General features: G+C 44.1%; 1 protein-coding gene across 1 annotated transcript; it reads right to left on the bottom strand.

Annotated features, from left to right (window-relative positions):
- Positions 1-18918: 18918 nt before the first annotated feature.
- On the bottom strand, positions 18919-58256 carry SLC15A2 (solute carrier family 15 member 2). The gene is made up of 22 exons (XM_058027451.1): positions 57923-58256; positions 54558-54645; positions 53809-53950; positions 51876-51968; positions 50704-50803; positions 45601-45691; positions 43468-43545; positions 40773-40855; positions 39708-39794; positions 39308-39397; positions 38926-38970; positions 36655-36687; positions 35529-35617; positions 33727-33808; positions 31687-31812; positions 31160-31324; positions 28501-28547; positions 26286-26396; positions 25136-25232; positions 22534-22680; positions 21407-21511; positions 18919-20573 (listed from the first exon to the last, which is right to left on the bottom strand). Exons 1-22 carry the CDS (start codon positions 58052-58054, stop codon positions 20397-20399), a joined length of 2208 nt encoding a protein of 735 aa, XP_057883434.1. The 5' UTR covers positions 58055-58256; the 3' UTR covers positions 18919-20396.
- Between the last annotated feature and the right edge of the window lie 4489 nt (positions 58257-62745).

Raw genomic sequence — 62745 nt, 5'->3', positions numbered from 1 at the left:
CTCCTTAATTTCCTCTTGGGGTGTCCCCTGTCTGCTCAGTGACAGCCAGAGCCCCCTGCTGACATTGCCAAGAGTTCCAGCAGTCACTAAACAAGAGTTTGCAGCAGGGCCAGTGTGCAGAGGGCTTTGGGAACCTCCTCAGTCTCTTGCCCAGCATCTCAACATCATCTGTTGCCTTATAAATATTTAAAGGTCTCGTGCTCATGTGCATGGCCTGTTCCAGCAGTTTCCCCCCAGCACAGCAGGGAGGAAGCACCAATTCACCCCAGTGACAAGCTGGGACCAGCGGCACAGCTGTCTCTCATCATGTCCAGCAGTGGCTGTCACCCACCTGGTCCCCTCCTCTCCACCCCCAAAGGAAAGGTAATGTACCCAAAACCCTTATGTCCTCGTGTCAGGGTCACCTAAACTCTTCTGTCCCTCCTTCCCCTTTTTATTTCCTCTTTTGCCCCACTGTGCTGCTGCAGCAGAACCGGCGGCCACTGCTTAGAGCCTCTCCTTCATTTCCCCGCCTGTTTCAAGAGATCCAGGCGCCTTTAAATCCACGTACATCAATTATTTCTGCCAAGTCTCCATCCTGCACAAGGGCACTCTGAGCAATGCAAATGGCACAAATAAAGTGTTTGATATTTAATGATCCCCCACTGCATGGGGAGGGTGTGCTCGTGAACAGGAGGCGCTTTCTCAAGCCGGTGCAATGCAGAAGAACCCCTGTCTCTCATGACTAATTGAGCCCTAATGGTTTTCCTTTATCATCCAAAATGAAAACAAAGGATTTAAGGGATGTTTTATTGTGGCGCTGTGGGTCTTTCTATTCATTTATTATTCCCCAAGTTAAAAGCTGTGCTTTGGCTTGTCCTTCTGAACCCGCTTCTCTCTGGTGTTGCTGCTGCTCTTGAAGTTCTGTCGCTTTCCCTCTGAGGACTGGAAAACAAACACAGCATGTCTGCTGCTCTTGCAGCCTCTGCCAGGAATGAAGGTGCCCAAACCGTCCCCATTAGCTATACTGTCCTTCAAAAACTTGTGGATTTGGGTATTTCATACAGGGTGCCCCACATGCACCAGGAGGGAGGTGTGGGAGCATGGCTGACCCAAACACAGGGGGAGAACTCCCCCCGCAGCTTTCATGGGGTTGATGGAAACAGCAGAAAGGACCAAGGCAGAGCAAATCTTGAAGAAATTATGCTTCACTCCTTACAGCCAGAGGCAATTGTTTGGGATGAGCTGGTAGCTTGCCCTGCCTCCCTGGAAGAAAAGCCACTGGCCCCCTCCTTCACACACTCGTGCACCAGCTGCAGGGTGTATATTTAACAGAGAAAAGAAAGGGAAGGCTTGTTTTTGCCAGGAAAACACCCAGGGTGTGCATCACACACACCTGCCCCAGTGCTGAGCCCAGAGTTCAAGCACAGGCACCGATGTAAAGGAAAGACACCAGGACAAGAGCAGGACTAAAGGGAATCTTGCAGCAGAATCATTCTGCCAATGGCAATAGCTCAAACCACTGCACAGCTCTTTCTGGCCATTTGATGTAATTAAGGCTGGGCTCTAAAGTGCCATCCCCGCCCCACGACACATTTCCAAATTGCTGCTCCTCTGCAGAGCCGCCTCCAGAGCTGTCCTTGAGATGTCAGCACTGGGGTTAATTGGAATCGACAGGAAAATTGGCCTCTGGAAGGAGAAGCGGGGATGCTGGCTGTGTGTGGGTGGTGGGAACAGAGCCATGCTGCTGCCAGTGTCCCCCAAAGGGCAGCAGTGGGTGCTGCCCCCCATGAGATGGGTGACTCCATGCCCAGCCCAACCTTCACTCCAGATGCCTTTGTCCCAGGTCCAGATGCCAGCATGGGAACCCCACAGGCACCAAAGCCCACACAGTTCCAGCATGGGAACCCCACAGGCACCAGAGCCCACACAGCTCCCCTGTGCCTGTGGGCAGGGCTGAGGGTGGATTTGGCTCTTCCAGCTGCCAATTCCCCAACTCTGGCTCTGACACCAAGCTCAGTGCCGGGATGCTGGTGGGATCTCAATGGGAATAAAAGCCACCTCCCATCTCCCTCACCCTTGAGTAATGCATCAGCTCCACTGCAGGGCTGCAGACTCCTGTCATTTTTCTAAGTATTCCTCATCCCCTCCAATGCCATTAATCACACTATTTCAATTAACAGCCCTGAACCATTGAACAGACCTGTCCTGTGCTAATGTGTTATTAATTGGGTCGGGTTGGGTGGCAGCAATATTGAGTGCCAGGAGGCTCTGAGCTTTCATCTTCTGGTCTGGGCTGCTTTCATTTATCTAATCACCTCCCCAGTGCCACAGGGGCCCTTTCACTTTTCCCCTCTCCACCTTAAAGGTACTCAGATGCACTTTCTGCATTCTCTGGTACCAACTAGTCACTGAAGAGAGTCATATCTAACTCACAGTACTCTCCCCAAAAAAAATCAATGATTGTTTACATTACTATCCTACAATCTCTATTTTAAAGTAATTCATGGCAGAGCCAGCACTATTAATTTTATTAAGCTGTTAATAGTGGGCAGATATTATTCTGCTCCATTGATCCTAAGTTGATGCAATTACCACTTACAAATCTTGCACCGTGTGGCTGAAAATTTCAATTCTGTGTGCAAGCTGAAGCTATACATTAAAAACATGCCAAAGCCAGATTAGATGCTGCTGGTGGAAATTGAGGAAAGCTGATTCAAAACAAATAAGGAACTGTCCAAATTTTATAACTTCCAGTCTTTTAAAGATGAGGTACAGAAAACAGCCTGGAACTCAGCCATTCCCAAATGCCCTATGTCAAAGGGAGAAACAGACACTCTTCCTCAAACCTCTTGGGACCGAAGGTTCACAGAAAAGTCATCATCATGGATTATCAGCTAAATGAAACATTCTCTCATGTGAATGGGAAATTTTATAGGTGAAATAAGGCTTAGCTCTATCTGCACAGAAAACATGTCAAAGGCCAGGACAGGCCCATCTCCATCTGAGTGTGCGTTGTACTCTGTTTGCAGAGGGTGAGTATCCCTCAGAGTCCTCAGATCTTTTCCTCTTCTCTGTGTAAAAAAAAGGAAAAAAAATAGCAGAGCAGTGTGGGGAAATGGAAAGAGACAAAATGGTGCAAATCACCCAGGTCTCAAATATCCCTAGGAAATCCAACAGCACAGAGTGACCATCTGATCATGAGAGATGTGAGGGATCCTGTGTCTAGGAAGATAAAGAGATTCCCCAGTGGTGATGCCCACCCTGTTGTGGAGATGCCATGTGGGTGCCCAGTGTGGCTCACAAGGCACAAATCCCTCACTTTAGCCATCAGAAATTAAAAACTGCAGTTTAAATCAGAATTGAGGGCTCACCCTTAAGCAGCTTGCAAAAAGATTCACTCAAGCACATCCTTTAGATCATGGGCAGAAATTCCCTTTGTGTGTATTTGTGAGTCAATAAATACTTGCCACTCAAGGAATGGGATATAAGAAAAAAAAGGAATATAAGAAAAAAAATGAAAAAACCTCCCTATCCCAGGATCTTGCACTCTGAATAGAAGATGATGGATGGATGGATGGATGGATGGATGGATGGATGGATGGATGGATGGATGGATGGATGGATGGATGGAAATACTAGACAAGGGTGAACCAAGGAGGAGGCAGGAGCCATCCTATCAGCCTGCAGTACCAGCAGACTCATGGTTGGTGATAGTCAAAGGATTTGGAGGAAAACCATCAAATCTGCTGAGAGCCTCAGCAATGCAAAGAGGAGGGAATTGAGGCTCCAGGAGACCTGGGTCATTGGGACCAGCAGCCTTTGGAGTACATACTGCTGGAGAGGGACCTTCTTTCTTCCAGTCCTTCAGCCTGGACTAATTTTGAAGTGATAAACCCATTTGTTTGGGATATACAGTTTGACCTGTGTACTCTCTCTCAGTCAAATGTATTTTAAAACACCTTGAAACAACAATATGAACTCTTCAGTAAAAACTAGGGCATCTTAGACTGTCATATTTGTGGAAGTTCATAGCAGCATTAGACAGTGTAAATCACCTGGATTTGGAGAGTGACACCAAGTTACACCAGCTGAGACTCTGGCCCAGAATCCACCCAGACTAACATGAAAAGGTATCATAAAACTGCTGATCCCTGGGTCTGCTTAATGCTCTGGAGAGGGCAACTGATTTACAGGACTGACTTCTGTCAGTTAAAATGATTGTTCCACATTATAAACCAGCAGCCTTGTCAGCCATGCAAAGCAAATAAATGAAGAAATAAATGCTCTCCACAACTCAAACATGGGAGGCTCCACCACAGTCCTGCAGGAGGGTGTGTGCCAGGGGCTCAGTGGGCTGGGGTGCAGGAGCAGGATCCATGCTGTTCAGCTGGGATGCTCCTTGCTGCCTTTCTCCTGGTGGAGCTCCAGCCAGGCCCAGACAGTGAGATTCTCTGTGGATGGCAGCAGTGGAGCATCCCTGAGCCTGTCTGCTCCCCTCAGCCAGTGGGGCACCAGAATCCCCTCAGGGGGGTCCCTGGGGGATGGAGGAGCAGGCACAGCAGCCTCCCAAACTCAGTGATTCTTCCCCTGGTCATGAACAAAGCTGTTTGCAAGGTGGTGCTGAAATAGGAGGTCAGATTCATGAGCATTTTTTGCTATCAAAAGGAGTTATTTTTAGCATTTCCCCTCCCTTGTACTCCTTAAACCATTTATACCGTACATTTGATTTTAACCCTTTTGGAGAGTGGGAGACCAGGATTAAAGCTTCCCCTTCCTGCAGGGCCTGGGCTGTGAGCAGCAGGAGCAGCACGACCTGTTTGCTATGGAGGTGTTGGGAGCACAGAGCACAGGCCAAGCCTGCAAACAGCTCCCTGCAGGCAGACCAGATGCACATTAGCCTGAGTGCCTTTCCCAGTGCTTAACACCCTTCACCAGGGACTAAGTTCAAAGCAAATCCATCCCCTGCTTCTCCAGCCAGACAGCTCAAAGTCCCTTGGAAACTGATAGAGTTTGGCTCATCAGCGTATCAGTATCTGTTTTATTTTATCTGTCTGCACAAGCCTCCATGCAGGGATAGATCAGATTAACATGACTGATGAAAAACATCCTTCTCTTTATCCCCTCTGACAGCAGCAACCCTTTATCAACAGTCTGAAGACAAAGTTTTCTCAGCCAGAAGTTTTCTGCCCTGAAGGTTCGTTGTTGTTTTTTTCCAGCAGAAGTTTATTTTTGCTTCAAGAAAAATCAAAACATTTTGATGGAAGATTTTTCAGCCATCCTTATGCATTAGACATGGTGGCAGACAGGCTTGGCACATCAACATCTGCTCCTTCTCACTGGATTGAATTTAATATCTGGTGTATGAGCTCAACAAGACAGTTGGAGAGAAGAAAACAGCCTCTCTTCTGAGGGTTTCCAAACACTTTTCCACAGTGACCCTCTCATAATTTTATCCCCCTTTATTTAGCTAACTTCATAATGCCCTCCAGTGGGGTTTTAGGGAGGACAATGTTATAAATTGCAGACCAGTGAATCTGCCACTCACTGCTGCTAAAACTCTGCATTTATCCTCACTGCCACAGAGGCTGTGGCAGCAAAAGGAGGAGAGAAGAAGAAAAGTAATTACTTCTTGTTTAGCTTGTCACCAAATCCTCTCATCAGCCCTCTCATGTCTTTCCTGGCTGCCTCAATGATTTGCCATGCTCTGCAGTGCCCAGCTGGGTTCAGTGGTGCTGGTGTAACAGTGAGGATGGGAAAGGAAGGAGTTGGGGGTACTGGGAGCCCCTCAGTGCCCAGCACACCCTGGGCTCTCCAGACTGTGTGCACCAAGTCCCAAACAACTGATGTGTGAATGCCATTAGGGATTCCTATCAAGACATGGGGTTATTTCAGCCAGGAAGTCTTAACCCAAAAGCATCCCCAGGGAGGAGTGAGGGAGGAGGGGTTTTCTCCAGAGGGTTTTTTAAACATTTGTCAAAAATTGCAGATGTTGAAGAGCCCAGTCTCCCAGAGAGGACTCAAACTCCACATTCCCACTCAGCAGTGTGGGTCAGCCAGATGTTGAGCTAAAAGCAAAGATACTGAGTCATAAAATGAACTTAAAATTGAGCCAATTTGCTGGTTGGTGCTGAGGTTCCCCAGAGCAGCATCATCTTCCTGAGACCTGAAATTATGTGGGCTATCAAAAGCCCTTACCTGGTGCATGTATTAAATTGAAGATAAATATTTTGACCAGCACCTAATGGGCCATCTTTATGATTTTGTTCAAGACCTGCAAGATCAAAAGAAAGACAAAGAGCAAGGGCCATTTTCTTCTGAGGAGGTGGTGGATGTGGGGGACCACTGGAGATGCAGTCAAAGTATCCCACTGAGCTGTCCTGGGCTGCCATTGCTGGGGTGTCATGCACTGAAACCAATGTGCCATGTGATAAATTTGATGTACTTCACACTGAAGTTGATGCATCACCTTTGGAATTGAATTTATCATCTCTTCTGTCACACTCCATAGACTGGGTCAGAGTCACCACCTACTGAATTAAAAACTTCACGTGCAGTTCACATCACACCATAAATCAGACCAAAATAGAATTAAGTGCATTGTATGCTAAGAACTCATCCATCATGCCATAAATTAAACATGGAACAAGCCTCTTAAGCTGGATGTGCCCAGATATAGACTGCAGAGTCCATTGGGGAAAACATGACACCACTGAAGTCACTGAGGGCTTGGTCATTAATTTCAGTTAACTTTTTAATCTACTGATCTGTACCAGATCTGTCTCTGTCCTGCACCAACCTGAACCTTGGGTACCCAGAAGCTTTTTCTGTCAGAGGCTCTCCTGTTGAGCCATGCACATAACCCACGTGGAGGTTTAGACAGGAGCTTGGAGGAGTGATGCAAATCAGCCTCCTACTCTGCTCCTGCATGGGGAAAAGGCAGCAAGGGGCTGAGAGGGCAGGGCAGCCCTTGCTGGCAGCCAGCACACTCTGTGGGACACACACAGCATCTCCTGTCTTCAAAGGACCTGTGCCAATGAAGGGCCAGGCTCAAAGTCCTTGTTGATGGAGGGGAGCATCCTACTCCTAAGCTCTCAGCAGAACTGCACAGGGCTGGGCCTGGCTACGGGGGCTGATGGATGCCTGGCACACCCTTTGCAGTGTTTGGACTTCAAAGAAACAGGGGAGGGAGGGGGGGGGCGGGAAGAAGAGAAAAACAGTCTCAGGAGTACATATTGTGTCAGAGCATCCCAGGCAGTTCAGCCCTCGGCAGGTGTTGGTCCCGTGTAAAAAATGGGACCAGGAACACAGAGTGAATGGGTACCAGCTGCTCCAGGCCAAAGCTGGAGACCTCAAAGATAAGACTTCAGAAATTCTTACCTAAAACCAGGATACTATTTCTGCTTTTTGTTATCTGTGTTAATTTTTGCTTTTCTGACAGCACTCTCACAGCACAGGAGCCCGCTGTCCCCTCCCAGTATCTCAGGGAAAGGAGAAACAAACTTTCAGCTGAAGCCCAATGCAGTCAGAGACATCCTTGGATCCAATCCACAGTCTTTCCTCTTATTTTCATATTCATCTGGTCCTCTCAAAATCTGCTCAGGAGCAATTAAAGCCTGTCAGCCAGAAGCTGATGCAACTTCTATTTAATTAGCCCAGCAGCCAATAAAGATCTAATTCATCAAAATCTCATGGAAGGTATGGCTGTTGTGGGGGAGGAAGATTTGTCACTTCTTCCCTAGATCCAGATGGCAGTGGAGCATCGATCAGTGATCCGATCACTCCTGCGCAGCCTGAGCAGACCGAGCAGCTGGCACACATCTGTCCAGAAAGCAGCAATGGCTCAACACTGTGCAGGACTGTCCCAGGTGCTGTGGTGGCAAATCCTTCTGGAAGCTCAGTCTCCAGATCATGACTAACTTGGGCAGCAATTGGCTCTGGTGGGATCAACAGCTTTGAAGGGCTTTTCCTATTCTGACCCATTTGGCTGCCCTACCCAGCAGCAGGAAATGGCAGAAGTGTGTAAGGAAGGCTGAACACCAGCAGGATGACTTGGGAGAGGGCTGAAAAAACATGGAGCCTCCCCAGAACTGTTGCCTTTGCCCTGGGGAAGGGTTTAAGAGTCCCTCTCACTGTGCTGCCACTCTGAACCTAAACACATAAGGGATGGCAAAGCAAAGGAGAAATCAGTACCCACCATGATGTATCCCAGCAAAGTTTTGGGGTGCTCAGCATGTCAGAGAAAGTCTTTAGGTTGATATCCTTTTGGCCTGAAAGCTTCTCCTTAAATTGCCTATCAGGGTATCAAATATTTACCTGACCTTCTTCTGCAGGGTTGAGATTTTCCCAGAGACTGTGCAGGGTGGCCAGGAGGATGGGGGGAGGATAAATCTGTACCTGCAAGGTCACTGTGCTGACTGACAGGGGGGTTTCACCAGCTCAGACCTGCAGATCCTTGTGGGAATCACTTGCCAACACTGTTTGCAGCCTCACCATCAAAATTCATTGAACTGAAAAAAAAGTAAATCAGCTATCACAGGATAGTTCATACTTTACAAACACGAGTGATGCTATCTTTATAATTAATGATTATGAGAAAGCAGCTTAATAGCTTGGTTCCTTGTGAGTGGCTTGATTTGTAATACATGGCAATTGGCATAAGCAAAGCAGGCAATTGGGGCCAGTTTACCCTTGGTGTGTCCAGCTGGTAGCTGCACTTCACAAACTTTCCTCAAAGCCTTCACTCCTGGGCAGAAAAAAGCTGCAGATGTAACCCCAGTGACAGGCATATTCCCAAACTGGGAGGTGCTTGGGGGTGGAATGATGGGCACTTTCTTGCTGCTGCCCCACACATTTTGCAAGTTGGTGTTGTCAGTGAATTCTCCCTGGCATTTGCAAGGAAAATGCCTGTGCTCAGCCCAGGGCCTTGAGCCACCCATCTCCTCAGGAGTTATTAACAGGAACATCATAGCTGGCACATTGCTGTGATTGATGCTGTATCAATCAACTGCAAAAGTGTTAAGCAAGCCTTAAAAAGAAGTGAGATGAAGGCTTAAATACCAGGCTAAGATGTCCATATTATGGGATTATTCCTGGGTTGAAAACACATGAGCAGAGATGCTGACATCCTCAGCTGTGCCCCTGTCCCTGATGCTCCATGCTGGCCAAACTGGTTCCATGGGAAGTCAGAAATGAGTATTTGCATTGCAAATGACTGTATGCACTGTGAGTCTGTAGTTTTATTGCTTATCAAATAAAATATAATAAGAGATATTCTCTCTTAACACCTTATTTCAAGCCAAGCATGTTTTTATTCTGTTTCATCAAGTCTGATTTGATTTGGTTTATCTTTGTTTAAGATTGATGTGATAAACTACACTGAGGCTTGCCAACTTTAGTTATTTCTGCTAGTGTGACATTTGATATTTCAAAGCTCAGGTGGGAAGCATCCTCCTTTAAGGAGAGTCTCAGTTTTTCTTGCGTTAAAAAAAAATAAATTTATGGCCAGGTCAGTTGTGGAGAAATTTATGTGCAGCATTCAGTTTGTCATACCCAAGAGGCAAAAAACCAAACACCTTACACAAGAACAAACCAAACAAACAACAACAACAACAACTAAGCAAAAGCAAAACCAAAAACACCACAAAACAAAACTAACCCTCAAATGTGTTATCTTTTAATCATCGGTGATTTTCAAACACTATGCCCTTGGGGAACCCAACTCACAGATTTTCTGCCAACAAAGAGTGATTTTTCTTGAGAACAAATTCACTTCTCATCTCCAAAGCCAGGCCCACGCACCAGTGAATTCCTGTATTGTGCATGCAAAGCCAGGATCAGAAGCCACGGGGCAGGGATGGCCCAGTGCCCAGGACGTGCTCTGAAGGGGGTGCTTCACACATTCTCTCAGTCCCTATTCCAGTGCTGTGCTTTCTCCCAGAAGATGTCCCTGATTCCCCTGGGGATGCAGCAGGCTTTCCCAGGGGCTGTAGGACCTTCCTTGCTTCACCTGCAGCCATCTACAGCAGAAGGAACCTTCCCAGGCAGATGCTGGCCATCCAGCATTACCGTGCCCTTCACCCCGGGCTCAGACCTGGAGCAGGTGGAGAAGAAGCTGCTGCAAAGTGTGGATGTGTTTTACCACTCCCAGAACCTGGGGTCAATGTTTCCCAGAGCTTTACAGAGACTCAAATTCAGCTTCTCCTTCTGGATCTCTTTTTTCCATGGAGGGTCAAGGTGGACTCTTTGCTCCCCTGCTTGTGCTCAGAAAGGATTTTAAAACATTTACAGCCTGACAGACCCAGCAAGCTCAGGGCTGGCAGAGAAAAAATACTCCTTTTGCCAGCCTTTCATGTTAAGTGTCTATATTTAAAATGACTATATAAACTAAAAAATTATTAACAGGTTTAAGCACTTTACCAGGCAAATCCAATTTCTTCTTTGGAGAACTGGATGGAATAAAGCTAAAAAATTTGTTTTGAGGATGAGATTTAATTCAAAGTGTCAGTGTTAGTTCTCCTACTGTACTTGTAGGTTTAGAGAAAAAACCTGTTTGCTAGCAAACAATTGTCTTAAACAAGATGATCATTAATCCTGAATTCAGCTGTCAAAAGGACTGAGACTGCAAACTAAGAGGGAACAAGGAAAACCTGGTAATTTGTATGTTAAATATTTGTAAACTGTCATGTCAGTAATGGATAATAAGAAAATTTTGAGCCTCCAGAGCTGATGCATAACACAAAGCTTTGCTGTATTGCACCTAAACTATTATCAATAGCACATTTATTATAATAATAGATGAAAAACAAGCTTCCTGGCTGAAAAACAAGATCAATTTGAGCTCAAGCTATTTGGACATGTTCTAAATGTTGTAATTAAAATGCAGCATGAATGTTCCTTTGAAAAAAAAAAGGGAGAAAAATAGCCTTGCTACAATTACATACGCCATCCAGCCCTGACTCAATAGCCTGACCCTGAGGAAAAAAAAAAAAAAGAACAGGCAAAATTGTATTTGTGTCCAGTCAGAACATTTGTCATCTCCAGGGCTTGCTGCAGAGCCTAAGCTAACATGACTTTTCCTGTTGGGTCAGGATCCAGCCCAGCCTTGCAGATTTGATGCAGGGAGTCAGCCCTGGTTGCACTGAGCTCCCTGTGCTGGTCAGGATGTGATCACAGCAAAGAAACCCAGCTGAGCTCTACCTTGCTGCAAAAGCAACTGCACTTTATGGTGGAAAAAAACCCAAAAAAACAAAACAACCCAAGCAACCATAAAAAGAGATAAAGAATCCACCTGTGTGGAAGGTTTCAATCCCGGACCAAGTGGCCTGGGGACAGAAATGGTTGGAGTGGCTTTCTCCCCAGCACCATCCCACAATTCTAGCACACATCAAAGCGGCAGCCCCGCCTCCCGCAGCAATTAGAGACTCGGGGACACTTCCCAGAGCTGCCTGTCGCCCTGGAGAATTGGACTCTCCTTTTGTTCTGATAAAGAAGTGACTAGTGAGCTACAGCAGTCTCCTGGTAGCTCTCTAAATAATTGTGTTCTCTCGTGTCTTTTAATCATAAGTCCCGCGAGGCTCCTAATACCACATGTGCGCTCCGAATGGGCCCATCAGCTCGGCCCATCAAAGGGACTTCATTTAATCCCAGGCTTTGATGGAGACACCAGCGGCCAAAGTCCGCCCTAATGATTTTCTAAGTTTACTTATCTTGCAGATTTGGGGCATGAAGGTCACTTGGACTCCAAGTACAGCATTGATAATGGGAAACCATGAGGAGGAAGACAAAATTGGTAAGAGCTTGACAGTTTGAATCAAGAGAAATCACAGCAGAAACCTGGAAAAACAGTGGAGACTGAAAAGGCAAAATAAATCCCGTGATTGGTGTCACCACAAGCAACAACATGAGACTGGTGCAATAAATTGCTGGAGGCAATATCTACCTCTGAGTGAATATCACAGCTGTGAGACACCCACCAAGGAGAGGCCAAGAGGAGGAAAATCTAAGCTAGGAAATGCAGAGCCAGAGAAAAGCAGGCACAAAAGTGCTGAGGATGGTGGAGCTGCTCTGACCTGGCAGCATCTGCTCCCAGACAGAGCAGGATGCAGTAGGCATGTAAAACACACCTTTACACAAAAAAAGTGCCTGCTCTTCCCTGAGCTCAAAAGAAGCTCAAATCTTCCAGAGCTGAGCATCTTTTAAAACCACTGGGATGACTTCTCTGCTCATTTTTAGCCCAGCAGGTCAGTGGACCCCAGGAGGTGTAATAGAGTGACACCAGCTAAAAAACACTGAGCAGACTGAAGCAAAAACCCAAAGAAAGGAAAGGAACTAAAATCCCTGGCTTCAAGGGATGCTAACAATGAACATTAGGACCAAAGGTATCACAGATAAAGGTTTAATAGAAAAGCTAAAAGCCCAGCCTTCTCCTGAGAGAGTTGACAGGAGAAGACTGGAACAGTGTTTCACTCCTGAGCTGTAAGTGATGGATGTGAACACAGTGTGAAAAAACAAAGAATTAAAAAAAAAAAAAGTCTTTACTAGATAAAACCCAGCTGGTTCTGAACCTCTCAACAGCCTTTAGTAGTTTTCAGCTCAAATGGAAGAGGGAACTTAGAGCCTGCAATACAGAAGCAAGAAGTGCTGTGGGCTGTGAGAGATGGAGCACAAGCCCTTTGGTTACAAGCAGCACAAACAAAAAGATGGTGGAAGGGAGAAACAAAGAAATCCTCCAGTAGGGATGTAAAGGACTGTGCTGGCACCATTAGTACAGAGGGATTCTTCATGGCACTATCAAAGTTTTGGTGGAAGATGGGTAAAACATCTACCTGAAAACAGCCAAGGCCATTTATTTATTTATACAGAGAATGCAGGTGGTCTAGGACAACCTTTGGGGAGAAAATGTAAAGAAAAACAGTGATATTAGCTCCAAAAGTAAATCCACAACCAGCAGACAGAAAAGGGTAAAATGCAAACATTACCCAGGCTGGCTAATCCCCACAAAAGGACTGACTGGTTAAAAACATGTTAAATCCTTGGCCTCATGAGGAGTGCTCTTTGGAGAGGTGGAGGACCTGAATCTGAGGAGAGCTTCCAGGAAGGTGCTTGTGGGTGGGCAGAGTGGGATTGCCCAAACCTTCCCTTGCTCCAAGTGATGAGATTGGGGACTGCACAGCTCTTTGGCCATCCCTGAAATAACAGGGCACTGATGACACTGTCTGTGGTGGGAAAGGAGCAGGAACACACAAATGAAATACCCTTTATGGAAAGAGGGAACTGTCTTCTCTTTGCTCTGCAGATTTGGGGCTGTATAAAGTGTCAGGAAGCAAAGCTGGCACTGACGGCCCATGACTGGCACACACTGGGCTGGCCAGTGCTGGACCCGGGAGCTGCAGCCCCAGAGAGGCATTGGAGCATCCACTGAGCTCAGGGCACAGCAGGAGCTGGGCTGCATGGCCTCACATGGGGGGAGCCACTGTGACTGACACCACTTTGTCTTTCTGAAAGACAGCAGCTGCTGGTGCCTGGTGGGTTCCTGCTGGCCTGTTACACCTCTAACTTGGGCAGGAAAAATCCATATTGGTACAGCACCTTTGAGAGGTTTCTTTCTTTGGTGAGGACAGCATGAAGCTGCTTGGAAAGTGTTTTGATGCCCAGATTAAACAGAGAAAGAGCCTGAACAAAGGCTCCCAGCAGCTCCAAACAGACTTGGGTAGAGTCAGAGCTTCAAGCAAATTCACTTCCATTTGAAGAAAGTTCATTTGTGAGTGGTACACAAACACAGCAAGGTCTGGGAGATGCCAGTTCTTGCCCAAGACCCGGTCTCTGGGGATGGACAAGTAGACCAGGGAGCAGAAAGTGCCCTGCCAGGATACAGCTTGCTGCTCCTTGACCCCAAGATTCAGAAACTGAAGCCTGGCAGCACATGGAATACAGAGTGATAAGACAGGGCTCTCAGCAAAACACTGACAATGACTTTTGAAAGGCCAAGCCTGGAATGGCCACAGAGCCAGCCCCACCAGCTGGCACTGGTGACAGAGGAGCTGCCCCTTTCCACCAGCTGCTGTTTCCATGCTGATGGCAGGGCTGTGATTGCAAAGGCAGCCCACACACCACTACCACTGCTGAGATGGACACAGCCTGTGTGGCTTTCTGTCACTTCTGTGCAAGGGACTCTCAAACTGGCTGGCAGGGCAGGGCCATAAATAATGTGTAAACAGGCTGGGGCCACAGGCAGCACCAATGGATGCTCCAGGGCTGGTGACAGCAGTGTGTCAGTCCAGAAGTCCCTGTGGCTTGACTTGGCACGACACAAGGGCTGACTATGGGCAGCTAACCAGGCACAGAACAGGGGGGAGGGAGATGCTGGACAATCCCTGTCAGTGCTCTGAACTGATTTGCCTGCAGAAGATGTGTCAGGGCATACAAAGGTGTGACAAAAAGCCAGAGGCAAAGCAGCCAGGGCAGATGCTGTTACCACCCGGACGTTTGGCTTGGCATGGTCTCTGCCCAGACACAATTCTCCTGTGGGTCAGCAGCTTTTCTGGGTGCAAGGCAGTGGGCAGCATTGTCCAGGACAGCTCCAAACAAACACACTGCTGCTGCCAGCCAAGAGGCTGCATGAGTGGAGGAATAAGCAAGGTGCTGAGAGCTGGCAAAGTCATCAGGGAGAAGTGACTTGTGGGGAGGGAAGATCAGCATGTGGGACTGAGGGGGCTGACTGCCAGCAAAGGGAGTAATTTGGAGCTAACCTGGGAGTCTGCAGCAAGAGGAGAACCAAGCTGAAGCTTGGAAAGGGTACATGGCAAGTTAGTTCAGCTTCTTTTCCTTACACACATGGGTAGATCCATCAGGACAGGCCAAGCAGACTGTACAATGTCTGCAGTGACAAAAATAATCCTAAGAGAAATGTTTGCTTGATTTGTGTATCTTCATCTTGGTTGCCAGTTGTCACATTAGTGGATTCCAGTTACAGCTCCCCATTGCTCCGACTGAATTGCTAAATTCAGGTTTACATTTTTACTTTCTGTAAGCACATTAGAATTTTAATTAAGCACTAAGTCAGTGTTTTAGCAGGTTTTTGAGACTTTAGCTATTTATCTTGTTGATTACAGTTCTCTCAGGTCCTTAGTTGTGGCCTAAATTTAGAGCAATTCTGACTGACTGAGCCCTGCAGGATAACTGCTACAACTATTCATTAAAAATGAAGAGATCAGAGCTGATCAGCAGACTGTGGGAGCCTGCTGTGTGGTTGCTCTGCATCCTGACAGTCTTCTGATCTACAGGTGCTAGGGCCAGGTTAATGCTGATCTGCTGGCAAAACACAGCATGAAAGACTTTGAGAAGATGCAGCAGCTCCTTGATACAAAGCTTAATAAGAAACTGTTTCCCTCCTTGTTATCCACCTGAGATGGTGAGGAAGGAGGGATTTGAAGCAAAGCAATTATTTTCTTTCATGCAATTTCCATTAGACAACACGAGCCCTTCTCAAGGCAAAACATTTGTGTCCCTCATTTTTGTCTCTCTGGGGAGAACTTTGCAGGAGCTGAATGAGGGTCCCTGCTTTACCAAGCACATGGGAAACTCCCTCAAGGAAGCAATGCCACAGTTCATGTTTAGCCAGCTTCATGAGGAACTTCAGGGATTTTTTTCTAAATTGCTGGAGAATTCTAAAGGCCCCACATCTACTTGTACATGAGAGGTTTCTCACACACATGAGCATGAAAGACTAGCTATCAACAGCTAGTGAATCCAGCTATCAACATGCAAAACTCTGGCCAGATCTGTCAACATCTGGGACCAGACACATCTCTTAAATGCTGTTTTAGAACTGTATCACAATAACGAATGTAGTGATAATGAAATGCAGAGTCTGGGACCATCCAAAATTCAGCAGCTGTGGTATTTGCCATGGCACTGATCTCCCAGGTTTAAGCAGCTTGTGCTAGAAAGTGGTTCTTGTGACTCAGAAAAGAAATTCAATGCAGAGAAAAACAGAGATTATCCTTCTGTGGATGACCCTGGCCAAAACTTGTTAACCACCCCTAATTGTAGCTCTCCCTCCTGTGCTAATCACATCTGTAATAACATTCAGCTGTTTGCTCTGTTCCCATAGTTAAGCCAAGGTGGTGGCTCCCAGGGATGGTGGGGACATTGCCAGGGTAAAGCCACCTGCTCTTCTGCTCAGTGCAGACCCACCAGTGCTGGTCTTCATGCTGGTTTTTGCAGTACCCTGGAATGCCAAACCCATTTTCAAACCATGGGTGACCATCTCCAGCAATGGCCCTTCACCACCAGCTAGGAGAGTGCTCTTCTGAATTCATCAATTTTTTAATCATCTGAGCTTTCCTCTTCTCTCTTCTCTCATGTTCTCTGCAATTAATTCAATGTAACTTCAGCTGTTCATTGAGGAATTGGGAAGACTGACCAAACAGCCCTTTGTTTCCTCCCTGCCCATCAGTCTGCAGTTTCCTTGCCTCAGGCCAAAGCCAAGTAAAGTGAAAACTTTTTCTTTAACTCGTTTACATTTCTATTTCCCAATGAAACTCACATCTAGGTCACTGCTCAGTAAACCACAACTTCCACCAGGGCCAGCCCTGCCTCACTCTAATTTTCTAGGCCCTATTTGAGTATCCAGAGAGGAACCAGCTCCTGACCTGGCCAGGCTCCTGCTTCCCAGTCAGTGGTGACAGCACACACCAGCTGCATCCAATCAGTCCCAAGCAGCCCTCCTGGGGCTCATCTTCTGGAATTCTGGGATTGTGGTGAAAAGAAGATGGAAGAAAAGAGAGATGCAAGCCCCTTGAGCTGCACAGAGAACTCGCTACCTAAAGGCATTTGATTGCCTCAGAAAAAGGTAAATTTAAGAACTGACAGCAAAGATGTTATTTTGCTGAGTTTGAAATCTCATTTTTATGCTTATCTCATGCAAAACTGGAAATAACACTGGTCACACTTACAACCTGCTAAGGGGAAAATTGGCAGCAGCCAGTGCAAATGAATTTTCTGCACAAAATTCCTCCTCAGAAAGCACCTTTCAGAGAAACAGATAAACACACATACTTGCAGAGCAAAGCCAAACCCCCGCAATCTCCATGAAGGTTTGTGCAGCAGCACATCTACAGCCCCCCACCACCTCTTCCCTGTCCCTCAGGTGGAGAGGATAATTCCTGTAGGTCAGTTGGAGTGAGCTTTCCCTAATCTGTGCCAGGGAAAGCTTCACCAACAGCTGAGAGTCTTCAGTGACAGGTGAAGCTGGACAGGCAGCAGGCTGCTATTTCTCTATGGAGTTTCATTCAGCTTTACATATGCTATCACTACTTTGGATCCTTCCTGTGATCCTAAAGCAAAGAATTGTGAGGAATAAAGAATATTTTTCTAAAATTGGATATGAAAAGCTGAGCATGGCCTCATCTCTGAGGTGACCATATGGAGGAAAAACCCAGAGAACTCATTACTCCATGGAATCAAATCCCAAACCTTTTATCCAATCTTAAGTCCATTTGAAAGTGATGCAAGGCCTCCAAGGATGGAGTTGTGGCTCTAAAACTGGACAAGTGCCCCTACAGAAGGGGCAGCTCACTGTTAGAGCCCCCAGCTTGCTCCTGGCTGGTTGTGAGCATGCCAGTGGAAATCCCTCCAAACTGGTGGTGCATTCCAAATAAATGGGTCCAATTTAGCAAAGCTACAGCAGCAGCTGAAGTGAAGCAGTGGGGAAGGATGATACCAGCAACCAAGCAGGCAGATCAGAGAAGGGAAAAGCTTCCAATAGGTGATGATGAGCAGGTGGGAAGAAGTAACCAGTTCATCTCTGAGAGAAATGTGAACAGAGCCTCACAGTCCCCCCAGTAATTCCTGGGAGGGGCTGCAGAAGCAGCCCCCGGCCTCATGCTAGCACTTATTTATAGCATTGCCTTCCTATTCATAATCTTCCCAACTGTGAATTGCAATTTTTCCTTCCCCCAGCATTATGGTGACAGTTTGGAACACGGAGATATTTGGAAAGGGGCAATTTGGCATCAGGAGTCTAAAAAAGCAGATACAGATGACATCCTAAATGTATCTTTTATGAGTTTGGAACGATTCCTTTAAATTAAGCTCAGAGTCTGTGACAGCTTCTGGTAGTGTCGCCAATAAGGAAATAAAACAAAAAAAAATCAAGAGGTTCTCAAGCATATGTAGTCTTAGAGATCTGGAGACCCTGCTTTCCCTCCTGCACCTTTGAACTGCTTACCAATGCTTCCCAGGGAAAGTGCTTCAATAATTTTGTCTCTACACCACATATGCCCTCGAACCCCAACATACTTTTAAATTCAAGGCTTATAAAAAATTAAATGCTCCAATAATTCTAAATTGTGTTTGTTCAGTGTTACTGGAGCCTGGCCATTCCTTCAGTTTGGGGATTTTTGTTTTGTTTGCAGTGGGTGGAGGAAGAAATGCTTTCTATTAGTGCTTCAAATTGGAAGCCAGTCAAACAGCATCACAGCAGAGTGATTCAGCAGCCTCTGAGCCGATTCACAGTGTGTCATAAAATGGGATTAGGAAAACAACAATGCTTGGAGGAGAAAGAACCCACACAAAGAATCACAGCAGGAGAACAATACCAGAAAGAACAGAGGGGAATAATCCTCACTTGGCTTCTGTGAAGCAGGTTGGATGACCTAATTGGTGGCTTTCAATGCCCTTCATTCTCCATGGAGTTGCAGGGTTCAGCTGCCTGGATCCAGCCACCACAGCTTAATAAATGTTTCTGCATGGACTGAACCACCCCAAGTGTTCCTGCGTGCACATCTGCAGCCTCTTCTCATTTATCTGATGAGACCATGGTCCCCCTCTGGCACAACCCCAGATGCTACTTCACAGCAGGCAGGAGATCATGCAGAACAAGTGCTGAAAGTCCATGCCCACTTAGGACGGGAAGCAGAAGGATCAATCTTAGGCTGTGAGTTAAAACCAAAAAGCTGTGTTTTGTTAGTGTTACTCAAGAAGATACACACACACACACACACTGGCAGCACATCAAAGGAGCTGAGGTGGTGTCAAACTAAGTGTATTTCCTAGCACTGTCCTGAACAGGAATTAAATTAAACACGTATTTTGTGATCTCCGGAATCCAAGTATCAGTAACCACCTATGGCCACTGCCAAGATGGAAGAGGAAAGCATAATTTAAAACTTATTCTCTGTGAATCTGAAGATCCTATTGACAACCTTGTTTTGAATTAGGCCATACCTGTTACAACTGTGGCCTTGAAGTGACAGAGGAAGGCAGGGACTCTCTCAGGAGTTTTACTAGATCAGCAGTGGTTGGATTACTCCTATGCAGAACATGAAATCACAGCTTCACGCAATTGAGGAAAATCAGACAATTATATCACAATTCCAATAAAATTGCTATATCCAAAGTCTGGTAGAGACAGACAAACAAGGAGGAAAAAGAAAAATCTCATATGCCATGGTCTCCTCTTGTAGACTGAAAAAATGATAAAGTGCATCCTTGTAAATAACTCACTGCAGGATGCCTGGAATTTTATAGAAACTACTGCAACTTGTCTCCCAGTGGGGAATAACTGAGGCATGAGATAAGAAATCAGCCATATCCTAACTTGTAGTGACAGGTGCTGTAAAAGGAGATGCCCAATAAAGGCTTAATGTATAGGAAGATGGCAAATAACTGTCTGGAATTCTGAAATATGAAAGCATAAAGCAATTCTCTAATCATGTCTAATCAAAGAACATCATCAGTTGTTAAAAACTTCTAGGGGAAAAAATGGGAGAGGTGGCAGCATGCTTGTCTTCGTCAGCAGTGTTTTGGGAATATTTTAGCCTGCAGAATTTAATTCCCTGTTATTACTTCTGAGCCTGAAGGTGAAAATCATAAATCAGGACCATTCATAACATGCAATAATGGGATGAAATACTCATAAGGAGAGTTACATGATGAAATCCTTTGGGATTGTGTGTAACCCTTACAGTCCTTGATGATAGCATTAAAAATCCTTCTGTCACTAATGTCTATTCTTCCCTAATTCTTATACTAGTTTTTCCTCTTTCTTCTTTCATAACATTTCCAGATTTTTGTGTCATATGGCATTCCTTCCACCCTTCCTCCCTGCTGCCCTAAATATATGTTTAAGGCAAAATCATAGGAAAGGATTCCATGCTTAAAAAGATGGGCAGGTTTTAAATTACACTGCAATTACTACTAAGGGCTTTTAATACCTGAGGAGCTTTCCCAAGGAGTTTTGTTCTGATTTCAGGACCCCCATTGTTTTTATAGAGGGCCGTTTGGTCCCATTTATAAGGTGGTTACATTTTGAGTAACAAAGACTGCAATGCTCTAAAATAAAATACCACTGTCCCCACCCTTCTTTCACCTTCTCATAACTGAGTTAAAAAAAAATCCCAACCCATGATGTGTTAGAGCTTTGTTTTCTGAGTAACAAGACCAATCATGTTTCCTCTGCTTGAGGTCTCTCTCTTCTCTTCCTTTTCTTCTAGGTCCTCTGGATCCACACTGACATAGAAATATCCCATGATGGAGAAAATAATGCACACAGCAAAGAGGAGAACAGTGAACAAGACAAATTCAGCCCACTAGGAAAGAAAAAAGAACAGCAGGTCAGGAGACCCCAGACTCTCAGTCTGGAGGATATCTCTGCACTTTCAAGTGCTTTTTAAAGAGCTGGGTGAAAATCATTTCTTAGTTTCCAAAATGGCTCACAAGATGGAAATTTTCTCATCCTGTTTTTCTGATAAATGCTTGTACACATAATGCAATTACAAATATGTGATACCTCTTGAAACAAAACAGCTTGAGTTGGTTTCATTAAATCTTTTCTTACAAATCTGACTGGAACATACCCACCTGGACTTTTTTTGCCCACAAGATTCTTTTGGGAGAGGCAGATTCATGCTGGCCAGAAATAAGCCTCTGTTCAGACCTTCATCATCCCAGAAGTTTCACAGCCTGAATTAAACTACCTCTGCAGCCTGAATTAAACTACCTCAGCCTGACATCTCAGGGATGCCACAGGCAGCCTGGCAGGATTCCCCAGGTGAGACCCCTGAGGAAGAGCTGAGTGCCCACGGCTCTCGTGTCTGGGGAGCACTCAAGGTGTGGCTGCCACTGTGTCCGGGCTCCAGGTGCAGACACAGCCAGCGTGCCTAGAGCTGAGCTCCAGCAGCATTACCAGCACAGGCCAGGTACTTCCAGCCCCTGGAGGGCCAGGGAGGGCCAGTGCTCCCCAGGGGAGCTCCACTGAGGGCCCCACAGAGCAGGGGCAGGGGGACAGCTCAAGGGAGCTGCTGTCAGCTCAGGAGCAGGAGCCTGGGGCTGGGCAGGGAAGCTGTGCACCAGGACATGGCCATCCAGAAGCACCAGAGGCCTGTTGTAAAGCACGACCTCTGTTTTAAGAGCCAAACCATACCTGTGCCATTGGTGCAGCCTCGGCAACAATGAGCACAAAGGTATTCCCCACAGCCACGGTGAGCAGCCAGCCTGCCTGCAGCACTGACTTCATGCTGGCTGGAGACTGAAAAGAGGAGAAGGGCCTGATCAGTGGGGACCGCGCTTGCCCTTGGGCCCTGCTTCACCCTCTGCAGTCCTGCCCAGGGCAGGCGCCACTGGGCTCAGCCTAGGAGGAGAGGGGGGCATTTCCTCTGTGTGGAGTGGTTAATCTGTGGTTAATCTCAACATCTGCATACAAGGAGCTTTCAGAACATGGACAGGAGGACACATGAAGAAGCAGGAGGTGCTGTTGTTGCAGAGCTGAATCCGGGTCATCCCCAACCTGCAGCATCTGAAATGGTACCATCAGGACGTCCAAGGAGCCACACAAGCCCTGCAGCTTGGAGTCTGGTGCCATGTGGCTGTACACCTTTGGAAAAGAGACTGGATCTTGATGTTAAATTTCCTGCTGAGGACAAATTTTTCACATCCCATTACAGATCATCCCACTGCATTAATCATCCTCATTAATAAACATCTGCACCTTACTCCAGGGATAGATTTGAGCAGCTTCAGTAGCTGTTTGACCATGTAATGTCTCAGTCCTCTCTTCTCATCAACCTCCCCAGACAACAATCAAATCATCCCTTTCAGGTTCATTACCCCTTGCTCCCTTGTTACAACCTTGCATGTTTAGACCCCTTCAGTCTCTCAATTTTAAGCAGGTGCCAAGTCCTCATGCCACCCTGTAGCCCTTGAGATACCTTGCCTTTACATCACTGAAAAATACATAGCACAAAATACTTCACTAGGAGAAAACCCTGATATTAAAATATTCAGAGTTTTCCCGTTAACTATCCAGTTCTGTTCTGTGTTCTCAGGTTTACCAGAAAAGGATATTTCCACGTATCACTGAGAACAGGTACCTTCAGAATATGAATTAATTTAGCTTGAGGGCACTCAGAAAGCTGTGTTACAATCCCACTTTCAGCTAAAGGATAGATAACATTGTTAGTGTCATGTCAAAGGAGGCATGACAAGTCAATGACAGACGCAGAAATAAATCTTGAAGTCTAATTGTAAGGTCTGTATCTTTAAGTGGAGTACCTGAGAATAGGAGAAGGCCAGACCTGTAATGGAGAACATCACCTCCCCAGCAGATATCAGTAAATATTGTGGCAACTGCCAGGCCATATGGACATTGTTGGCTTTGATGTCTTCTGACTTCCACGTCTCAACAGCACCTCCAGAAATCTAGCAGGAAAATAAAGGCACACTGATTAGTTGCTGAAAGATCAGATCTTTCTTTGCCTGGACAACAGCAGCAAATTTACCAAAAAACAAAGTTTTAAGCAAAGGTGGAAAAAAAGCCCTGCCTTTGAAGCAAACTATGGCTCTCAACTCTGCCATTTCCAAGCTTGTTGAGAATAGGATGACTCCTGCTGCACAGGGCAGAGAGAGAAGGATGGAAGCATTCCAGCTCATTTAGGTACCACAAGAATTACCTGAATTATTGCAAACCAACAAGTTGTCTTATGTAGTGGGGCTGGGAAAAGCCTGTGAGGCTCCAGGGCAGAGCCTGTGACCTGCAGCTGTCCCCAAGGCAAAAAAAGGATGAGAGGGTAAGTGCTCATTGCATCCATGTGGTCACTGCTCCCATCTCATCAGCCCTGTACAACTTCCCTATGATATCACTGACACCCAAACAAATTCAGCTCAGGAATGCCAAGAGTAGCAAAGACTGCTCCATATTAGATCTATTCAGATAGTTATGGTAGCTGTATTCCTAATTATTTTTGTTTCTTTTCCCAGGTGTAATTAATACTGCCTGTGATGCACAGAGGCTCAGAGGCTGAGAGAGATTTGACTAGAAGCCAGGAAAACACTAGATTGAAATGACTTCAGGCAGAAAGCCCTGTGTTTAAGAAGAGTACTTGGGAAAATACAAGGGGATGTTTACGAGATGTTCTTAATCACCAATCATTGCCAGGGAGGCAAATCAAGAGACTGTATTTCAGCAGGCTAAAAGGGGTGAGAAGAGTGCTGTGCATTGCTCTTTAGCCCATAAAGAAATGTCACAAGCACCATGCTGTAACTGCACACTGAGGAAGGCTGGGTAGAAGGCAGCATCCCCATGATTTAAGTTTCACAGTTCAGCTACATTAACAGACTAATATATTGTATTCTTGGTTCTTCTATATGGCACTCCTGGCAGAGGAGCAGGGCTCAGTACAAATCACTGCAATAATTAAAAGTGATCTTGGCCTCAAGCAAACTAACTCTCTACAGAAAGCAGAAACCACAGAGAGAGAGATGGAAAAACAGAGGATGAAAAATATTAAAGCACTAGCACAGGGTTGGGAAGGGCTGGGGCACAGAGCCACCCTGAGCAGCCAGGGCTATAGCAGGGACTTATGCAGATGGGACCACAAACTGGAGTCCTTGGCGTGACATGGGACACATTTACCTCAGCTGGTCCTGTTACCAGAGGCTCTGGGGAAATTTTCTTAGTGTTGTATTTTTAATGCAACTTCTCTATCTGGTTTCTCATCTGGTGAAAGAGGCTTGCAGCCATGAAAGAGGGGTCTGGCCAACATCACTTCAAGTGTGTGTGTTTTATGTACATAAATCTCTGCACTCACAGATGGCAGCATCTGCTTGTTCCCTCCAGGGCTATACATCCCACTCCAGCTACTGGAATTGGAAAAAAAAAAAAGCCAGGTGCTTCATGGCTATATTTTTCCCCCGACGTATTTGGACTCTGCAGACATGAACAGCTCCCATTAATTGCCCAACAGGGAGATGCCACTGCCAGGGAGTAGCTGACAACACTTTGCTCTGCTCATCACAACACAGCAGCCAAAGTCCCAGAGGGCAGCTCAGCAGTGTGTCCTGTCAGACCCAGTTTGTCTGGTGCCTTTGTGGTGGAAAGGTTAAAATGGGAACTAAGCTGATCACGTTCATCTCCGTGGCTCCAGCCAGCTGGACCAGGGTTGAAGCAGTGTGTCTGAGAGGTTGGCAGGCAGGGAAAGGAATTCACCCTCTCAGAAGTGCTCAGACCTCATCAGGGCGAGGCTGTTCAGAAAACCAAGCCTTGACTTTATACTAGGCTCCAAATTAGCTGTACAGAGAGTGAGAGGAGGAAACAGATGTACAACCTCACCAACCTCCTCCCTCAAGACTTTGTCCCTCTTCCCCCTATGCATTATCTACAAAATCTTGGAAGATCAGACTTTAGTTCAGTAAGCTGAATGTGAGGATAGAGCAGACTGTTTCTGCAAATTTTTTGAGTGTGAGGCACCACCAGGTACAATATTTTAAAGACCACAAACAGAGCCAGCTCTTGGCAGATGGTAATAACTCTTTGCAGTGCTCTGGGTCAATGTTAACTGCTCAAGGATGGCATGAGACCAACACAAACCACAGATCACATGATTTTCTATGGTGGATTTCTATCAAGGAAAAGATTTTACTTCTTTTTAACCCATGCAATCTGACATGATCACAGTGGAAGGTGGAACAAATACCTACCCACTTCGCTTATGTAGGTACCAAAACTTTTTACAATCCCTTTGATAACAGACTTTCTTCAGAGGGCTGCTGCCCAGGGATCAGAAAGTGGACAAAGCAAGTAAGAGTCACCAACACAGGAACAAAAGCACTACCAGAGAGTAGAAGAAGAGTGTGTGACCATCACAGGAACACTTACATTAGTTATCACAACGGTGTATGAGGCACCAAAGTCAAGCAGCCCCAGCTCCAGGGGGAACTCTCCTGTTTCAGTTATGCATTTTCCATCATTATATCTAGATAAAAGGATGAAGTACAGTATTTCACAGTTAGTTCCACAAAGAACACAGAGCAGAGCTATCAAACATGCCCCTGAAATGGAGCAGGGAGGATGCAAGATGTAAAAATACAGTAGTGTTTATTTACATCAGACAATCGCTGGAGTTCTTGCTATCTTATCCTTCCAGAAGCACTTAGCCACTGACTGGAATTTACCTAATGACCCAGGCCATTGCTAACATTTTTAATGGTTTCTGCTCTTTCTTAGTGCTGATGTAATTTTTTTCCTCCCCTTAGGTTTTATTTTCCTCCCAAATTTTGCTGCATTTCTTCAGGAAATCAGAAATGTGGACCCAGAAGCAACTTTGTTTCCTTTCAATAGAGCAAATTAGCCTTCATATTTGTTCTTCTGATTTTGGATGTGTGAGATGGCACAGAGGCTCAGTAGCATTGCCACAATGGCTGCTGCGTCCTACTAAATTGCAGCAATAAATATTTTGGATGGAGCTGATGCAGAGAAAAGCCATGAAGCTTGTTTTGAAACATTGGAAATGCTAGAAATACCCTACAAGAGCCAACTCCAGTGCTGCCAAACCAAGGCCATATGGAGGCCCTGTCTAACAAGCCCAGCCTGCAAAGCCATGTAATGCTACTTGATGTTCTCAGCCCACATGCTAACACTTGGTAGCATGGAATATGAACTGGCCTTTCCCTGAGAGCACCCTAACACCAGGAGCTTAGGCCTGAGGGAGTAACAAAATAAAGCAGGCACTAAATGGCAGAGGACACTTTACCATGTCCCACCTTACTCCACTGACAGATGCACGGGAATGGCCAGCCTCTTCCCTCCAGGCCCCCACATAATGTGAATAAAAACTTCTGCACACACATGACTGGCCTGGAGCACCTGCTCTGCACTGAGTTGATAATTCTGCTTTTTACAAACATTTGCCCCACAACCACATGCCAAGACAATAGCAATGCAGGTTTTGCTATTAGGCTGAGAAAAGTGTCTTTGTACCCAAGGAAATGCCTCAGCAAGGACCTTCAGCTCGGGAAGGGAGACTTACATGTCCCTCTCCAGCAGTGAGTACTCAGAAGCACTGTAGTTTTTCTGAACAGCGATGAAACTTTTGCTATTGATAGTGAGGTTGACATCTTGGCTCAAAGCATTAATGAATCTACAAAGAAACCATATTTCATTGACCTGTCACACAGGGCAGGAGAAGCATAATAGCAGACACTTTAGAAGTTTGCATATTCTCCCAAAGCATTCTGTAATTCCACAAGTTCATGAGTCTCTTCTGCAAGTCACCAAAATATTTGTCTGATTCATTGCCTAGTTTTTTCAGTACAAGATTATTTTCCCTGTCGCATAAGTTTACCCTCTTACTCTTTTTTTATGTGAAAAGTGACCCTCACTTTTTGTGGTCTAGAACCTCCTGGCAACCCAGTCTCAGAGACCAACAAAGATTGCAGCAAATTCTGAGGAGGCCATGAAGATGCTCAGAGGGCTGGGGCACCTCTCCTGTGAAGACAGAGTGAGAGAGTTGAGGCTGTTCAGGCTGGAGAAGAGAAAGCTCCAGGGAGACCTCAGAGCACCTTCCAGTACCTGAAGAGGTCCTACAAGAGAGCTGGAGAGGGACTTCTTACATGGGTGTGGAGTTATAGGACAAGAGGGAATGCCTTTAAACTGGAAGAGGGTAGAGTTAAATCATGTTAGATTTTAGGAAGAATCTCTTCATTGTGAAGGTGGTGAGACACTGGAACAGGCTGCCCAACAAAGTTGCGCATGCCTCTTCCCTGGAAATGTTCAAGGCCAGGTTGGATTGAGCTTTGAGCAACCTGTTCTAGTGGGAGGTGTCCCTGTCCATGGCAGGAGTGTTGGTACAAGGTGATCTCAATGTCCCTTTCAACCCAGACCATTCTGTGACACTGTGCTGAGTGGTCCATGGCTGTGTGAGGGGACAGAGTCTCAGCTGACCACAGGAAACTCTGAAGTTACGCATCCTGATGAGCAGCTGCACCATGCTGGCAAAGAGCTTCTACCAGCGACAAGGAGTTTTCTAGCATAGTAAGATATCTTCATCAAAACTAAAACTTATATGGGAACAGTTTGTTTGGTGTTTTTTCATAGACAAAAGACAGTTTCCTTCTGGCAACTCAAAAATTGATAGTAAAACCAAACGCTTTTCATTTGACCTGTTTTAAGATATTTTTGTTTTCAGTTCTTTAAATGGGGGTGAAATCCCTGAAGTTAGTCAAATGCTTAACAGAAGTAAAGTTTTAGTGCAAAAATAGTTTCTTCCTACTGAAACTTCTTTACAAATTCTTAAATGGAAAGTCTGAGGATTTGGTCAAAAATCTCCACAAGAAAATATAAAAAAAAATCTGACTGAATCAGGCTTCAAGGTGTTTAGTCAATAGAAATCTTCACAAGTACAGGGCTATGAAGAGATACTGCTCTCCTAGTTTGTCTATACAGGCTTTCAGATAAAGGGGTTGGACATTGATTTTAAGGTTTGTTTTGTTTGGTTGTTTTTTTGTTTTTATTTTGTGGTGGGTTTATTTTGTTGTTTTGGGTTTTTTTTCTAATTTCACCTTGCCCAAATCCTCTAGAAGGTCTAGGTGGAATCCTGGTTTTTTGGAGTTTTTTTTTGGGGGGGGGGGGGGGGGGGGGAGTTTGGGTTTTGTTTGTTTGGTTTTGTTTTAGTGGTTTGTTTTGTTTTTTGTGGGTTTTTGCAAATTTGCATCTTCTGCACCTCAGCAGCCAGCACAAACCAGAACAGGAGTGTTCATGGACTAAATGGAGTAGCTCAAATTAGGAAGAGTGCACTAAGCAGAGCCCAATGCCCAGCTGAATTGTTTATGAGGATGTAAAATTGTTGCTGCATCCATTTTAGCAGAAACTTGTGCATGAGTTGGGGTGAAGACCATGGGTTGGCCAATTTGCAAAGGACACAGCAACAGCTCCTATCCAAATTGCTGCTTCCCTTTCATCAGTGAGATGAATTTGCCACTTTTCCAAGGAAGGAGCTCTTTTATGTTGCCATCAGAGCCCAGAGTACCCTCGGCAGTGAGCAGCAATAGTTCTCAGCTCTGCATGGCATGTGTGGGAGGTGACACTCTGTCAAGCCTCCACAGCTGACACCCAAGTCTTGCATGAGAACTGCGGACTGGATTCCAACCAGAGAACATCTGGGCTATGTTACATACAGATGCATTAGACAAAAGCACTTTCCCTCACCCAACCACCGCCAAATCCTCAAAAAAAGCCATTCCTACCTAACAGCTGCCAAACCATTTTCTGGCTTTGCTTCCAAGTCCGTAATCTAAAGAGAGGAAGAAAAAAAAAAAATCAAACATATTTATTAATGCTGCCTTACAATGTGTGGCAGACAATAGGGGTATCTGCAGAGTTACACATGTGCTGCAAAGCCTGTGGAAATCAACTGGACTCTCACATGAGCTTTACATCAGGCCACAGCTGGGGAGCCCTGGTACAATGAAGCCAATGGCAAAACTTCATCTCCTCCAAGGGCTTAAGATGAGATCATACCTTTTCTCCTCATCTCTTCTGTAACAAAGGTTACTGAGTTTCAGCCAGTCACCCTTCTACTGAGGCATGTAACACTCTCCAAAAAAAGTATTTTTCTTGGTCTTGAGCTAGCAAGAGAGCATTATCCACATCAGCATCTTTCAGTGACTAGTTACAATTAAACTTAAGTGCCTTACTCCTACAAAATCTGCAAATGCCTAACTTTCAGACCCTGATTCTTGTCATATCCACGGACTTCACAAAAGTCTAAAGCTGACAGGAACTGCTAGGTTACTATACTGATGATCATGCATCACTCAGGCTTTCCCTGATCCTCAGTACTCAAGAGATTAAACTGTTGCAATGTCCAGGCAGAGAGTAGAAGAAACCAAGATGCTTCTTTGTGCTCACAAACAGATCCCTGCAGACAGATCCCTGCAATGGCCATCTGGATGGGCACACTGGGAAGTGAGAGCCTCTCTCCTGGAGACCACAGCTAAAACAGCAGCTAGATAGTTAATCAACATTCATTTGGAGAAACCTGTTTGGTGTACAACGCTGAAAAAACAGAGTTAAGACACAGCCCTGCCCTGGAGGTTGTATGTCACAAAAAAAGAACACAAAGCAAAGCTCTTGGCGGGTAGAAATCCAGGGCTGTGCCATGTCCACTGAAGATGGCAGGGCAATTTCAATTTGCACTGCCCACAGATGGAACCCAGGCAAGCCAAGAGGGACTTTAGAAACTGGCTCTCTCTCAAAATTTTTTGGCCCTTTCTCCACACTTTTTTTCCTGATGCAAAACCCTGAGTTTCTGAGACCAGGGATCCAGAATTTCAGTATATCTATTAATGTCAATTGTACTTCAGAGTAATATGCTACCCACAAATAACACATGCCCTAAATAATAAATAGCCACAGTGAATAATAAATGTCAGAGCAATAAATAATAAATGGCAACATCATTTTTTTTTCCATGGGAGACACATGGGGATGAATACTCTCATTCCTTGCAGACAGACCAGCCAAACTATTACTCGTTTTCACTGATGATCCCCAGAGCTCTCAAATTCATTTCCTGCCTACTCAACAGCCCACAAAGGAGAAGAAACCAATTTGAGATAGGATCCTTCCAGGAAAGCACTCACACCTGAGTGAGTGGGCCAAACCCAGCAGTGAGGGAGGTAATTCGAGGGCGAGCCCTGGAACACAGCAGTGATGCTGGCACTGCTTTCCTTGTGTTGCACTGCTGGAAAAGTATCATTTATCACACTGTCTTCCACATCTCCCTTATCTAGAGCTGTGAATGACAGGTCAATAGCATCACCCAACAGCACAGCTGCTTCCCAGCACATGAGAGCCTGCCTGTGCCAGGGTGGGCATTAATTTAAGCACAGTCTAGACAGCTGGGGCAGCATAGATGTACTGGAGCTCTGAGATTGCTATGCTCCAAACCTGTTGAAGGCTTTGGCTTCTTAAAGACTGTATGGAAATGACAAGTATCCGTTTCCTAAAGAAACAGCACACATCTTTCAGGGTCACAGGGAAACTTTGTGTGATACTGAGCCCCAGACTCCAAATCATAAAGTCTGCTCATCACCAAAAAACTTTATGCTATGACAAAATAAATTCTTTCAATTAATTTCAAAAAAGTTATATGGTTTCTACTGTATAATATTGAATGCTTAGTATGGCTACTCTGCCAGGTAAAAGGGTCAGGAACTGCAAAGAGAATGGATATTTCAGCATGAGGACAGATTCTGACTGCATATGCACACCTGCCACAATGTGCAAAAACACCATAAATTTCAAGAGAGCTTCTTAAGATACAGCTATGCATATTGATATCAGAATCTGCCCTGCACATCCCATATGTCCCTCTCTGATTGTTGCAGAAATACACAAAAGTCCAAATACAGCCAGCTCTGCTGCACAGCCTGAAATGAGCTTAATCATTTATTCTGTTCAGCAAAACAAATGGGCCTTCTGTGCTTTTTCACTAAACACTTGCAATAACTAATCCCAGAATCATTCCTCTGATGCTTTTATTCCATGGCCAGCCCTAGAGCCTCTTTAACATCTTTGCTTTATAGAGCCATCTTTGGGGGAAAACCCCTGGCTCTGTTTCCCCAGCTCTGCTGCCTGGCAGGCATGACTCTGCTCTCCCACTGCAGCACTCAGTGGATTAAAGTGTGCCCAGAATCTCTCAGATGCCACAACGCCTCTATTAATCAACCAGCAGAAATGTGTGCAGATCCAGTGCCTCTAGCTAAGAAGTGAGTTTTACACCATCTGAGAGCAATCAGACAGACATTGCAACTGAGCAAATGAATTAATGAGCCTATTACCCCATTGTAGCATCACAGCCATTGAATTAATACTGTATTTACACTTCCCTCCCACACTCACTAAGCGGCTTGATAGGCTTCCTTCTGCCTCAAAAACAATTAAGCTGTATACTGATTTTTCCTTCATGGTGTAGTTAAAAGCAAGAGTCAATCCTTGATGTTGCAGGGTGAAGTGAAGGCTCTGTTGCTCTCCATTCAATATTAATTTTGAGTACTCAGCTGGGTTCTGTGGAAGAAAATAAACTTGGTTACACTTTCTTCAGATAAGAAAGGATTTGTATTTTCCTACCAGGTGCAACACTATCCCCTCTTTAAGGGAGACTGTAATCCTGTTATCCTTTATTCCTAATTACAGGTGAATGTAAGGTGTATCCTTTGCTGGGAAATTCTTCTCCAAATGTTCAATTTCTGTTTCATACAACAGAGATATTATGCTTCATTTGTAAAGCTATTCCCATGCACTTCTAAGGCAATGGAGCAGAACAAGCTTTTGCATCTGTGGGCTTTATTAGAAAATGCCTGTAAAAAACTCCATTCTTTCTCCAATGACATACAAGTCAGGCCTTTCAGTCCCAAATATATGCTTACCTGAAAGGACTCCACAGGCTGCTGAAATAGGTCCTTGTCTTGGATTGCCACTTGAACAGGGTTCTTTGCCAAATTCAGGACCCGAATTAAACTTTCTTTTGGGACAAGGCGAGGCATATCGGTTTCCTAATTAAAGTAAAAGGCTTTAAGTGCCATCTGTATGCTTTATTAGCACTTTAATATCTCTTCATTTTTAGCCATAATAGTCTTCCACTCTGTAATGACACTTTCCCATCCCTTCCTCAACAGAAGTTGCACTCAGAGGAAACTGAACATAAATTATTTTTAGGGAGGTTTCCTCATAGTAGCTCAATGGCCAACCCATCATTCCTCCCAAAAATTGCTCTTCACACCACTAAGTGTACAGACTGCACACCTACTGAGGAGGTAGAACAATGTCCCAGCTTTCATTATACAGCTCCCTTGTGCCTGGATTTAACCAACTGCCACATCAGAATGGAAAAATTTGTGCTTAGCTTTCAAAAGCAGTGACCAGAATAATTATTTCCCACTGCAGTCAGTGACTGGGAAAAGAATCAGACCAAAAGTTAAGTAGTTTTGAAAGTCCCAGTCCAGCTTCATGTCTGTAATCAGTGCTTTTGCATTACTGTACACCTTGCAATCTATACAGCTGACTGTACAGATATTATTCCTTGTTTTCTGAGAGAGATAAGCTGATGCCTCCAGCACTGAGGTATCTCCTTCTGTCAGGAACCATTTCCTAGAAAGAGTACATCAATCAGTGTCAGCCTTGTACTACCTGCAGAGCTATTTTTTTTTTTAACTTCTCTTTTTTCTCATTTTATTTTCAAGTAGCTGCAAGCAATACTGCAGAGCTATTTATTTTTCTTCTATCTTATCTGATAATTTGGGTATTGCAGGCAGGGCATTTTGAACCCATCTGGGTGGGGAGACACACTGCCAAAGAAGTCAGAATGAGCTGATTTCCTTGTATCCATATGCTGCTCTGGACCAACAGGCCTGCTAATATTATCCAGCAAATTCCATTACTGTAGCTTTTCGCTTCTGCTACCCACAGTCAAGTGAAGATGGACCATCTTACCCTCCTCTTTGCTGGATCTTAAAATGGCCTTTAGGGTAAGATTTTCATGCACAGGCAGAGGGAACCTCTCACCCCCAGCTAGAGCAAACTTTGGTGCTTGGCCAGAGATGCTGGTGGTGGCAATGAGCATTTCTTTGCTCACATAAATAGATCAGAAAAAAGACCTGAACTCACAAGTCTCATTTCAGTGGGAGGCTTGTTAGGGGATTCACCTGAGGAACCAGCAGATGTTAATCCAGGGCCGTGAGCCAGCCACTCTAACAGAACGTTTTAAGTATACATAGAAGCTTTAAAAATTAATCCTACAGTAACTTTTGTGAGACAAAGGTCAGCCAAAGTCTACACAATGCTGGTCACGAGCCAGAAACAAACAGTACAAATCTGCAGGAGCTAACATGGAATTTATAAGAGATGTGCTGCCATCCTCTCTGGGGATGCCTGGCAGTCCCTGATGTCTGTGTCAGCATTCACTTGCCTCTCCAGAGAAACACTTTGGCTTGTAAAAAAAGCCTTCTCCATCATAAAGCAGGAAAGTGATTAAATTTTAAAATTTTAAAACAATTAAATAAAAAAACCAAAACCACCACACACACACAAAAGACCCCAAACAGAAAAGAATAGGCAAGCTACAGCAAGAAATAGGAGAGAGAACAGACTACCTTTTGGAAATTAATCACTAGCATTAACTAGATGTCTGTCAAGCACTTTGACGATGGAAATCTAGAATATAGACCAATACAGATGACCAGCACAGCAAAACTGCAAAGACTAGAAAGAAAGACACAGAGACAAAGAGAGGGAAAAGTAGACAAGGTAAGAATTATCATTAGCAACTGGATCAGTATGCTCAATTGTAAAGAAAACATTACAAACTTTGATCAAGGAGCACAATGGCTTAAAGGATTATCTACCAGACATCACTAATAACAACCCATGGAAAGAAAGTATTTCTGAGGAATGCCTTGTGCTTTACTTACATTTATTTTGACTTCTATAATGGCTGCAAGTCCAAACGCCAGCCCTGCAAGGATCATACCTGTTGCCATTTTCCTAATAGGTCTATGGAGCAAATGAAAGAGGCGCCATTAAGGAAAAAAAAAGTAATTTAAACTATAGAATTCCATTCCTCAGAGCCAAAGAGGTGCTAAACCTATGTAATAAACTGTCCAACAGGTGGCACTCAGGATGACAAGCTGTTTAAATTGCCAATCTCTTAACTTAAAACTATTTTATTATTCTGCATGAGGCCAGCACTGAGGCCTGTTAATACTGATATGCCATGAAAAGAGTTCCTTCCTTGCAAGTTTCACATTATCTTTTTCCCAGCTCTTCTAGTGGGAATAGTCATGACTTTATGTTAATCCATGATGTTGGAAGAAGCACCAGAAATTACATATCTTCAAGTCCCTTTTGGGAAAGGCAAAAGAAAAGTAACATTCTATTTAGCAGTGGGAACGAGGAATAGAAAAATGTGTAGTTTTATGTCATCAATGTTTCTGACCATCTGGGGCATCATTCTGGGTTATTTCTCATGCCAATACATTTACATTTCTAGGAAATAAAGAGCTTTCTTCTAAACTCAAGGCAAAGCTAGTGCAATTTTACCAGAATTATGTGAGAAAATCTGATATTATATAAATCAGAATAATACATGTCCAGAACAGCAGATTCAAACTGAGTATTGAGTTGTTGAGATTTGAGACAAATCTGGTTCTAGATTCAGTCATCTCCTCTCTTTAGTCCTGGCATTTAATCCTGGCTGGTGCTTGAGTTTCTGTTGCTGGGTGAACTATTCTGTGATCTGGTCATCAGGCAGGAAGTTTTATCCAAGTCAAGGCACAGTCCAGGCCATGGGCTCACAATGGTATCAGGGAGAAGCACAGCCTCTGATGTGTATCCTCCAAAAGGGGCACCACTGCAGTACTGGAGAATGTTTTGATATGTCTTCAGGTGCAAGTAATTCAGATCGTGGGAAAGGACCAGCAGGGTGAAGGGGGAGGCTTCTGAGGCACCTGCCACCTCCATTTCATGTGGTTTTGTCTGTCCAGCACTTCAGTTTGGATTAGGAACATGCTTTTTAAGCCAGTCACCCCACTCATTACCCTTTCCCATGCTATGGCTCACATGCAGAAGTGGTGCTGGGGCATTAGAAACTTGTCTCCTTTCAGCTGAAATTCCACTGACAAAGGCACTCCAAGAGCACACATAATGTACTTCCACTGCTACAGGGCATCAGTCCACAGAGGCAGAGTACAGATACTCTGAAGTTAATTCACACAAGTTGCATAAAGTGGGTCTCATAAACAACCTGAGGTGTGCTTCTATTACACTGCACTTCTTGCTAACATAGACTAAGGATAAAATGCTTGGCTCTTGTGGAAATCTCCTTATGCACTCACTGGTTCAGATCCTAGCCAGCATGAGACCATGAATTTGGTCCCATGGGGACTTTTCAGGGAGGGAATTATTTAGGCATGACCTGGGAAACAAGGTGGGAAATATGTTGATCAAATTCAAAGTGAGACTACTTGTATCTGCTTTTGGAAAAATCTTTACAGAGCAGAATCCAACATCACTGAGTTTTACCCTCTGCATTTCCATGAGAAAATGAGTCACTTCCTTCTGTGGAAGAGGGTGATGCTGCCTCTTGGGACTGAAGTATACTCAAGTATTGGGAAAGGTGAATGGAGAATTGTGTTTCTCTTCCTTAAAAGCTATTCTGCACACTTACAGCAAAAGAAAAAGCACAGATGTATCTGCACTGTCCCCAGGTACTTACGTGAAATTCAATTTGCACATGTTTATCAGGGGGTAGAGCCCAAAGTCAAAAATTGGGATGAAGACAAGAATAAGAAGTGGATTTAAGAACTGCAATACAAAAGAATGGGAGTTCAGTGACTAGAAAGCAACTTTTAGTAATTAAACCCATAAAGCACTGTCCTCCAGAAATAATTCCATTACAGAAGGGACATGGACAAACACTTAAAACCTCCTTTTAAAATATAATCACAGTTTGCAGTTAACATCTTCTGCTATTTAATTTTCACAGGCATGAATACATTTTGTTCATATCCTCCCCTCCAAGAGGCAAGCAAGCATCTCCAGTTTCCCTGGAGAGAGAACTGAAAGATGATGTTTTTAAAGAGTACAAACCCCACTGACAATAGAGACAGGTGACCTTTGTTGCTGTGGTGGGACCTTACAACAAATCAGCAACAATGGAAACATCCTGGGACTCCAGGAAAATCCCAGAGGAACAGGCACTATTCTGTGAGATTGGCAATTTCTCACATTTCAACACAACTGAGTAATCCCCCAGGAATAAAATTTCTCCAGCCAGAAGTGGCAAAGCAAGAAAATAGAGAGCAATGAAGAACAAGCAGGGAGAAATGTTGTTTCAGTTCCAAAGGAAGATTTCAGGAAACAGAACAGCTTTGAATTTCTCCAGAGCTATTCACCATAAGAATTGTAATCAACTGTGACAACATAGCACCATCTTGCTTTCATGTTTTCATCTCCCCTGCAGAAAGGGAGGAACCAAACATATTTCAAGAACAATGTTCATCCCAGGACAGGAGCCTGTTAAAAGGAGATACAGGTCGTATTATCCACATGCCAGCACTAGGTCAAGAATTATTATGGTGGTATGTTACCCCACACCTCTGCACTGTTCTGTAGGAGTCAGCTTCTGCACTAGGACATCCTCAGGGTCTTCTGAACCCCAAGCTTGCAAAGCAGCCTGTGAGCAATAAGGCAGAGGCCACACCACAGCAACCAGCAGGAGCACCTGCTATCACCTTGAAAAGGAGCAGAGAATGGCCACTGGTCCCATGAGAAAAATATAAATGAGAGCAAAGAAGAAGATACATTCTAAGGGTTATTTCCTACCCTGTAGTATCTTTTACCTGCATTTGGTCAGGCTGAAGGACATATATTCCCTGAAACAAAAAGATAGTCCAAGTGATTCATAAACACTATAACATATCGGTGCATATGGTAAATAAGTAATCGGTCCCAGAGAGGTCTTTGCAGCCAAGGTGGTTTCCTCAAATGCTTTATGTCGGCTTTACTAGCTGATATTGTGCTCTTGACACTTTTTCTCTAAGGACACAGTGTTTATTAAGATCATTTTGCAGAAGGAAGCTGCACTCAATCCTTGGTATTTGGCAGCTGTGACACAGCTCGTGACAGGTACTGAGGCCCATCCTTCAGGCTGGCTGAGCCATGAACTGGGTGAGGGGAGGAGGATGGGGGTGTTAGTGTCTGAGCTGGGAGGCAGGCTTGAGCTTCCTCCCTCCCTGCTTCCACAATGTGAAAAGCCCCAATCCAATCCTATAAGTGAGTGCTCTGAAACTTCAGGACCTTGTGAGCTCTCTTGGCATTTCTCCCAAGTTCCCAAAAGGATAACAGAAGACCATCCTTGAGCCAGTGGGCTGCACAAACACCTCTTTCCTCCCCGCATCTGCATCTAAGAGGTTTTGGACATCTGCAGATTCCAGGTTTGAGGCAAGAGTCCTCAAGGCTGTAAGAGGTGCCTCACACTTGCATCACTATCCCAGCCCCACAAATGGGCAAGGTCAATAGGGATGGATGGATGAGGGATCTGAGACTCCAAAAGGAACCATGGACCTGTCTCCAGGGAGGGACTGGTGGTTTTCTGAACTCCATTAAATGCTTTTCATTTGAAATTAAGATGAAGAAGATGGGGGGAAGGGTTCAGGGTCAGGGGGAAGAGTGCAGAAGGGAAGAAATTATGAAGGAAATAATGTATTTCCAAGAAAATACTGGGGGTTCTCTGCTGTCTGCCAGTCCTGTCCAGAGCAGACTCTAGACTGGCTGCCTGTCTCTGCCCACCGCTGCCTCCTGGGAGAGTGTAAAAATACCAGACAAATACCCCCTCCTGCTACTTTGCACACACTATAGAAATGTGCCATTAGGAAATGAGCCTGCAAATACTTCATCTGACACTAAATCATTCCCTGTTTGACTCCAGACTTCCTAGCTGAGCCCTTGTCCACTGAACTGAAAGTCACAAAGTATTATGAACATGAACTCCAACAAGCCTAAGGGTGGGATCACTCCAATGCTGCAGTTAATTTTCACCCTCTTGAGGTGGGGTAGCTCATGAGGGGAGAGCAGAGGAGACTGAAACAAAAGCCAAGGAGCTATGCAGGTTGGTGTGACAAAAGAAAACAGAGCCTTGAATCTATCTTTCCTCACCTGGGAGAGGCCAGTAGTGACACCTGGTGATACTTACCTCTCCTGCTAATGGATCACTAAGTGCATGTGAGAAAAACACCAGAAAACTAATGTTTTAGATATACATCACATAGACTGCATGGACTTTGTCCTGTCTTTCTGAGGTGGATAAATATTACCCAAGGTGTAGTCTTTTTCATGCCTCATTTGAACTAATTAAGCCTAATGAGTATCACATATTGAGAGCCCAATTTTTAACAGGAATGATATACAAGGTCTCAGATTTGTGGCTTTAAGACAATTTTAAACTGGAAAACTGACACTTACAATCCTAGATTTTGATGTGAGCATCTGCAGACAAGATCTAGATGGCCTGTTAAAACATGTCTAAACAGACCTAGATGGCCTGTTAAAACACATATGGGGCTGAAAAACAGCCCAGTGTGGGGACAGCTTTGGGCAGATAGCTGGTCTACATTTATCTGCTACTGTAGCCATTCACACCTTTGAAGACCTTTATGGAAACTAGCTAATTAATCCCTGTAACATCTTTAACCTATACACAAGATTCCTGCTGGTTTTGAGAGGCTTCATTAATGTATCAGCAAGTGATCCAGTGCAGAAATGTACAACAGCTCTAGTCACATCTTAAAAGGGCTGAGTGACTTGTCTGCCTTCCATGGGGGCAGCAGGCTGAAATCCTACCTGCTCTAGGTCACAGGGCCACTGGCTGCCAGCAGGTCAGCACCCCTGACCTTTAGGCTGCTGATGGCACCCAGCCCTCACTTCTAGCTGAGCTGAGCTGTGATGAACTGAACATGGCTGCATAAACAGAGCCTCTGGCTTCTCATCACCACAAGTGAGACTCACCCAGATTCACCAAGCAGATGCTCTTAGTACTGCAAGACTCCGGTTAATAAGCAAGAGCAGGGATGTTACTACTAGTCTTACCAGCCCTGATGACATTAAGTACTTACAAAATCAGCATTCATTTTTGTGGCTTGCAAAGTCCACCTGGATCCCTAAAGAGAAAACAGACAGTGGTGAAGCCTTCAAGATGTTCTGTGGGGCTAGAAAACATGGGGACAGAGAAGATGACAGTGAGGGAGCTCTTATTTCCCATCTATTCCTTCCCTTCCCTGTAACACCTGTCATTAGGCAGGGCACATTCTCCCTTCTCATTCTTCTGTGCCAGACACCTGGCAGGACTCTGAAGGGCTGACAGCAGTGATGGTGGAAGGCCCTGGACACTTGGCAGGAATATGGCCTGCTGTGTCCTCAGGATGCTTTCACCTTACCCCAAAAGGACAGAGGTGCCAAGCGAGGCTGGCAGGCAGAACTGTACCCATGGTACTGTACCTGCTGATCAAACAGGGCCCAGAACATTGGCAGTGGTATGAAGAGGAAGAGAACACGAGTCACCATTTTAACCTCCCCAATCAGCTGTTTCTAAAAGGGAACAGACAAAAAGGTAAGGGTGTAAAGCCAACAGGGTGATTCAAGCCACAAAGCATAACTCCATTTCTTTCTGCATGGCAGTTCTTCATTGCTCTTCCTTGTGACATTGGACATATTTGCATTTCTACATTTCAGTGCAGCACCTAAACTGTCCATTAAGGGTCAGGAGAGTACAGATGTGGGAAGGGACAGGAAAATTCATGTGAGGAATGGTGTGGCCAGGCTAGTCCTACTCTCTCTCCTGTCTGTCTGCCCATCTTCCCCTTCCCACTCCAAACCTACCAGGTAGAGCATCACTCACTGAGTATTTTTCTGAAGCCCAGTCCAGCCAGTGATCTCTCTTTGGAATCTCAGGGGAGCGGTTTTTCAGCCGGTTTTTAAGAGCAAACTAGGGAGAAAAATGGGTGAGTAACTCATTCATGCCATGCTTGCCCTTGTCACACTCCCATCTCAAGGCTACCTTCCCCATCTCCAAATATAAGCAGTGCCAGAACATTGAGGGGGGTTGGTTGCTGGATACCTCTAAAATCTCAGATTGGAGGCTTTATGATGAATTGTCTGCAGGGAAGTTTCTATGACACCGGTTGATTAAAGGTATGAAGGGGGAATGAATCACAGAATCACTGAATCTTAGAATATCCTGAGTTGGAAGGGACCCACAAGGGTCATTGAAGTCCAGCTCCTGGCCTGTTTATGCTCTGTGCTCCAGTCACTGAACACACTTACAGAAAAAGTGGCAGACCTCACTTAGAAATCCTGTCTTTAGGATCCTGCCTGTTTCCCTAAGGTAAATCTGGCACTAGGACTGACCTAGATAAAGAGAAAACATCTGCTGTTAGCAACAGCTTCCTGAAATAGAAACATCATTATCCACCTAATAATAAAAGAGTATTTTTCACATACTGTATTCAGCTCACACACCATGAAAAACAATTTATAAGGCTCTAATGCAACTTCAGCAAGTGTCTCTTGCATTTACATGAACTTGCTGAATGTCCATAATGTGAATGTGTGCTATTACTGTCTGTTGAACTGATAAAGTTCAGAAAAATTATTCAACTGAAAAAAAAGGGAGTCATATATCTGATACTCTCTGAGTTTCTGAATTTTCCTTGCAGTTCAGTTTCTACCAGCATCTGCCACTTGTGGTTCTACTAGGTGGACATCAACTGAACAGTTCGTGGAGCTAAGGGAAAACAATTGAAATGCTGAAAAAATAAACTAGGACCTAAATATGTTGCTGATTCCTTACAGCTCATCAGCAAGACATCCCAAAGCAGCTAGAGAAGAACTCCAAAAGTCACCTCCCCTTTCTCTTTGCACCTTTTTGTCCTCACGCATGAAAAAGAAAATCACACACACTTACACCGATGCATTTGCACACTTCCAGCAAGACATTTCCTTGTGGTGGTGTTTTTCTGTACAGTCCACTTCCAGCAATGAACACAACTGAAAAAAAGATTATTATCCAAATGGGGATTCACATGGCTGAAGCTCAATCTGCACTGGCTTCTGGGAAGGATCACCCACCCCTGTATTCAACAGAAATGCTCTGCCCTTGGGGCACACAGGATCACTCTTCTAACTAAATAAATATACAGGAGTCCTTTAATGCCTACAGATGGAAGAAAATGCAACATCCTACAAGAGGCAGTGTGATCCCTAGAAAGTCACCACTGTGCTAATATCTGTTCTGGCGCAACAGGTACCTCCACATCTAATTTACTCTGGGAACCAAAACTTTGAAAATTCACTTTGTCTATGCTTTTTGTAGACTAAACTTATAGTACAATCCACATTTAATTGCTGCACCTCATGTTGGAAATCAGCCCTCACTCACTGGAAACCTGTGAGGATTAATGCAGATACAACACAGGCTCTGTGCACTTGCATCTCACACGCATTTCAATGGAAACTGCCCAAAGATCCCTGCCTCACACAGAGATGTTAACAGAAATTACCTCCATTTATAGTTTCCACAAAGGGATATACAATTTAAGATACCGTTTTATCCTGGTTTTCTCCCTCAAAGCACAAAGAATATCAGAATGAGACTTTAAAATCCTGTCAGAGATGGAGTCACCTGATTGTGTGTAATTTATCTGGTTCTATGAGAGTCTTCGAGGACACTGGAATTCCAAAGAGATAAGTGGGGAGAAGCACCTTAAAACTGAGCATGAAATCCATATAATTAACTAACCCGAACTTTTAAAACTAACCCAGTTGTCTGTGTCAGTCCACAGGCAATGGAGAATATCAGGTACCTCTGTCCTAACACAGGAGGCCTGAGACACTGCAGGGAACACACTTTTGCTTTTACCTGACTATGAAGACCTCTGGCATCCAGGTTTGACTTGCAGAACTTGAGACTCTTCTGAAGTCAGTTTAGGTGAGTAGCACTTTGTGCAAAGTCACCCAGAGTGGGTAGCTGCACTACCTAATTTTCAGCATTTCCCTGTGAATATGTTGGTGCTTTTAAAAACATGATCCATTAGGTTTGCTGAACACCTCTTGGTGATGCCATTGACTCCTTTGGGAGCTGATGTTCCTGCATTAGGTTTAGAATTTGGAATTATTGGGTATCAATCTACCCCATCCTTCAGGAGCAGTAGCAGCCCAGAAAATCTTGCTCTAAATCTGCCTCTAAATCTATCCTTGCTTTCCATCAACACAGGCAGAGGGCCAGTCAGGGCCAAAAGGGTATTTTCTGCAGTTCTGCATGCTACTCACGTAGTCAAATATATCACTTCCCAGAGCATTTTAGCATGTTACAAAAGAACAGAGAGCTGCTTTGCCAGGCAGGACGTGGAATCTGGCAGCAGGACACTAGCTAAAAACACATTTCCACCGATGCCCTCACTGAAACTGCAACATTTACACGTTCATTTTCCCCTGGGCAACTACTGCTGTGCTAGAAACATTCAGCACAGCATGGTGCACACAGTGGGGCCCTAAACTGATAGGAACAGGCCACAGGGGAAAATAGAACACTCTCAGGCCCGTGACCATGCACTTTTTTGAAAGTAATTGCTGCAACATTAGCTGTGGCCTGATGACATTTCTTCAGTTTCCTGATTCTTCTCCCTGATGGAAATTTGAGTGGAAACAGCAACATTCACGTTCTCTGGGGGACAAACTTTTCAAATCCCAGATGCTGCAGTGAAATCACACAACTGCTCGGTCTCTCAGTGAAGGTAACAAGCTGAATGAGAAGTCACCCCATGCTCTGTCAAAAGCTCACATATGCAGTATAATAAGGGAACTGCTCTTCTCAGAGCTTGCAGCTGTGAAACTAAAGCTGATGGGGTGTCCTCCGTACTGGCTACCAAAGGAGTAACATTAAAAACGGGGAGATTGTTGAATGTTTTATAAAGGTTGAAGAAGAAATCTTGACAAGTACATAAGTGGGGCTAAGATGCAAGTGTTAAGAAGCACAGGGATTGTGGCTGTCTCCTGACACTTGGATAATAAGGATTTTTTATTGCAACGTAATAATAAGTTGTCACTGCAACTGTGGGAATTACTTCAGCCAAGCAAAGTAAGACAGCTCAGAACAAACTAACATCTCATCTAGCTCCTTCTGCAGCACACAGATTCAGCAGCAGCAGAAGTCTGAGCCATTGAAGATGGCCCTGATCTGCAGGAAGCCCATGGAAAGGTTAGAGGTGCCATGTTGAGCTTCTTTTCTATAAGCTGGGGATCTCTAAGGACTGCTCAGATTGAAGTTCAAAGGCCATGTCTGCTCATAGGCAAAGCTGCAAGCCATCAGGTGAATCATTTTGGTGCCTTCCTTTGCATTAGAGCAAAGCAATTATACTGTGAATCACCCATGAGACCACCCCCCTAACAGTACCACAATAAAAGATTAAAGTAAAACCATGCTCAGCCCACCATCAATCAACTACTGATATTTACTGCTGTTCTGAAGTGGGAATTGTTAGGTGACTTTGAACCCTTTCATTTCCCATCACAGTATCCATTCAGATTAGTGAATTTGTGCATTTTCTCATTTATCCATGGACTCAAAACTGGTAACTCCTATTACCACTATTTCCACTCACCAAGTGCCAACACCATCAGTGCTGCTGGGACACCAAAAGCCAGTGCATAACAATCCTCTCCAAAACATTTCACATCCCCTGAAAAAGAAGTCAGAAATAAAAGCAGCTCATTACATCTAGACTTATGTTACTGGGGCTTTTGATTTCATTCCCTAAATCAGTCACTTCCCCTGGTTTTAAATCTTCTTTGCTGGTGCTTGACACTGTGAATTGAATCTCCTTGAAACAGTTGTCCTCCCTTGATGAAGACAATTTGGAAGCAGGGTTAGTGTCTGCCAGCAAAAGCAGCTGATAATGGAATATTGATGCAAACAGTAGAAGGGAGGGGGCAGACAAATAGGTATAAAGAAGTACTAGGAACTGTAATTGAGGGAAAAAAGCACAACATTTCAAATAACCTGAAGCCATTCTGTATTTGACTAGATCTAAATAACCACTACTGTGCTGCATCAGTCTTGAGTGAAAAACCTGAATCTGTTTTCATAGCGACCTACAGTGGACAAAGTGGGAGCCAGTGCCTGCACTGTGTAAGTGGGAGCCCAGGAACAGCCCCAGAACTCCAGTTCCCTCTCTTACCACCACCAATCCCACTAGGGCAGCCTGCTTCAAATGTCAGGTCTTGCAGCAACCCATTAGGAAACCAGGTGTGTTACAGCACAGGTTGCATAACTCTGAGCTCTGGGTCACTGAAACCTGTGCCTCTTGGACCAGGTCAGTTCTTGCATGGTGCTCTGCCTGCAAACAGCAAACCAGCAGTGGACTCTGTGTTTGAATGCCAGGGGCCAGACATTACTGCATTCTCACATGGATAATGACAAAATGGCTAAAGTAAGCCAACAGAATTAACAGGAGACCAACCCATGAAGCCCTCAGCTGCTCATGTTTGTTGTAGCTGGAAAATCCCAGCTGCACAGCTGTGTGCATGCATAGCATTTATTTACTTATTTTCAGCAAATTAGCTAAAATCCAACAAAGCTGAGAGCATGGGCTCTCTGGGCACACTGAACTTTTAGCATGTTAAATGAGTTGGACTTCTCTACCAAAAAGTATATATTTCATATTTGTACCAAATGTCTACAAACTGCATTTCCTGCTCTTCCAAGAAAAGATTTCACACTTAGCAAAAATATTACTCTTTCCCCATCCTCTCCAGTTCCATGTTGCAACTAGTTTATACTGGCTCATGTTTTGGTGCTTCAAGGAACTGGATTTTCATCTGCCCATTGACTACTTTAAGCAAAAACCCTTCCCAACTGAATGCTGACCAAGAGACACCAGAGAATAAACAAGTAAGAAATACAGCATTTGTCTTTGTCCCTGTGCATGGTGTAAACATGAGACAAGAGCCTGTTGAAATGACACTCCAAACAAACAGAGCTTTCTGGAAGCCATGGAATGGAATGGAAAAAATGGCAACTAAATGTGAAGACTACCTTGTCCCTGTCCCCATCACCTATGGCCTGCTGCTCTGCCCCTGTGCCCGTATTTAGAGTGTGCCAATCCCTTTGGCTTCGAAGCGCTGCAATACAATGAACTAAGTGCAGCAAGGCTTAGGGACTAAAAAGGGTTTTGCAAGCAGGCTGGAATATAAAGTAGGTCTTAAATGGGGCATAGGCCTGTGCTTTGTCTTCAAGCCTAGTTGCTCAGGGCAGCAATCTTGCAAGCAGATCCACGCAGACAAGCCTGAGTGCCAGGTCAGAGCCCTCCAGAAGTCAGCAGCACCCCGTGGGAGGGAGAAGGTAGGACTTTAAAACCAGCCCTGCTAAGTTTTTCAGCCCTGATACTGCACAGGACAGCAGAGCTCATTTACCATCCATAGTTTACCTGAGGCCGAGTTCTTCACTGGCAGTGGGGAATAGATGACCATATGGGTCCTTCCACTGTTCATGTTTTAATTCTGCAGTTCAGGCTGGCTTTGAAATACAACCAGGAATATAATTTCTGTGAGTTGTCTGCCTGTATCATAAATCTGTTATGCTGCCACAGCAGGATTAACAAGGTGTAAATGCAATACACTGACCACTCCACAGATAATATAATTTCTGCCATTCTGTTGTCATAAGAGTCCAACTATGCACAGTAGAGTAGTTAGAGGGCAGCTAATTTACTGTTTTATTCTAAATCCACACTGACCTCTTAATACAGGAGTTACAAACGTGGAGATCAAACTTCCAGCATTAATGGATAAATAGAAGATGGAAAAAAACTTGCTTCTCTCTGAGGTCTAAAACAAGAGAAGACAATGTCAATGTCATGGCTAACACACAGCATTGGGCTTGCAAATTGAACACTATCAATTCTCTCGTTAGGAAGGCTGGGTAAATATTGACACAAAGTGCATAAAATGTTAAGCAAACAAGCTCGTGTTCAGGTGATGGTAAATGCTCGCACAAATCAGCTCACGTTACTCGAGAAGTGCTTTGGGGCTTTTTGGCATTTCAGAGGAAAAGCTGCTGCTTTGAGAGTGTTGTGAGACTGGAAGGAGGGGAAAGCATTTACTTATTCAGAACAAGTAGCATGATTCAGATCCTTTGTCACCTAATTCAATCCAATTTGGCATGGTTTGACAAGCTCATAATTTCTTTCCATGTCTGAGCTCTTTTTTTTTCCCTCCTCCTTTCCTGCGTACAAATAGAAAAAGTAACCTGTATATTTTAAGGAACTGGCAATCACAGCATAGATGAAAAAGTGCCAGCAATTGAGAAGTACTCATCAAAGAGGAGACCATCAAGGTGAGGCCAATCAACCTCAAACTAATAGGGTAAATTAAATCTGGGGGAGCAAATTCAAGAGCCTGACAGAGGGATCAACTCTAAGAGAAAGAGTTTTGAATTTAATCTAAGCTGTAACATATTATAGTTTATAGAGTCAAAAATTCCTGCTGATCTTCTTTATTCCTGCATAATTCATAATTTGGAAGGAATCAAGAATTTGAGGCAGAGTTGGGTCCTTTGTGCAGGAGTAACGTGTGTGTGCAGTCTCTCCTTGCTTGTGGAAGGGACATACACACACAGTCACAGTGTGCTGTATACAGTGTTAACCTCCTCCCTATGCCTGGTGGGCCAGCAGAGAGGGGAAACAAAAGCAGGCTACCTGACCCACCCCGTGCTCATGTGTATCAGCAGCTCTGGGACACCTGAGCTGATAAAGGGAGAGGGGAAAATTGCATCAGACATTGCATGGTGCCCGACAGAGAGAGCTCCCAGGGCACCTTGAGCCTCATCTCTGTGACCTGAGCATCATTTGAATGCAAAGCTTTAACTCAGCTGAGGGCTAGAAAACTCCTCAGGGACTGTTGTTCTGTCTCCTTTCCTTCTAATGTGTCCTGCTTCCGTCTGCTCCCTGAGACAACAATATTCACAAGGCTAGAAAACTGGAGAAAGCGTGAAGAATTGCAGGCAGCTGAAAGAGGACAGCTGTAAAGTAATGAATCCTGAGCTCCAAAAATGTAACAAAACTTTCTGTAACTGATGGTGCAGCCAACAGGAAATATTGCTACTCGGTATGGCAAGAAGCATCTTATCACAGGGGATTACTGCAGGGAAGAAAGGGAGGTGGGAGACTGTGAGAGGGCTCCTCTTCGTGCCCCCTTGTAAAGTGGGTGCTGAGAAGGTGAGGGTGAGAGCCCCATCACCTCCCACTGCCACCCACCAAGGAGACTGGGGGCCTCCTTACTTGGATTAAGGGCTTTCTGCCATGACCCACCACAGTTAGGAAGACCCCATCAACTGAGCTTTTGGCTTTTACACAATTTTATTTCCTAGAATTTTCAAGGCTGACCCATACATTCCTCTTAAATTATTTATCCTAGACGAAAGGATTTGAAAGCCTTATAAAAATCATCTCAATGGCATGTTCTCATGGTTAATAGAAAAGAGCAGTGGGTCTTACTATCTGTTATATTTCTTTCCTTGCTGGTAGTTTTGATAATCCAGAACTTTCTACTGCTAAACTAGTAAAATTATATTTTCTTTTTCATTCTACTTTTTGACTAGTTATTTGTCATCATAGAGAAAACTAGAGAGATGAGCAGCCTCAGCAATCTTCCCCATTCCTGGATAGCCCTCACATGACTTGTCAATGGTGGTGCAGAAGAACCCTCACAGTCCTGCCCTCTTCTAGCCAAATTGTCATGGCATGTCTCTAACCCTTGATATCTGAGCAAATCAGAATTTCTGAGAGTTGTGATAAACTCAAGCATGCAGCTCTTGACATGATAAAGTCTAGAGCAACAATTACCAAAAAGAATGTGGTAGGAAGAGAAGAAGATAGTGATGCATAAAGAATTTGGAGCACCTTATTTCACACATTTTCAGATTTTAGTGATGGAAAGAAAAATGGTCAGAGAAAAGCTGAAATAACTACAAAAATAATGACCCAGCACCTTGCAAATTATACTGATTGGAATAAAGAATTTCGTCCCTATTGTCTTAATCTTTAGAGCAGACACACATTAACAACATGATTTGGATTAGCTAATTTGAGAAAAGGTACTGTACATGATAATCCTGATCGCCTTGGCAACCAGAAAATAAAGAAACAAAGGAAAGCTATTTAGCCCCTTAAACACCATACTGCACTGTTTGAAAGCAGCTTTGGTCCCTAATTAATGGGTGCAGCAGCTTCACATTCATATAACATATTGTAAATATAATTTTGTTCTGGCATTTTTAACTTGGACTTCTAATCCCATAGACAAAGGCATTTGGAAATCTCCTGCAGATAAATCTGTTTTCCCTATCTGACATCCCACCAAATTAGTCCCCATCACTGTCTGCAGTAGTACCATTCTCAAAGTGGCAGACCCAAGACTATTATGCTCCTGAAGTACTTTAGAGAGAATCAGATTGATGTTGTGCATTTACCTCAAAGCATAAATTTGTCTCTAGGAATAGCAGGGGTAATTTAGTTATTTATACACAGAACTACCTCATTCAAAGTTTTCAGACAAAACAAATAAGCCCATGCACTTAAGGACTCAGATGAAGTTTATTGGCATCCTGAAAATTAAGGGGGAATGCTTCATTTCATAGTGAATTTTTGAAACTTATTTCAGCCTACCTGGAGTGGAAGAAAATAAAACATAAGACCCCTCAAACACCACTCCAGAGGAAAGAAACATTCTGTTTGGCCTCAAACCTTTCATTCCTTACAAAATCAAAACTTCTCATTCCAATTCTGATGACTTAAACTTTCTATCACATAGCATAAAACATTTGTTTCTTCTGAAAGGCCAAGTCATTTCAAAATGCTAAAATAGAAAACTTTCTATTTTGAAAAGAATGTTTGAAAAAGAATGCATAGAGCAGAACACATTGTTCTTATCAGAATGATTTTTACAGTTTTCTTTCTCTAAATTAGTTTTTCTTGAAGGTAGCACACGGGTGAATGTTTGAGCCTTTGTATTTGATAAATTTGTTGGAGAGATGTAGTTTGAATGCCAGAGAATGAGTAGAGGCCCGCACAACCACAGGCAGTTCAGGTTTTCTCTCTGTGATGCAGCTGTAGTTGTAAAGTTGGAATAATAATATGTATGTGCCTGAGAGGGGTGCTGAGATTCATTAGCTGAAGTCTGTGAAACACTCTGAAGATAAGTGTTACATATTATCATACTGTAATTAGGTGGTAATTGAAAGATGCTGGATAAACACTATTAATCATTAATATTCACAGAAGTAGCACTTGTGTAAATGCTGCTGTTGGACCTCATAGAATTCTTTTGGGACAGCAAGCCAGGATGTCCATGCACTGGGATGCATGCAGCTATCCCAGAGCACGTGTGCTGCGCTGCCAGCCTGCTTTTGGTCAGAGTTGTGCCAGCTGGGGAGGCTGGTGACCAGCAGAGCATTGCTGATCCCCTTTCTGCCACATCCCCTAAAGCACATGAGAGCGTGTAGACATGCCTGCAGGAGGATCTGCTTTGGACAAGTGACCACACAACATCCCATCTTTTGTTACTTCTTAGTAATCATAAGCTTCATCACTTCAGCATCACTCAGTTCATGTGCAGAAAGCACAAGTCTTCCCAACATTTTAAATTTAGTCTATATTATTTCATTACATGTTGACTTCATACTGGGGTATTGCAAAAGACAAGGAGAAAACTCCCCTACTGGGCTCCTTGTTCAAGGGGCCAACTCTTATCTAAATTGACCAGTGCTTTTCCTGACACACTGTTAGTCTAATGTCCTTTAATGCCTCCATTAATGGGAATTTCCATCTCACAAAGGCCCTAGTATTTTCCAGTGTTTCTCTAGATCTACTTCTGGAAAAAAATTTCACACTGTCAGTCCTAAATAATCCTCCTTGAGTTTAAGCCTACTCACCACAGACCCTCACACTTATTTTCTTTTTTGTAGCAGTGGCCTTCTACATATTTGATGACTTATGCCCTGCACACGACTTGGTGATTTGAATACTTGTCATTGAGAAAATAGAGATTTTTATTTGTGTGTTAGGTCAACACAAATCTATTTAACTTCAAATCAATTGAAAAATTTAGCATTTTGCCTGAGGATTAGCACTTCCTGACCTGCTTTGCTTCCTTTAAGTACTACCTTATCCCTGGTTTAGCCCCTGTTCTGAATAATGGGAGTTTGAGATTAATGCAGATGAGGAGCTAAGCACTCATGACAGAGAATGAGGACACAAAGCACCTGGACTACAATTCTCAGGATACACAGCACAAACACAGCTAAACAGAAACATTTTTTCAACTCTTCAGAACCTTTCATTCTGGAATATTCAGAAAACATTCTAGCATTACTTGCAAAACACTAGAATTTCCTACAGTTCTTTCTGAACAAGATCTGAGACACGGACTATGACTGATTTGAGGAAAAAATTCCACAGAAGCATAGGCTGGTGATAGTCTTTTCTTTCATTTGCCATATTCCACTGCAGTGCATTATAATCACCCTTGTTAAGATGTGATATATACACAGTTCTGTGATATGCAAGACAGGATTTTTCAAGTACTCTGATGTCCAATTAACATTTAGATTATTTGATGCAATTATGACCTATCCTTTCCAGTATCAATCCTGTTCTGCTGTCATTTTGCCTTCCTGAAGCATCTAGATTCTCTCAAGTCCTATGCAAGCCATCCTACCTCATGCCTTACTATGTCTTTTCCAGCAAATTTGCCTTATTCAAGCACAACAGGATTTTGATCACATAAACATCCTCACAAAGTAAGCAGACACCACAGATTTTAGGAAAGAAAAGAAGTCTTACATGTTCCTCTTCAAACTGGTCCCCACCAAATGCAGAGACACAGGGCTTGATACCTCCCGTTCCAAGGGCGATCAAAAACAGACCAACCATAGACAGGACCCTTCATGCAAGAACAAAAATATCACCATTGCAAAACCTTTCCAGAGCTTATGAGAGCATTTTAATGCCACCCAACCATGATTCCTCTGATTTTGTCTTTTGCACGCAGGTAATTATGATGAGCTAGATAAACAAACAAATTAAGTATCCTAATAATTTGAAAAACAAATTGATTATCCTAATTTCTGCATTCCATAGCAGTCAATTAACCAAACTGGTTTTGTCAGTTTCTTAGTGTTCTGAGGTCAAATGGACGTATAGGAGATCAAAGATCTGTGGAATTAGTTTTACTTATATGACAACAAAAGGTGTCAGAGATCAATTGAGAAAAAGAAAAAAAAAAGAAAAAGGGGAGTACTTTTTGCAACCTTGTAGTCTGGGTAAGAGCAAACAAACTGAATTAGGCTCCTTCTTGTGTGCTTTCTACTTCCCAGTGGTTTTCAAAATACCATTGTTGGCCTGACAGATTATGTCTCTAGGGAACAAGAGTATCAGGACTGACCAGGTCTGGGACAAAAGAAAACTGTTCTGTAAACAACATGTGCTCCTGCCTGCATGTGCATATTTTTTGAGCCATGACTACACTGACAAAACCAGCTTGGTGGTTTCAGAGACACTACTGTGACAAGCCTATCAGTTCAGAATCTAGAGGGTTGTATCCTGTGGAAGAGACAGACCCTTCCCCTGTCATCAGAAGGGTCCCATGCAGATGGGGGAACCTTGCTGAGCTGGGCAGCTGTGCTGATGAAATGAGCAGGCTCCAGGAAGGAGCCTGCTGCAGGCAGTTGGATACAGAAGACCAAACCGAAAGCTTGCTATTGCAGAAAAGGGTGATCCCAATGCCTGTGCCAAAGGGGTTAGAGTCTGTGTGGTGATTTCCAAATCCATCTGGGCATGTTCACACACTAGATCCACCCTTCTGCTCTTAGTCAGATATTTCTAACCCTTCCCTGATGAGAGTAATCCATGCACAGCCCCCAAAATGCTGTTCTGATGGAGATAAAACAAATTACAGACTTGGGCAAACTACCATCACAACCTGCTAGAGCACTGTGGCTTCAAGGGCTACTTACACATGAACAGCCTGGTTGCCCAGGGATGGAATGGCACCGACTGACTTTATCAGATGGCCAACAACATACACAATGGAGAGGTAGATGATCGTCCTGTGAGGAAAGCAAACAGCAGTGACTGGAGGTGCTGGGAGATGTACAAGCTGAAAACAGAGTGTGCCCATGGGCCCTGGCATGGCAGCTCTGCTTGGCTGGCACACAAGAACTGGTTTGCTCTACCAGTGGTACAGCGGACAGCTGTAATTCCTTTGTGTCAACACTGAGTGCACTAGAAGGAATAGATATGCAAATGGGATCAGATTAAGGAGGGATAGCCCATGCTTTATTTGCAGACATTACTGAACAGAATAAATGAAAAGTGTTCCAGTCTTGTCATGCATGGAAGACTGCAAAGAGAAGAGCACTGTTCAGGCCCAACTCAGTTTCCAGATTACTAATAACTGGCATTTTGTAGGATGTGCATAAGTGGATCCCTTGACTGGAAGGGATATCTAGAGACTGTTGCCCACATTCAACCCACCTAACCAACAAACGTGAATTAGGAGTGTGGTTTCCTCATTGTAAGTCTGTTTTGGGTCCCAAGTATCTCTGAAAGTCTAAGCTTATCTATCTGCCTCCCATGCGTTGGTGAGGGAGTGGAAGAAATATGAGCAGGATGATCAGACTCTTGAGTGTATTCTATTCCTTCACCACCCTCTAGATTAGGAGAAATCTATGTATTCTTGTGCTGAAGACACATACAGAGGCAAATCAAAGGACTTGTAAGGACAGAAACAGGACAGAAGTCCTATGAGCTTTGAGCATGGAAGAGATTCCTGATTCATTCAAACCCTGGTTGCAACAGCTAATTTAGCAGCACATCAGATCATTTCTAAAAGCCCCTCTAATCTGTTATATTGGCCAAGGTTCAGCCACTACAGTAAAAGCCACTTCCCATTAAATTATAGGGATTACTCTAAGGAATGTCTCTTGACTAACACATGAGCATCTGTATAAGGATTTACCTTATCACAAAATCGTGCTGCAAGATAAATATCCTCAAAACTAATGAACATTGCTATGTGACCTTAAATAATAAATTTATTAAAGTCCCACTGGTATTTGTTTGGGGTTTTTTTGGTCAAATCTTGTCAAATGGACAAGAAAATGACTAAAACTGAGCACAGAGAAAAAAAGGACATTGACAGGTCCTTAAAAACTTTCTTCTGGATAGGCATATGGCAGCTGTTTATTTCCTATAGAGACACCTCTGCCAGACAGGCTTAGTCTTAGAGAGAAAAGTTTAGCTGCACTTCATCACCCTGACAGCCAAGACTTCTCAGACAATGAAAAACATGCCAAGCAAAGAAAGTCCTATATCCAGCTGCTCATCACCACTCTGGGGCAGATGTTGGCTCCACAGCTTATCATCAGAAGGGAAGACTGCCTAAGGACTCTTACTGAGGAAGAGTCTACCTGGTTATGTGCTGATGGAAATTATTTGAGAGAACACAGATTAATCAGGCATAAAAGTGGGTGTGCTGATACACTTCCTATGCTGTGAGAAGTGTAAGTACATTACAGTTAATGATATCTGAATCTGAGATCTACATGATGACGTTGTTTCCTCACTATGTTTGAATCCTTCTCAGAAGCAGACCTTAGCAAACTGAAGGTTAATTGCCCTACACCTCAGCTTCCTGAAGTCAAGTAGGGAAGGACAGTGGAGGAAAAGGGTTATTGTAACATTTAATTTGTCCCAACTTTGTTGCCTATTGGCCTTTGGGTGTTAGACAAGCACAGAACAGCATCAGAAAACAGATCAGCTCTGTTAAAAGAGAGGGGCTGACCTTCACAAGTGTGTCTCTGCTGCACTCTGAGCTAGCTCAAAACTGGGAGCACACACAGCACTGTCCTTGCATGCTGACTAAATTAGAGAGAGGTCTTCACTCACTTGTATTTGCCCAGCCATGAGTCTGCCATGATGGCTCCAATGACAGGTGTGAAATAACACAACGCAGAGAAGGCATGGTACACAGCAGTGGAGAGATTCTCATCCCAGTGGAAGAAGCTTAAGAAATAGAGTGTCAAGACAGCTAAAAGGAAACAAAATAAAAATCATATCAGATAATTAATGTGTATATCTGCAGGTAAGCAGGATCATGGTGGCAAGAAAACTACTGATTTGTCTAGCAACTGAGCAGTGCTATGGAAAGATTTGTGCTTCCAGACCTGTTCCTCATAATCTCTGACACAGGAGAAGCTAAAATGAGATATATGAGTATCTGACGTCCTTTGCTCATAAACAGTTATGTTTAGCTGAAAAATGTATTTTCTAGCTTATCTTACCCTAACCTGTAGTTCTGTTTATGCACTTTTTCTATTTACAGATTAGGTGCCTGTAAGATTCAATTCCCAAACACACTGATTGCACATCAACTATGAAAGACATCACACAGTAGAAAACCAGGTTTGATATAGAGAATTGTACAATAATTTAGACTGGAAGGTACATTTGGAGCCCTCTAGTCCCAACTTCTTCTCATCTTAGATACAGCAACAATGTTAGGATACACTGTTCATATGTGCATTTCAAAATATCAATTAACTTTGAAAGACAGCTGATACTACACCCAGCACAGCTCAGAAACACCAGTGCAGCTTGTCTAAAGACATCAGGACAGGAAAGTCACAGCCACATACCTCTCATGCCATAGTAGGAGAAGCGCTCGCAGAACTCGTTCACCACAATGAAGGCAATGCTCAGGGGGTAGTTGGAGCCACAGAGTTTCTGTGGAAGACAAACAAGAACATATAAACTGTCAGAGCCTTCACCCCAGCAACAGATTCCCACAGTGTCTGGGTGGTGGAGAGGAGTCCAGTCCAAAAACCAAGTGCCCACAGCTGCTTGGCTGGCCTGTGAGCTGGACTCAAAGGAGAGAGTGTACCTCACAGTACTCTTGCTTTGATTAAGGCTCCCCAGTGAATCAGCCGGGCTGACATGAGCCCAGTAAGGACTGCCATGGGGATTCAGCAGCACACCATGCTTGGAGCTCCAGGAACTCCACTGGAAGGGTGCTACCCACTCTCAACTGCAATGCTAAAATGTCACTGATACCAAAAAAACCCCACCTTTGGATGCCTTTTCTTCTGCACTCCACATAAAGCTACCACCCTGCCCTAAAACTGCTCCCTCTTCTAGTACCAGATCAGACCTTGCCTCAGAAACTGGGAGACCCCAGGGATCTGCTGTCTGCTTCTGTGTGTAAAGCGACTCCCTCTCTCAATCTCTGCTCCTCACTTGTGCTGAGGTGTGCCACCACTCACTGCAGCAGAGCATCAGCTCTCTGTCTGACACTTCCTCAGGCATGGCATCCATTTCATATTTCAATATTGCTGGCACAGCTATGGATAATTCAATTTATTAATCAGAACTTTAAAAAAAGCCAATGATGAGACTGTCAAATCTGTCTAAGTGTGGCCACTCTTTCCCTGAGCCTGACTTTACTGCAGCTAACATCATCACTTCCCAAGTGAAATACAAAGCATTAAACAGATGAGTCTTGGCATGACCCTGTGTGGGCCTCTGTCCCTCTTGCTACCCCACCGTGGTTTGAGCTAAGCAGCTTTCAGATTCCAGCTGCTTAGTGGCTCCACCGCCTCACAACAGGAAAGCAGGTTTGCACAGCACTGCCCAGCCTCTGCCAATTAGCAGCAGAGGGGCTGGCCATGGATTTGGTGAGGAATCTGGGGGGAGTGTGATATTAACAGATGTAACTATACTTATAGATTTAAACAGCCATGGTATGGGCCAGTGAAGTGAGATGAACTATTCACATGCATTTCTGTGCCTCATGTCAGAAATAATGAATTCCTGTATTTCTTCCCAGAGTCCCAAATGCAAATAAAGTACCAAAATATATGTGTTTATTCAGGTTTATTTTACTACCAAGAGACCTAAGCTTATTTGGATTCCCAAAGCAATGGCATCAAGTTTAGAAGAGTACAGTTTAATAACGCTGTCTTCCTCAACATTATGAAAGAGCAACAAAACAGACAGAAAATCAAAACTCCACAACTCCCACCTCCCCCTTACTTTCCATTACTTAATCCTCTAAAGACAAATATTTTTGTCCATTTTTATATATAATATATATATTTTTCTCACCAAAGGGCTGTCTTTTTATAAGAAATCCTTAACCATGTTACTTTACTAGAGTAAATACATAATTATCCATTTTATTTATGATTTACTCTGAAACCATTGTGCTCAGCAATATGGCTTGTAAGAAAGAGTGGGCTCCCTTGGAAACTGCACTGGGGCCTCCTGCTTTTAGACTAGCCTAAAAATGGTGGCATATATAAGCTGTAAATGCACAAACACACAGCCATATGCACACACAGAATATTTTTCTCCAACAAGCTTTTCATAATAGAAGAAAATCCCTAAGAGGCAGATTATGTTTCATGTTTGTGCTGGGAGGCATTTTATGAAATTGGAAGTAAAATTGTACAACAGGGATTTTTTTCTTCCTCTCCTTCCCAGACCTTACTATACATACTCATGGCATTTAATAACATTTGGTGGAGGTACAGAGAGTGACTGTCCAAACCAGGTGGACAGGTGGCAGGAGCACTGCTGCCTGAACTCACCCCTCCACACGCAGTGCACAAGTTCCTGTGGATTTATTTGCACCGGTTTTAGGTGCAGTGACTCATTTCAGCCACTCCTGCTCTGGAATGGGCACCTCCTACAGACGAGAGGGAGAGGAGAGCAGGGGGCAGTGACTTCCCAGCTAAACCTTCCCAAGTGCCTGAGCCACCACCCTGAGTAAGTGCTTACAAACACAGAGCAACGACTTACAAACAGGGGTGCTTCCATCTGGCTTGTGTGTCATGAGATGGCATCAGCATGTGCAGAAACCCTCACATATTGTCTCCACTGTATCACTGACCTGCCTGTGGCCTGCCTGGACATCCAAAAGTGGGAAGCTTTCATCCATGTGGAGAGCCAGATGCGGTTTGCTCGCTTTCGCGGAGGAGGACCGTGCTCAGCAAACAGCCCCAGCAAAAGCAAGGAGGTTAAGCCTGGATTCATGAACACACAGATAGTCTGCAGTGCTTAGCTTCCACAGCAAGCCTGGGATCTGTGGGATTATGGATCTCTTAAAGATTCTGTGGAAGTTGATAGACCGTGTCTTTGGAAAAAAGAAAGTTCATTTAAAGTACCCACTACAGGAGACGTTTGTTTTCAGCTCTCCTTCTTGCTGACGAATGGCAAAACAGGATAAAGATTAGTATTTCCCAGGAGCTCTGGATATCCAATAGTTAATGTCTGCACAGTAATTAAAATTGAGTTAAATAGTTGGTTTGCTAATGACATGACTGTGAGTTTTAAGATCAAGTATTACATATTATCCTGCAAGTCAAAGCAGCTACAACCTAAGCCAAATTCTTCCTGAATGCTATGCAGTGAACAGTTTTTAGGGGTCAAGCACTCAACAAGAATTAGCCTGAAAACCTGCACAAACATCAAAGCTGCAAGGCAGCAACACATGCACCTGACTCAGGCTTTAAATCAGAGGCAAAAATGTAAACTCATGATTCTGGCACTGCAGTTGGTCTCTGTAACACTCACCAGTGGCCTGTCCTCAATCCCTGTCCTTCCTTCTGCTTTTCAGCATCTGGGTACCCTTCCCTGGTGGGTTTCATCAAACTAAACAGAGTTCAGCTCCCTCCCTCCTTTGCACAACAGCCCCATCCACTTCAGAGATCTAAGTTCTTTCCCACAAGGAACGTAGTGTTCAGGGAAAAGGCAATAAAAACCCTTACCCTTTTCCCCAAACATTCAGACAGTTTGTGCTTTCCCTTTAAGCTGTACTTTCTTAACTTAATCAGGTTAGTGGAGAGATTTTTGCCTTGAGTTGTTAAGGCTTATTTCAACCCTCTGCAAGAAAGGGTGTTTGTCTGTAGCCAGAGCACAACAGAGGAGAGAACAGAGAGATCTTGCAATGTTTAAAACAAGCTGAGCAGAAAGCAAAGCAAAGGAAACCAGCAGTAACACTTACCGGAGATTTTTTCTGAAGAGGGAAATCTCCTTTGGGGGGATCATCTCCTGCAGAAATAAAAGTGAACAAAGTTTCCTTGGATTCGTTTCTCTGAAAAGCGTTCATCTCCCCTCTCGCCTTGTCTCCCACCATGCTATGTGGCTGTGGTGAGTTGACTGGGAAGATTTCCAACCTCAGGCACGAAGTTTGATTCAGTTTGAGTTAACCCTAATTGAGCACATTTGTGCAGCCAGGGCAGAAAGGGGAGGGAGATGCTACCAGGAAAGACAGCTCCAGAGTTCAAGAGGAGTCAGGGAACACAGCCTAAACCAGTCACAGGTTGGGGCTGTCAGCACTTTGTGGCACAGACCTCCCTGTTGTTTGGCATGCCCCCAGCTATTTTACGTGCACCAGCCCAGCACGGCGCTGGATGCTGCACAGATGTGAGCTGAATAAAAATCCCAGGTCCCAGATACACCTACTGCCTGTGGATTTAGGAGCAGAGCGTGCATCTCCCTCCCCGTGTGGTAATGACAGGTTTACTCTGCAGGGATCTCATTTCACTGGAAAGCCACACGTTCCAAGACATAACTGCTAAAATGTTCATCACACCAAACCCTTGGACACTGGATGTCACAGATGCCTGCACTGTGTTAAATCATTTCTTTGCTACTGCAGGAGTGAAGTGACCCAGGGTTCATTCCCACAGCAATTCCCTAGAATGACCTTGCCTTTTCCCATGGGACAGTTCAATCAAGTGGGCACAGCCAGCACCCAGAAGCAGCCCCAACACCTCTCTCTCGCTTTCTACTATCCAGAGAACCACTTTGGGGCTCCATATGTGACAAATGCAGCCCATCTGTGCTGGGAGTCCCTGGGTTCCCCCTGCAGCCATGTGGGCTCAGCTCCCTGCAGGTACACACTTGTCCCTCCTTCCATGCCCTTCCCATGGCAATAGTGGAGCTGTTCATCTGCATTCTTGCAGTGCCAGTTGCAACTGCAGAGCAAAACTCACAACCTTCCATAAACTATCCTCTGTGCTTGTGGCTCTGCTGTATCCTCAGCACAGTGCAGAGGTTTCTTCTTCCTCTTACACTTGGCTTCTTTAAAAGGCAAATGTTCAAAGAATTTTCCCAAATATTTCTCCCTTCTCTTCTCAGGAATGCACAGACCACACCCAGAATCCACAGCTGGTACAAGGAGTCTCCATAAACTCGTCCTTAGTGCAAGTACTGAGTTGCTGATAGTGTTTGGTTATCACAAGAACCAGGTTTGAAGCTGATGAACCAGGAAAGAGGACTTGGTCACACCACAGATCCTTAATCTGGTTTCAGTTTTTGTTAACAAGACAGGGAGAACACTTACACAAGAGAATCAGATGTGATGGACTGCACAGAAGAAGTATAATTACTATCCATTGTGTCCTCTGGCATTGCTGCTTCTGAAAATCCCCAGAGATCCCATCTCACTCCTGCTAACTGGGCAGCTAAACATGGGGCCAGCTGGGCAGCTGACTTGGAGGCCAAACTTCAGATGGTGCCAGAAAGCTCTACCCCTTCCTTGTTTCTTTTTTCTTCTACAGCAGTGGCAAAACAAGAGTTTGGTACCTCCTCTGGTACTGCCCCAAACCAGCTCCTTGTCTTCAGCCCTCCCAGTGACCTGCACACATGCACAGCCTTGCTTTTCACCGGGGTGCAGCCTCCAGGGTTTATCAAGCCCTTTTCACGGGCATGAGTGCTCAAAAGCAGACCCAGATGGGGGCAGAACAGGTCTTGTTCACATGGGTTCTGTCCCTACACACCAGGTTGGCACCTGCTCGAGTCCTGCAAGTCTGACCCCGTGCTAGAGGCAGCAGAAATATTTCTGAGCCCTCTGCTGGCATCTCATGGCCCAGGTATTTCTCTACAGCTCCCAGTAGAAACCTGCTGTATTCTGCCATACACAGGCAAGCAGAGCAAACACAGCAGCAGAGTTACTAAAGGAATAATAAAAAAGGAAGGCAGTTCACCATCCCTTGCACAGTGCTCCCATGCTGCTGTAGTGTGATGCCTTAACATTTTCAGCCTCCTGCAGCTATATTTCCTCTGTGTATATACAGCCCTGTGCGTCACATAAGCTAAATGACTATTTTTTTAATGCTAGCATGAAAAAACCCTATCAGTCAGTAGGATTAACATACTACTTGTCTAATACACTGCAGAGTTGTTTAGGCCACTAGCTGCCAGAAGGTCTTCTCAGACAGAAAGGAAGAAAAGGAATTTAAATGTCTGGCAATAAATGGTAACTTGTAGCAAACAGTAAAAACAAGTTTAGGAGAATAAAATTGCAGGCACCTCAGATACAAATACAGAATGATACTTGATAGAAGGAGACCTGTGCGACTGGACTGAAAATCAGGAAGGAATTGTACCACAAATGGAAATAAGGTGGCATTTCTGAAGACAGGTATAGACAAACAGATCAAACAGAGTGGTAGAAGTGTGCCTGCAAAGCTAAGGCACAAAATGAACCACAGCTAGCAAGGAGACATAAAAGGCAATAAGAAAAGGTGTTAGAAATGCTGTCAATATTGGAGACAGAGGAAGGAAAATGAAAAGCTGTTATTTAAACCAGAAAACAATCATCCAGAGAAGCCAGGAAACTTGTGTCCTTTTTGTTATTTTTACTAAAAAAATAAATTGCAACAAGGTATGCAACACCTTTGAAATGAACCAGTAGGAGTATGTGTGAAATGAGACAAAAACTGCTTAAATAATATTTGGATATCTCAAATGTGCTCAGATCATCAAAGCCTGATGAAATTCACCTTCAAGTGCTGAATACCACATTGAGCCACTTCCCTTGTGAAAGGCAAAAGCAAAACAAGCACCACCACTGCCTTTAAAAAGCCGATTGTTCCTCCAGGAGTGTTCCTTCATAACAAGAGAGATACTTGATCAGATAATCCCTTCTAAGCACCAAAAGGAGAATAAGATTCCAATTTTTCAGATTGGAAAAAAACGCTCTCAAACCAGACTGTTTTATTCTTTGTTAAGTGGAGTAACAGCTAGAGCAGCTCTGTATGTGATATATCCTAACTCTGGTGCCTCTGATCTCGCACAAGGAAATAGGGTTCATATGAAATGCTCATAATAGTGGACAACTGGGAAATCCCTCTAAGAGTATCAATGATTTTCCATCACTTTAGGAAAGCATGAAACATGCAGGTCCTCAGCTTTTCCACGAGCAAAGAAAACTTCAGCACAGCCAGCATGGTGCTCTTGTTTGTACTCAAAACCAGGGTGAAGAAGCCGAGGAGACAACTGGGTATGAACCCAAAATGGTGTTGCAAAATGGGAGAAACCATTTTACAACTCTGAAATGAAAGCAATGGAATTTGGGAAAGAAGAATACCAAATGCCACTCCTTTCCATTGACAGGAAAAACAGCCAGACAGAGAACCATAATCCATTTTTGTTGAGGACAAGATGAGAGAAATAACTGATTTTTTTCAGTAAAGAATATTTGGGGCTCCTTTTTCCAATTTCCCTCTCAGTGAGGACAGATGAGCAATGTCTGTTACATAAGAATGCATTAGGGACTACATAAATATCAGGTCCTGTTCCAGAGCAGGCATATAGAAGAGGTGCCTTCCTGAGTTTCTGTGAAAATCTTGTGCCAAACAACTTCACCTGGTAAGTGTGAAAGCAAGGACTACTTTCTGTACAATTTCCTCATTTCTGAATTATCCCTTATGCAACTGGGGAGTCTGTAGGATGATTCATGTTTACATGTTATATTCAGCTACCAGATGCCTTGCATAGCCAGAAGTTCCCATTAATACGTTTTGCTATGACTTTCAGTTCATAATTTAATTTTTTTCTGGTTCCCAAATCCTCAGAAAGAGAATCTGCATTTTCACGTTGCTTTTATAATCCTCACATTCTCACTGCTCCCTGCTGCGTACTGTGCACCTTAATCTGTTTATACTCAACTAATCTCTTCATTTTTACCTGCATTCATCTCATGGTACAATCCCTTCCTAATTTTCAGCTCAGCCACACTTGTCTTTTCATAATGAGTCTTATTTTTAATTCGTATCCACTGGCCATACTTTTATAGCCCTTTTGCCATATTTGTATTTCTCTCCTCTTTCTCTGTTTCTGAGATCAGATTTTAAGAAACTAGATGAAATATGTGGCAGCAACACTTTGGGCTTAATGACCAGACCCTGGAAGGACATGATAACCTCTGGAGGTCTTTTCTGGCTTATTTTCTCCAATTCTTTGATCACAAGAAAGAGCAGGGCTTAACTGATTTATCCAGATCAAGAGTGGTTTCCATTGCCTGCAGACTTCTCCCAGACTTCAAAGAAATTTAAGAAAATGATGTATCCAATCATTTGAACAACCAGGAAAATATGCCAGAAACCTTCAAACCCACATCTCTCCTCTATTCACCAGCCATTACAGACTTAAAATTGTGAAGGCATTTAGATCAATACCGCTAACAATATCCAGTACCTAATCTGCATTTAAGAACCTGTCATCTGGCCACAAGTCAACCTGCAACAATCAGAGAAACTTCTCATCCCTCCTCATTCCTTTTTGCCCTCAGTTTCTCCTACCATCAGCAAGAAGAAATCTTTAAACACTTCCTCACCAGCTTGGGCTTCCTTTGCAGGCTGTGGTGTGCAGTCCCCCTCTGCCATTCCGTGCCTTGGACGTGCCCAGCTCTGCCGAAGATGAACCTCGTTAAGCAATCCCGGCTCTCTTTCACCCTGCTGTTAATGTTTCACTTCTCAACAGCAGTCCTTTGGCCACCACTAAAATAGTTAAACTTCCATTTATTTCTGATCTGAAGTC

This window comes from Melospiza georgiana, chromosome 7, assembly GCF_028018845.1.
Source record: "Melospiza georgiana isolate bMelGeo1 chromosome 7, bMelGeo1.pri, whole genome shotgun sequence".
In the NCBI taxonomy this organism is placed as follows: Eukaryota; Metazoa; Chordata; class Aves; order Passeriformes; family Passerellidae; genus Melospiza; species Melospiza georgiana.
Note: the sequence above shows the minus strand (reverse complement) of the source record. Positions and strands in the feature narration are given on the sequence as shown.

Excerpts from the sequence above, each read along its gene's own strand:
- SLC15A2 (XM_058027451.1), bottom strand. The coding sequence starts at position 58,054 with ATGGTGGGAGACAAGGCGAGAGGGGAGATGAACGCTTTTCAGAGAAAC. Across the intron at positions 39,795-40,772 it reads AAGTGTGCAAATGCATCGGT|TTTGCTCTTAAAAACCGGCT; the intron begins GTAAGTGTGTGT and ends TTTTCTCCCTAG. Across the intron at positions 38,971-39,307 it reads GGGCCCTGTTTGATCAGCAG|GGATCCAGGTGGACTTTGCA; the intron begins GTACAGTACCAT and ends TTTTCTCTTTAG.